General features: G+C 44.8%; 1 protein-coding gene and 1 long non-coding RNA gene across 5 annotated transcripts; both read right to left on the reverse strand.

The window, feature by feature from the left end:
• Positions 1-31,173: 31,173 nt before the first annotated feature.
• LOC142803944 (uncharacterized) lies at positions 31,174-39,551 on the reverse strand. The gene is made up of 4 exons (XR_012894382.1): positions 39,421-39,551; positions 36,628-36,710; positions 33,317-34,369; positions 31,174-31,453 (listed from the first exon to the last, which is right to left on the reverse strand). It is a non-coding gene; the product is annotated as an uncharacterized LOC142803944 (long non-coding RNA).
• Positions 39,552-45,376: 5,825 nt separating this feature from the next.
• On the reverse strand, positions 45,377-56,758 carry LOC142803945 (uncharacterized). 4 transcript variants are annotated; one of them, XM_075890308.1, is made up of 5 exons: positions 56,390-56,758; positions 51,381-51,435; positions 49,005-49,222; positions 45,823-45,982; positions 45,377-45,725 (listed from the first exon to the last, which is right to left on the reverse strand). In XM_075890308.1, exons 2-5 carry the CDS (start codon positions 51,382-51,384, stop codon positions 45,511-45,513), a joined length of 597 nt encoding a protein of 198 aa, XP_075746423.1. In that variant the 5' UTR covers positions 51,385-51,435; positions 56,390-56,758; the 3' UTR covers positions 45,377-45,510. The 4 variants fall into 4 exon arrangements, with proteins under 4 accessions (XP_075746423.1, XP_075746424.1, XP_075746422.1 ...); XM_075890309.1 differs by having other exon boundaries at positions 49,134-49,222; positions 51,381-51,443; XM_075890307.1 differs by having other exon boundaries at positions 51,381-51,443.
• Positions 56,759-72,089: the final 15,331 nt, after the last annotated feature.

A 72,089-nucleotide genomic window follows, 5' to 3' on the forward strand; every position in this document is an offset into this window, starting at 1 on the left:
ATAATCCCCTCAGAAACGCCATGCACCGGCTTTCTTGTGAACTAGCACTACAGGAGAAGCCCAAGGACTGCAGGATGGCTCAATGATGTCCCTGGCGAGCCTTTTGTCGACCTCCCTTTGGATGATGTGACGCTCGGCCGCCGACACCCGATATGGACGCCTATAAATAGGATGCTCATTACCAGTGTTTATGCGGTGGCTTATTCCGGTAGCTTTCCCCAACGGACGGCCGCTGATGTCAAAAATGTCGATGTAGGACAGCAGAACCCGGTGGAGCTCATCAGTCGGCTGCGGCGTTAAGTTGGAAGCGATAATCGAAGTAATAGCGCTGTCGGAGCAAGTGACAGATTGATGTTGAGCGTGGGGGTCAGAAGGGGCGGCCATCGCGAAAACATCTACCGCATTGTTTTCTAAGGTGCAGAGCAACGCCAAAGAGATCCCTTGTGGCAAAACTTGAGGTGTCAAGCTAAAGTTGACAACTAGGAGGCACGTAGAAGTTTCTGCGACAGATAGAATGATGTGCGCTAATGTAGAGCCACGGCTTATGAGGACATCGGTGATAGGGGTCAGAACGTAGTCACCGTCTGGAACTGGTGGTATTGAGACAAGCTCTATACAGGTCAGTGTCTGTGGAGGGAGGCGCGCGTGTCCTGTTGTGCAGAGGCGACTCGGCCATTGTGTAAGAGGTTCTGTTGCGGGCAAGTGTAGACGGAGCGTACTGGTTGAACAGTCTATGAGGGCAGAATGCGCGGACAGGAAGTCGAGGCCTAAGATTACGTCGTGGGGGCATTGATCAAGGACGGTGAAGAGAACAACTGTGTGTCGATCCGCAATGCTCACACGAGTGGAGCACATTCCAACGATAGATGCTATTCCACCATCCGCAACACGGACGAACTGAGTGGTCGCAGGTGTGAGAACCTTCTTGATCTTGCGGCAAAAATCACTTGTCATCACGGAAAGTTGGGCGCCGGTGTCGACAAGAGCAGTGACATGTGCGCCGTCTACTTGTACGTCTAAGAGGTTCCATTTTGTCGGTATCGTGAAAAAAGGATTTTCCGTCAGTCCGAGCGATGCAGCGCCAACTCCGGGGACGGCAACGCTTAGTTTTCTGTCGGAGAACCTCGTGAGAAGGCGGGGGAAGATGGTCGGCGGGGCTGTGGAGAACGAGACTGGCGACGTTGGGGGGATGGAGAGCGGGAGTAGCGGTGTTCAGAAGCAGGTTCCTGGGAAAAATGGTCGCGGCTGGTCTCATGGCGATAGGCAGGACATGCATAGAAGGAACGAGAGGATGGTTGTGCAGGAGGACCCCAGCGACTTCTGCAATGGCGAGAAATGTGGCCGATTCTGTGACACGAGAAGCATATCGGCTTGTCATCGTGTGTTCGCCATGCGGACGGATTACGGAACGTTGAGAGAGAGCCGGTCGGGAAGGGACGTGCAGGCGTGTATCGGGGCTGGTAGTCGGTGCACGGAGGCAGTGAGATAGAGTGAATTCCCAAGCTGGCGATTTCCTGCCGGACGACTGCTTGAATGAGAGGCAACGTAATTGGCGGAGAGGGGTCAGGGGACGGTGGTCCCACCTTAGCTTGAGCAGCCGCTTCAAGCTCCCACCTAACGATTCGCGTCAAGTTGTCACAGGTGTCTGGTGGATGATATGTGTCGAGACACGCGGACGTCGCAGTGGTGTTCGGGAGGCGCTGGAACTGATGGGAGATGCGTCTGCTATTAGCTTGTTGGAAGCAGCGGCATTCTTGAATGATCGCATCAACAGATGACACATTGTTGAATACACACAAGTTGAACGCATCGTCGGCGATACCCTTTAGGATATGCGCAACTTTTTCAGGTTCAGACATATTTTCGTCAGCTTTGCGGCATAGTGAAAGGACAGCCTGAATATAGCCGATGTAGAGCTCCGTGGAAGATTGTGCGCGAGTCGACAACTCATTTTTCGCAGCTTCACGACGACCAGAGATGTTGCCAAAAAGCTCACGGATCTTTGCCTTGAAGCTGTCCCAGCTTGTTATGTCATGCTCGTGGTTATCAAACCGAACATTAGGGGTTCCGTCGAGATAAAAGATGACGTTTGCGAGCATAAGAGTGGGATCCCACCTGCAAGGGGCGCTGACGCGTTCGTAGAGGCGTAGCCACTAGTCGACATCGGAACTCTCGCTGCCTGAGAACACGCCGGGGTCTTTGAGCGCGGGAAGCGTCACGAAAGTTGTTGCGGGCGCTGGGTTGACAGGTCGGGCAGAAGATGGAGCGACCGGAGAAGATGTAGCCGAGTCTTGAGTGGTCATGTTGTAAGCCACGAGGGAGCGTCCGCTTGGGAGTTCCGTGGCGAGGACGGGGATCGCACAACTCCACCAAATATGTTACGGGGAGGAGACCGACTCAAAGGGGTAGTCAGCGATGTGTTTACAGCCGGTTAGGCGAGCAGCGCCAGCCACACCCATTAGCTCGCGCCAGTCTATCTGCTTTCTCTTCTTCAGCTTCATGCACTGGCACGTAGCAATATTTTCAGGCAGCCCTGCTTATAAAACACAACCTTTAAGTCTGTTGAAGCCAGAAGAACTACATATGTGTCCAGCACTTCCCAGTTTAGCGGCTATTAATGGAATGTGTCATCAAGCTCGTATGTCAACTCTTCCTTGTCGATTTCGCATCCTAACGGTAGGAACTTTCTTAAAATTTGACAGCTTATTGGCGGGAAGATATGTGTATCTTTATTAGTGACCTCGACGCCGTCTTTATTGCTCATTGGCCATGCTTTCATACGCACCTAATTATATTTTTTCAAAAAAAATTGGTAAGCCTAGAAGTTCACGTTAGAACAGTACTTGAAACTAGTGAATAAATCACAATATTACAAAAATATGATAGAAATTTTCTCCCACCAATTTAAGTTTCAATCTCTAAAGTTTGTGAATAACAGAATAAAAGGTTATATAGTACATGCCGAAACCAATAACACAATAGCCACAGACGCTTCTGTGAATAGAGAAGATGCAGGTGCAGTAAGTGACTTTAATTACCTCGGCTGGTCATTCTCAGTAAGGCTGTGATATTTCACTCTTGTTTTTGAAGCTCAGCTCATAGATAATGTTTGGCGCTTCAAAAACTGCTTTCGAACAAAATCAGTGCAATCATCATAACAGAAGTTCTTACTGTGTGTACAGCGCTGACAGCTTCGGAACAATCAATATTGACTTTACGCACATAAACCCCACCACAATTCAAACTTTTAAAATTAGTATGCTTCCCAGGCCACTGTGACACACAGTAAAATTATTTGCCTGATGTATTAGCCCTAGCTTCACTTGATGAACGTATACTTTTGGTTCTACCAGAAATAAAATGCATAGCATGGATCAGATATGAAAAATTAGCAATTTGTAGAGATATGATAGAGAGTATTACTGTATGGGCCAACTATAGGCACCTCATATTTTCTCAGAAACACGAGTGAAGTCAACCTAGATAGTTTGAGTTTATCTTCAACAAATTTTGGTCCCGTGTTCCTCTAATAAACTTTTATTTACACAGAGCTGGTCTTGCTATATCTCCCCTGGCTGATTCTGCGATGAAACATAAACTATTGAGCATTACTTTGTATCATGGCGAAACCAATTTTAAGTAGGAAAACACTGATATTTATTTTGTTTTTCGCGGCAGGTTTACGTTAAACCACAGAAAATCTTGTAAGTTTAGTTGCCTCCATTATGGGACAGTGCCAAGGAAACGTATTTGATGCAGTATGTAGATATATTCAAAGAACTAAACGTATTCTAACATAACGTCTGCTTTATTATATACTAAAACTGCTAGTAATATGCTTGGTAATGTGAGAAAATGTAGGGAATACATTACATATTGATCGTGTGAGGATAACTCTACTGCCTGGTCAGCTCAAAATTTGTCTTTCGATATTGTGCTACCAATCACTTCCTTTTATTCGTCAATTTCTAATTTGTTATTCTTAATTTTATTTATTTTTAGAAGATTTTACGAAATTTGTTTTTTTTCTTCTACACATTGGTAATAGGATGACAATCATTATTTAGTCATCACATATATTCAAGTAGAAGGTTTCTCACCCAATTCGCCATAGTGGGCATGTGCCAGAATTGACGGGCCATAAACAAAGAAACAAAGTAGCACTGCTTGAGACGAATCTGTGGAGGCTGGCACTTCTCTTGACATATCTCATTGCCGAATAAATATTCAATTGCTCCACGAAAAAGATTTGTATGAAAGAAATAAGGTGTAAGTGGCTCTTCACCGAACTACTTTAAGCATGCAAGGTTGACATGATTGCACACTGCACAATTTGATGATGATGTCATCGTTAAAGTCAGTTATTTAGTGATCTTTCTGCGAAGCCTTAAAAAGTGTCTCAAAAATTGAACCTTTGCCTTGTTCACCATAGGTTATCAATTGCACCCGTGAGTCGACTCACCCGACTCACTAGTAGTTAAATCAAGCCATGAGTGTGATACATAGTGAGTCCTACTGAACAATCTATAGTGAGTTTGAGTCCGAGCGAGTCCGGCGGAGAGAACGCCTAATAAATTTCAATGATAGCTTGATATGGGAGCTATAACGTCCCTAAATGACCATATAAATATGAGAGACACCGTAGTGAAGGGCTCCGAAAATTTTGACCTCCTAGGGTTCTTTAACGTGCACCCAAATCTGAACACTTGGCATATAGCATTTTCGCCTTCATCGAAAATGCAGCCGCCACAGCCGGGGTTCGATTCCGCGGCTCGCGGGTCAGAAGGGGAGTACCTTAGCCACTAGACCACCGCGGTACGTGGGGCTTAATAAACCTCAGTCACAGTGAGTGCTGTTGAAAATGAACTTTACAGCGAGTGAGTCCGAGTGAGTATCAAGAACAAAACGTATTTCTTGAAGGACTGCGAGTGAACTGTATATTAATTTGCCAATTCATTGTCTATATACACAAAGTAAGCATTATTATCACCCTTAATTCGGCTGTCATTTACAGTCACACCTACTCGCACATAATATAACGCACTAGCAATCATACGCCAGCTCAATTTTTATTCATAAGTGGCCTGATTTACGTAAGAGGGGGATGAAGATGGTGCCATGACTTCCACTCTGCAATAATTTCCCGTAAAATAATTCGTATAAGTATCTCGGATCTTATCTTTCTAAATAAAGGTTATCTTACTGTGTTTCGGCCTGTAATATTTTTTGTTTAGAAGTCTGAAATGAAAAGGCGTCCAATAAAGCACCCATTACTCGATGAGACTGCTGTTCAAAATCTTCGACACAATTATCGAGCAAGGTACTTATACTCCTGCGGGCTTTTGAACTGACTTACTCAAACTAACTCAAACTCAGATCAATCTATGAGGGCGTCTCAGTGGATGCGAGTAAATAACATTTTGTATAGTTGAGTCTGCCTGAGAATTGTTGAGAAGCACGGACCGCTGGGCGAGATAGTAATTGATCCTAACTTAGTTGCGCAAAAAATTGAAGTACAAAAGGAAGACACCTGGACACAGCGCTCACTCAGCAACACATGGCACCGTACTCCTGCGCCACGCATGATAAGCTTAAGGGGCGTTGCACGAGTGTTCTAGGTCTTATCTCTCGTTAATCTGAGGAGCGTTACCCGGAGCATGTTGTTGACCGACTGATTGAAGTGAGCAGCACTGGCTGCCGTATGGACGAACCTGCTGCCATGCTGATTCCTTGTCCCATACAGTGTCCACAACGCTGTGTGACTTGTGCGCTGTGTCCAAGTGTCTTCCTTTTCTACTCCATTTCTTTTTCGGCGAAACTGAGTTGAGACAAATCAGAAATATGTTATTGAATCTGAATCTGAATAAGTCCGGTTAATAAATAATTTTGTAAGTCTGAGTTCAAGTGAGCCTTAAGGATAAAATGAACTTTTGGGTGAGTCTGAGTGATAAAGTGCAATAGGATGCTTATTTAGGTCAATTGATATTGAAAGAGTCAGCAGTGCTTGGTTCGTCTCTTTTACGGTCCTGTAGTTCAATTTGTTTCCTGTTTCCGTGAAACCAAGTGAGCTGCACTTTTTTACAGACCTACGCAGCCGTTAAATTGGTAATTTGCATAACACGTGTAACAGTAACACTTTAATAATTAACGAAGTGATCTAGTGGCGTGCAGAATTCCTAAATATAATGAACACCAGTAAACTATTTCAAAGTTCCGTTTAATCACCTTAAGACATCCTATATTCATATTTCTACGAGCACTTAACAACTACGTGTGTGGCCTAAATTACGGGGCTAATCGTCATGCATATTCAAAAAGCTTGGAATCGACATGCTAAACTCTGCAATTATCGGTTTGCTGGTGGAGCGATCTCAAGGGTGGTCTAGCGATAAGTTATATGTGCCTTAAGGTCACAAGCACCAAAGTCCTGTACGAGGAGGGATGAAAGGTATTTTTTCTCTTACGCTGAGAGAACCAGAGCCAGAAGTAACATCATTCACGACCTGAAAGTGTGACGTAATGGCCATACTCAAGTCCTATATAAAATGAAATAGTTTCACGTACATAGAATACTTTATATTTTCATATTTTAAATAACTAATGACGAACATAAAAACATAAATCCCAATAAGAACATATATGTTTACCAATTTTCGCAGTGCATCAAGATTGAAGTTGCAAACGAACAGTAGCATTCCGAAGGAGCTATTTTTGGGAATACATTGGTTCGTTGCATATTTCCACGTTCCATTTCACAAGTTTTTGCTATCGTTCCGAAACACCACACGATTCTCAGCGCAAACCGCGCCTGCAGGTTTCGAGAAGGTTCCGGACTGTAGTAGATCATTTCGATAAGATCACGCCCACTGTGCGAACGGTACAGATTGTTCTGGAACCTACGCCACCGCCAGCGATAACGCTAGAACATTCGACGGCAAGGGTATAAATGCCGACGCGCTTCGCCGCTTGTCAGTTGTTGATCGAAGGCCGACGCTGCGTTCGCCGCTATCAGTCCGAGACTGCTATCTGTGCAAGACTGCTGCTGTAATTAGACTTTCCCTTTACCGGGCACAGGTTCGCCCAAATAAACAGTTAAATCCCAACACGAAGTTTCCTGTCTTTGGCCACGTCACGACCCAGTGACATCTGGTGGAGGTGCTGCTTCGTTCATGTACCGGACGCCCCCGTCAAGCCGTGAACCCAGCCCCCGTCGCGGAGAAGACACCGACGCCAACCAAGAGCAGCGAACGAGCCGCCGACAGCAAGGTCTCCCACCGGAGTACGGCCTTCTACAAGACAAGGCGCGCAAGACCAAGACCATGACCTCAACTGCAGCGACAATGACAACCGGAGCGTCCCAGCCCGCGATCGTCATTCATCAACCCAGGGAACCACCAACGTTCCATGGCTCATCGTTTGAAGACCCGGAAACCTGGCTAGAAACATACGACCGTGTGGCCGCCCTCAACCACTGGGACAACGAAGAAAAGCTCCGTCGTGTGTACTTCTACCTGGAACACACCGCAAGGACCTGGCTAAAGAATCGGGAGTCCACGCTCCGAACCTGGGATGTCTTCTGCGGCGCATTTCTGCAAACGTTCGCAAGCATCGCTCGCAAAGAGAGGGCCGCTGCTCTACTCAAGACCCGGGTTCAGCTACCAAATGAAAAGGTTGGAATTTTCACAGAGGAGATGACCCGCCTATTCCGTCACGCTGACCCAGAGATGCCTGAGGAAAAGAAAGTTCGTTTTCTCATGCGAGGGTTCAAACAGGAGCTCTTCGCGGGACTAATGAGGAATCCACCGAACACCGTCCAAGAATTTGTATCCGAGGCGACCACCATCGAAAAAACGCTGGACATGCGCACCAGACAGTATAATCGTCGCCTGACTCCAGAATGCGCTGCTGCTCAAGCCAGTGACTCCGACGACCTGCGTGAAACGATCCGAGCGATCGTGCGGGAAGAGCTGCGCAAACTGTTGCCTTCGGCGCAGCCTCAAGTGGATTCGATCACCGACATTGTGCGAGATGAAGTCCGGCAATCGCTTCGAATTCCCGAAACACCGCCGTCCGAGCCAGAAACTATGAGCTACGCCGCTGCAGTGCGCCACAACGCTCCTCCCCGTCCACGCCAAAACGCCGCCCCGTCACACTTCCGTCTCCAGACGCCACCGCCGCCACCACCCCAACCGACGTCCTACCGTTCCCCAGCGGGCCAGCGCAGTGCACCGAGGAAAACGGACGTTTGGCGTGCACCTGACAACCGTCCGCTCTGCTACCACTGCGGCGAGGCCGGGCAAACATACCGCCGTTGCCAGTACCGACAGATGGGACTGCGTGGCTTCGCCGTCAATGCACCACGTCCGCAGCCAGAAGATCGGCCACGTGACATTGCCGACTACCTGGCAGGAACTCAATGGACACCACAAAGTCCTTCCCGTTCGCCGTCGCCCAGCCGCCACATGTCACCGCACCCCCGGCAGTACTCTGGCCCAACGCGGGGCCAGTCTCCTAGCCCGTATCCGGGAAACTAAGGGCAGCAACTGATGGAGGTGCGGTTGCTGTGCGATGAACTACCGAAGATCCTCCGACGCCGACGCTGACGCGACGGAGCTTTCTGAACACAACACCAACCAGACAAAGCCCTGAAGGCAAAAGCTCACTTACCGAAGGTGGCCGGACGACGCAACATGGAAGCAGCGGAACAAGCCGACGCAGCCGTGACCCGACGCCACGCCCTAACTGTCATGCGAGACGGCGAACTAGCGACCTCGACGTTCTTATCGACGGCCACAGTGTGACTGCTCTCGTCGATACTGGAGCCGACTATTCTGTCATCAGTGGGTCGTTCGCCGCGAAGTTAAAGAAAGTTAGGACAGCTTGGAAAGGCCCTGAAATCCGTACAGCTGGAGGTCATCTCGTAACGCCTGCAGGAATCTGCACAGCGAGAGTCACCATTAACGGCCGTATTTATCCTACAGACTTCGTAGTCCTACAGCGTTGCTCGAGAGATATCATCCTTGGCATGGACTTTTTATGCCTCCATGGTGCTGTCATCAACCTAAAAACAAGGTCGATAACGTTATCCACAGAAGAAGCACTACCGCCGCGCACGCCGTCAGGACACCATGCCTTGAATGTGCTGGAAGAACAAGTAACCATTCCGCCTCGCTCAAGCATCATTATTTCAGTCGGCGCTCCTAAATCACCTGACTTGGAAGGCGTCGTTGAAGGCAGTCAGCATCTGTTGGTCACCCGAAATATTTGCGTCGCAAGAGGAATTGCAGAGCTGCGGGGAGGCAAAGCAACGGTTATGCTCACAAATTTCAGCAATGAGTACAAACATGTGAACAAAGGAACAACGGTCGCATACATCGAAGAAATTGTCGAAGCCACCAGTGCTTTCGCCCTCGCCGATTCTGCGGAACCTGCTCAGAGGAACCAAGCCCCTCCCATAGCTTTCGACGTCAATCCCAGACTTCCGAACGATAAGCAAGAACAGCTCAAGGCCCTGCTCCTGCAATACGAAGATTGCTTTTCGTCGTCATCAAAAATTCGGCAGACCCCATTCACGAAACATCGAATCATAACCGAAGAAAATGCCAGACCACTCCGTCAGAGTCCGTACAGGGTTTCGACGCGAGAACGTGAGGCAATGAAGAGACAAGTTGATGAAATGCTGCGAGATGACATTATCCAGCCGTCCAAGAGTTCGTGGGCATCCCCCGTGGTGTTAGTGAAGAAAAAGGATGGGACCCTACGTTTCTGCGTCGATTATCGCCGCCTGAACAAAATCACAAGAAAGGACGTGTATCCTCTCCCACGAATAGACGACGCACTTGATCGGCTCCATAACGCCAAGTACTTTTCGTCAATGGACCTCAAGACTGGCTATTGGCAAATCGAAGTCGACGAAAGAGACCGAGAGAAGACGGCGTTTATAACACCGGACGGCCTCTTCGAGTTTAAGGTGATGCCCTTCGGTCTTTGCTCAGCGCCTGCAACTTTTCAACGCGTTATGGATACAGTACTGGCAGGATTGAAGTGGCAGACTTGCCTTGTGTACTTGGACGACGTCGTCGTGTTTTCCTCGAGTTTCGACGAGCATCTTCGGCGCCTTGAAGCTGTACTTCAAGCCATCAAGACGTCCGGACTCACACTGAAGCCAGAAAAGTGCAGATTTGCGTATGAGGAGCTCTTGTTTCTGGGGCACGTTATCAGCAAGTCTGGAGTTCGTCCCGATCCACGGAAAACAGCCACCATCGCCGACTTCCCGCCGCCCACTGCCAAGAAGGCCGTGCGCCGATTTCTGGGCCTGTGCGCCTATTATAGGCGGTTCGTGAAAAACTTCGCCCGCATCGCCGATCCTCTCACTAACCTTACCAAGGCCGACTCGGAGTTCAAGTGGGAAACGCCACAGGAACACGCTTTCCAGGAGCTTAAACATCGCCTCCAGACGCCTCCGTTACTTGCCCATTTCGACGAATTCGCCGAGACAGAAATACATACTGACGCCGGCAGCGTAGGTCTTGGCGCCGTTCTTGTGCAGAGGGCTGACGGACTTGAAAGGGTTATTAGTTACGCCAGCCGATCGCTATCCAAAGCAGAAGCAAATTATTCCACAACAGAAAAGGAGTGCCTCGCCATCATCTGGGCTACGTCAAAATTTCGCCCCTACCTCTACGGCAGGCCCTTCAAAGTTGTGAGCGACCACCACGCCTTGTGTTGGCTAGCCACCTTGAAGGACCCTTCAGGTCGCCTCGCATGATGGAGCCTGAGACTTCAAGAATATGACATTACTGTCATTTACAAGTCCGGCAAAAAACACTCCGACGCTGACTGTCTCTCTCGTGCGCCTGTCGACCAACCGCTACCCGACGACTCGGATGACGACTACTTCTTGGGACGATAACTACCGACGATTTCGCTGAACGACAGCGGGCCGACCCGGAACTTAAAGCCCTGATAGAATACCTCGAAGGCAGGACCGCCGAAGTCGCATAGGTATTCAAGCGCGCAGCTGCGTCGTTCTTTCTACGAAACGGTCTTCTACAAAAGAAAAACTTTTCACCGCTTCGAGCTAAGTACCTCCTTGTGGTGCCTTCAACTCTGCGACCAGAACTCCTGCAGGCCCTGCACGACGCTCCGACGGCAAGGCACCTCGGTGTTTCCCGCACGCTCGCGAGGATACAAGAAAGGTACTACTGGCCACGTCTTACCACCGACGTCACTCGTTATGTGAGGACATGCCGGGACTGTCAGCGACGCAAGACACCGCCGACAAGGCCAGCGGGACTTCTGCAGCCAATTGATCCACCTTGCCGACCTTTCCAGCAGATTGGTATGGACCTACTGGGGCCGTTCCCGACGTCGGCTTTCGGAAACAAGTGGAACGTGGTAGCTACCGACTACCTCACCCGCTACGCCGAGACAAAAGCCCTGCCAAAAGGCAGTGCATCCGAGGTAGCTAAGTTCTTCGTCAAAAATATCGTCCTACGTCACGGCGCCCCGGAGGTCCTTATCACCGACAGAGGAACGGCATTCACTGCCGACTTAACTCAAGCGATCTTGGCATACAGCCAAACAAACCACCGCCGGACGACAGCGTACCACCCACAGACCAACGGCCTCACCGAGCGGCTTAACAAGACGATCGCCGACATGCTGTCAATGTACGTCGATGTCGAACACAAGACGTGGGACGCCATTCTTCCGTATGTGACCTTCGCATACAATACGGCGGTGCAGGAGACGACGCAGATATCTCCATACAAATTGGTCTACGGAAGGAGCCCGGCAACGACGCTCGATGCCATGTTACCCAACGTCACCGACGAAGAAAACCTCGATGTGAGCGAGTACCTTCAACGCGCCGAAGAAGCCCGACAACTTGCGCGTCTCCGTATCAAGAATCAACAGACGACCGACAGCCACCGTTACAACCTTCGACGACGCTTCGTGGAATACCAGCCCGGTGAACGTGTTTGGGTGTGGACGCCGATACGCCGACGTGGACAAAGTGAAAAGCTTCTGCGACGGTACTTCGGACCGTACAAGGTGGTTCGACGTCTCGGCCCACTTGATTACGATGTTGTCCCCGACGGCATCACGATCTCTCAACGACGCCGATCGCGACCTGAAGTCGTCCATGTCGCGCGCCTCAAGCCGTTTCATGCACGTTAACAAACTGAAACAGTGTTTTTTTATTATTGTTGTATTGTAATTTATTCATTGTACTTTCTTGCATTATTATTGTACCTTCGTCTTTAGTTAAAGCATCGGGACGATGCCTTTTTTCAAAGGGGGGCAATGCCACGTTCCATTTCACAAGTTTTTGTTATCGTTCCGAAACACCACACGATTCTCGGCGCAAACCGCGCCTGCAGGTTTCGAGAAGGTTCCGGACTGTAGTAGATCATTTCGATAAGATCACGCCCATTGTGCGAACGGTACAGATTGTTCTGGAACCTACGCCACCGCCAGCGATAACGCTAGAACATTCGACGGCAAGGGTATAAATGACGACGCGCTTCGCCGCTTGTCAGTTGTTTATCGAAGGCCGACGCTGCGTTTGCCGCTATCAGTCCGAGACTGCTATCTATGCAAGACTGCTGCTGTAATTAGACTTTCCCTTTACCGGGCACAGGTTCGCCCAAATAAACAGTTAAATCCCAACACGAAGTTTCCTGTCTGGCCACGTCACGACCCCGTGACAATATATATACATATATATAAAGGCCAAGGATGAAGGTTTTGTTTACATGCTCATCTCGAAAGTGTCACAACAGAAGGCACTTCCGCGCATTCAGCCGCCTATACAAGTGGTGTTATTGACAGCAGCTTACATAGGTAGTCTTTGAGCGTCGAAGCCTGATGGATAGGTTCCTGTTTCTGTTTATGCACTCTTCTTCAGGGGAATGGCTGCAGCAATGGTTTTTTTTTAAGTATGTGACAGTTGTCCTAGTCAAGATGTTTTCTCAGAGTGAGCGCCTGCGAAAGCGTGCTCGTATTTACGACACCACCCTGTTTTGTGAAAACCAAGGTTACCAGCGCTGTTTCATTACGAGATTTGGTATTAAAGAAGCATGCTGGCACTTGCGTACTTCGAATATTATTCCAAGTGAAGATGCTGGAACTTCGATGCCACAGGGGCGCCCACGTCGTGCAGCCAACTATTATAGGATTATCAAGGCTGGGGACGTTCCAGCGCTGCGTTCTTAACGCAATAGCGTTAGAGAGCTCCTGTCCCAGAAATTCCGCCATCAGCGTCGGCACCGTTGATTGTGAGCGAAAAGTCGTCCGTGAACAAAAATTCGAGAAAGCAGATAAAATAAAAATAAAATTTTTCGTCCCATTAAGGATCGAACCAGGGCTGTTCGCGTGGAAAGCAGGTGTCTTGCCACAAAGCCACCATGGTACTTGCAGTTGCTTGGGGGGAAGGAACACCACATAAAAGCCATGTGGTCGGAGGAGTCTCCTTAACGCATGCCGGTCGACAGGCCTCGATGAAGAAAACGAGCCTATTTGGCGATTTTTAGACGCATTTTGTAGGCCATCAAACTACGCGAAAAAGGCCAGGAAAGTGCAGTCATCGCCGCTAAAAACACAGAGGAAGTTAACAGCTCTCAAAACGGACAACTCTATTCATCTAGCGGAAAACATATCATGCATTTCCAGAGGCGTTGATGAAGCAAGCAGCAAACGCTAGATAATGTGCCGCCATCTTTGAGGCATTGTGAGACATTTGTGGCCTCCGACATGGCGAGCGCGTGGCGTGTAACTTGGAGGCCATGCCACTTTTGCTTTAGATCAAAAACTTGTATGTACCAATCGCGCGTGCACGCGCGCGCGCGTGTGTGTGTTTGTGTGTGTGTGTGTGTGTGTGTGCGTGTGTGTGCGTGCGTGCGTGCGTGTATGTGTGTGTGTGTGTGTGTAAGTGTGTGTGTTCCAACTGCGAGACATTGTGAAAAATGAAAAATATGTCTCGCCTACAAAAGAACGCCGTTCTAGCAGAAGGAAGTGGCCGTACTTCACAGTCTTGCTCATCAATCAGTGCCTGCGGGACATGCATGTCAAGTAGTGCCCCACAATTAACAAGCCAGAACGATGCTAACGTTCAAGCACGCGCAATTTGGAGCACTACCCACACTGCTTTATCTGTGACACTTCATGCAGAATCTGTGTCAACTGGTGCTCGACGATGAGGGAGGCCCCGCTTGACCGAGGCACAAAATGCCGAGAGCAAAACACGGCATGCTTAGACTATGCGACCGAAGCCGTGAGAGAACTCCCAATTGCTGGCTGAACAGAGTGAGACAAAATGACCGCGGAGAAGGAGCTTTTATGGTGACCATTCATGAATACAAGTGTCACGCCTACGCACAGTTCATAACGCATTACCATGTGACTATATTATTGCACAATATTTTCATGAAGTTGTTAAGAAAGTGCCGTTAAATAGATCTAAAACCTGTACTATTGCTAGAGATACGTTGCGCTTCCGCGTGCTCGCGTTTGTGCGCGTGTGTGTGTAACAAAATATATTATTAAGTGTGAACATAGCGGTTGAAGGGGCTAGATTTCGCTATTGCGTTCAACTATTAAAGGCGAAGCCTAAGGGTCCCGCAATTTTTATCTCGAAAAGGGTTTTTTTTACGTTTCAGACGACCACGTTTTAATAAATCTTTTTCAATTATTAGGTCACACACTATACGCAGTAAAATAAAAGCCTTTGCAAGTATCTGAGCTTCAGGATGTCCGAGCCAAATGATTTTGTTTGTTGAATGTAGCACAGTCAAATGACTACGTATATTTCACTAAACCAAATTATACTGTAAAACAAGCAATTTTCCAACATATTGATTTCGTAGCATCATGGCATAGAAAGGCCTATGGAACATCTACAAGGGTGAAATGCCCCCAGAAGATTGCTTGCCATCGCAAAACTTTGGTTCTTTCTCATGGAAGGGGATATTTTCGTATGCACTTTAGAGGGTGAGTGGTGGGATAAGCAGGAGAGCCGTATCCGTACTGAATTTCCACACCTATATCCCATTTTTGCATCAAATCACATCGCCCACGAAAAGTGGCAAAGAAAAGTTTATAAATGTAAAATTGCCGTAGTAATCCGCTAATATTCATTCTTGCGGATTAGTGAATTGGATAGATGAAACGAATTGGAGGTCCGAAATTCCCAAGAGAATACGCAACATTTTTTTAAATTGTGTACTTATTTATAGAATCCCAAAAACGCCGTCGTCTTAAGGACAGGGTTCATTGTTTCAAATGCTTCTGAGAAATCTCCTTACACAAGAAAAAGCAACTTTTTCTGATAGAATGCAATCGAGTCGCCGATATACAGGGTGCAATACACAGCTCAAGCAAAGAATTTGAAAATGAAAGGCACTTCAGTGGCGAATCGAACCAAACGCGTACTACTCGCACTAGCCTGTACGTACGCAGGCTCTTTTTATTTCTCCCCATACAAATTATAATAAATAATAACTACCTAATTTTATAAATATGGACTACAAGTTCAAATTATAAGCACTGAGATTTAGAGCACTTTCACAAACCACCATTTAAATTGTCTCCTGTACGATAGGTCTAGCGTCGTTATTTTTTCCACGTTGTAAAAAAAAAGCGTATGGAAGCACTAAAGCAATGTGCTGGCGGTCCGTCACATGGCTTTTTTTCAAATATGGGGGTCTTTCTTCACAACGTGGCAAAAATAACAGCGCGACAAGTTTCGTACAGGAACAATTTAGTCGGTGGTTTTTGAAAGTGCTCTACATCTCAGTGTTGATATTTTTGATTTCCAGCCCATATAAAGAAATTAGGAAATTAATAAATAATTATATAGAGCATGGCAAGAAATAAAACAATTGCCTGAGTACCTACAGGCTAGTGCAAGTAGTATGCATTCGGTTCAATTTGCCTTCTAAGTGCCTTTCATTATCAAATTATTGGCTAAAGTTATGTGGGACACCCTGTATATCGGCAACCGTGGACGTGTGACGATGACCCCTGGCAGTGGCTGCTGGGGCGCAGTGTTTGGACGCGCCATGATGACGGCAGGCAGATGACGTCCGCTGTGTATATCCGTACTAGTCCACTAACATACTGCACGAAAAAAGCAGACGCACAACGTATGTACTGTGTTGATTTGCGGGACATCGAAGAGGCCTTCGCCCTGCTGTAGGTATATAGTTACGCCGATAATGATGTACAGCTATGAGAGACATAAATTCATACAAACATCAAATGTGGTCCCAGCGTGGGCTCCAACTATGATTGTGCAATCAGCATTGCATGTGTCCTCTATTATTCAGTAAGCCGATTTTCCACGTTGCTTGACACCGTACGAATAAGAAAGTGAAAGTTTCGTAGTATCGACATCACACAATAGAGCGCACTTTGTTTCGATAATACTGACGTATGTGACCTAACGTGTGTGCTCATAATACGTCAGACATTAAGTTATAACACTTAAACGCCAGTGTAGTGCACGCTCTTGAAAGACCAGGATGTATACCTGCATTCCCGAGGAAACGATGTGTAGATGTGCGCAACATGTGATACTGCAAAGGGGCTCCGTGACGTATTTGACCGAAATGACATAGCACTAATATTATGATGCTTAGATGTCCTCAGATATGAAGTCAAACCAACGACCACAGATAGATAGATAGATAGATAGATAGATAGATAGATAGATAGATAGATAGATAGATAGATAGATAGATAGATAGATAGATAGATAGATAGATAGATAGATAGATAGATAGATAGATAGATAGATAGATAGATAGATAGATAGATAGATAGATAGATAGATAGATAGATAGATAGATAGATAGATAGATAGATAGATAGATAGATAGATAGATAGATAGATAGATAGATAGATAGATAGATATTTTTAACAAAATCTTTGTCTAATATAGCTCGAACACACGTGTGAGTCTGCATGCAGTGATTAGTTCTTATGCAACTCGTTTCATTTAATAAATAGAGATTACAAAAATTACAGTAATATTATCATAAGCCTTAAAAAATAGAAATCAGCCGGAAATAATAGTACAACGTCCCGGTGAAGTATCACAAAGAAAAGCACCGGCCATTGAGACGCAAAGCCGAGACAGCTGAAATATCTTTATGGAAGTTGGCCGGACGCACCAACCCAAAGAAATGATATATTCAAGCAAGTTTCATTTCAAGTGAAAGCTATGTGAACTGCGGAGTAGGGATTTGTCTTTCTTTCCTCTGTATTCATAACTTGGCTATTTGTTTATTTTCAAAACAAAAGTGTTTTAAGCCAGCATGCACCCAGATTTCAGAGACGTGTTTCATCATGGGATTGACGTTGAAAAACACGCACACTCAGAAAAAAAATAAAAACGTTCTGCCCTTGCGAGTCGAACCTTCGACCTTTCAGTCCGTCGCAACTTATATCAGACACGCAAGCCACTGTAGCATCAGTTTTTTTTTTCATTAAAATGTGCCACCAATACACACATTGCAGGATTCTGTGGCAAACAGCACAGAGTGACTGTGCTTCCTTCTTTCCCATATTTGAGAAAGCGTTAGCAGTTTTAGGAGCTTGCTTTTTTGCTACAGGGTTTTCTCTCGTTTGTCTCGCTTCAGACCAAATGGAGTGTTCCGAGCGAGTCAAAAGACTGGACGAATCCGAGTGTGCTTCCTCTGTATTCGCTCAGAAGCTCTTAAGTACCTAAAAAGCTTAAAGAAGACAAGAAGGCAGTGAAAAAGAAAGTCGAAGCCAGTACACAACAATAGATAGCCTTGTTCTCGTATTTTGATGTATCGTCACACAAACTAAAGCTATAGGGGGCAAGGATGGAACTAAGTGTTTTTTCATGCAAACCATGCTGAGTGGCATTTCTTCGAGCGTTAAAGATCGCACAGAGCAAAAAATAAATGAAAAGAAACGATGATGACAAGGCATATTCGTCAGCTGCGCAAGCAGGGTTGCACAAAACATACCTATACCACATGTGCGGATGTACGTCTAAGGACGACAGCCCCGGTGGCGTTTTAGCAAAAAGTTCACTAACATAAGTGCAACCTGAAAAGAATCACTGTATTTGCCCATTTGTCTGAGCAATGCTGACCATGCGACGACAGCGTATATTGTCCACTGTTGCACAAATGCACTATTTTGTCAAGGCATAAGGCTACGTTATCGACATAAGCTGTGAAAGTGTCCTACGTAAAAAAAAAGGATGACATATTGATACGATCGCTGGTTTTCATCCATCTCAATATTGAGATAGCGTAGCTAGAGAACAGAAGTTTGGGCTATAGTTGGTTCGGTACAATTGATAAAGCTTCTAATTGAGCCGAATGAAATAAAGAACCACTACGTTTCTTCTGAACAGTAGTGTAGCTTTTGGGAACCCCTTGCTGTTCCTATGAAGTAAAGCTTGCATCGACTTCCCTTTGATGCTGGTAATTCTTGCGTTACAAAACACCACTGTGTAAAACAATACGAAATAAAAGTCTTACGTACTCATCCTTTGAAGTGGTGCTGGTTGCAACTTTCGAAGCATCCCCTGTTCTCTGCACAGATATCGCAAGCACGGATTATTCCAAGGTGATCTTCAGCGCATGCCTCGGTGTAATTAAGCAGTCATCGCAGTCTACTCTGCAACTAAACGGCAGTGCAGTCTCCTTCTGGCCCCATAGAGAAGCCATCTCCTCTGGAACACGTACAGCTGTGGTGGTGGTTGCAACTGTGAGCGAGCATGTCTGTAAGCCTCTCCTGCTCGAGCAGGAGAGGCTTACAGCAGGAGAGGCTGCTGTAATATTTTCAACATGTTTCAACGAATTTTCAACATGTTGTCATGTTCTGAGAGACAGCTTTGTGTGTTTTTCGTTATTTCATATTGCCACTGCCGCCTTTGCAAAAGTGTTTGCCTATTATTTGCCACGCCCTCGCATGCGAATGGTCATCCCAGGCTTGAAAGCAATTTGCAGAAGAACTGTCCAGTGTTCTTGCGAGCATTCAACTCAAGGTATCCACCGAAGCTCAAATGTTCACAACAGTCTTTGAGAATGAATTCAATGAACACTAGTTGAACCTGGCGCACATTAATGACACTTTTAAGGGTCTCAAATGCGAAAACAAGGCCCTCAAAATTAAGGATTCACCTCTAATGAATTAAAGACCAGCTCTAAAAGAAGAGTTCACGTTTTCGATCAATTGTATCGCAAAAATTTTGAGCTGAAGGCCGTGCCGTGTATTCAAGGCTAAGATTGTGTCGCTGTTGATCAGGTCACTAGAAATAAAATTTATTGCCCTGTGTTGAAGGATGACATAGACATTGCTCACTGAGTTCCTTCTGCTTCTGAGGCAAAAACTGTAATTGCAAGGTCAACTTCAAGGGCCGAAAAAGTGTTCACTAGAAAGGCACGCAATCACTTCCTTCAGACTCACGTCATTGGATTCCATGGAGCAGAACCAGGGCCTTTATACGTCAACAACTATCTGACTGCCTGACGAAACAAAAAAAAAAACTGATTGCGAAGGTGCTGTCCCTGAAAAAAAAAACGTTTGCCGTTTTTATGCACAAACTGCCTAATCAAGGCAAAGAAGAATGCAGGCAGCGCCATTCTTCGCATAAAAAAGGAGGCTGATCTGAAAATTTTGAATGAATGAGCATCATAGCATTCAGTTTTTTTACTTGCTGTTACATTGATTCAACACAAATAGCTTCTTTATTGTGAAAGTCATGCTATTGAGAGATGCCTTGGACCGCAAAATGTTTAGAAAACCACTACGAAAAATTTCGCCTGCTCGGACTGTCATTTCTCATTTTATTTTTACTGGTGTGGGCCATGAAATCGAAAAGACAAAGACGTGTTCATTTCCATCTTGCACTTCAGAATAATATCATCGCGGATCATTCAACTATGGTGGCACTTCTCTAAACATTGTTTAAAACTTATTGATCTTGAAAAAGTGCCGCCAGTCATTGTACTCGGCGCCGCACACGTCGTCTATTCTCTTCCTTCTCGTCCCCTTTGCGTCCTTCTGTTCTTCGCCATTTTTTCTGCATGGTGATTGGTCTCCTTCGCAGTTACTTTAGAAACACGTGGATCTTGAGTTTCGCTTCAGATTTGCTTTGTAGTTCACGTCCTTTTCGCCGAGGCTTCGTATATCGAGTGTTGCACGCCTTGTTTTTTGCGCTGTGTGGTGGCGCTGTGTCCTGTTGTTGCGTTTATACGCGCCACAACCAGAGTTAAAAAGGTTACATTATGATTATGGTATCCCAAGCTAAGCGCGTTACCATGCACTCTAAGTGTAGTTTTATCATCACTGCCAAAATCAAAGGTGGTATTCACCTTAAGACACTGATGATGAATAGCCACAGATTAGAAAGCAGGCGAACGTAACTGAGCGGAAAAGGCGTAGCTTGGGGTCTTGGGACAAAAAAAATATCAAGAACAAGGTGCTTCAAAGTAGTAACCTACTTACTGTCTCTCCTCAAGCTTGATCCTCTACCTAAAACAGGGAGCTCGCGGCAGATGCAAACTCGACCCAGCGGACAGTAAGCCAATTAAGAGCCGCTTATGTCATCTCGAGAGTTTTGAGCTCAGTTCAAATGAATGGATCAAATTCGTCGATAAAAAAGATGGCGTAGAATCTCGTGCCTCAAGTTTCAACGATTGAGTAAAAAAAAAGTTTACCAGTAAAGGTTGGCTGTGTTGTAAGAAAAACAGCTTTGAATCGAACGAGGCTTTTTTGCTATAAACTTGCTACAAGCGACTCGTCGTAGTGCTTGTTTTACCACTCCGTAAAAAATTGGCAGACCCTACGTACCGTGGGAATCGATTTTATACGCGCCACAACCAGAGTTAAAAAGGTTACATTATGATTATGGTATCCCAAGCTAAGCGCGTTACCATGCACTCTAAGTGTAGTTTTATCATCACTGCCAAAATCATGGTTTTTCAATCGCGCAAAGCGCGAATGAAAAAGATTTGTATATCACTTTAAAATCCGCACAACGTTGCGAGGTGGAGGTAAATGATGTCGTACATGACTTCCGTGTCATGATTATTATGTTTAGATGTGTCGTTTAGCTTCGTCATCTATTCACGTCACGTGATACCAAATTTATTATATCTGGAGCTAGCGAAACGGCCGCGAGCACGCTATGAGCGTGGCATGTTGTCATGTTCTGACGTGACACACGTGTCAGGATTATCATGTTTGCACCAGTAATATATTCCATCATCCATTGATGTCATCTAACACCAAATTTGGTATATGTGGAGCTAGCAAAACGGCCGTGAGCACATCGTAAATGGCCCCATACACACCAATGTAGCGTGGACGAGCGCGCACACTGGGCACAGCGAAGCTACTTTAGCCAAACGCGAGCACTCTAGAATCTCACGCCAGGCACGACCCGCGCGACCAGCGTCAGTTGGGGCGGCCCGACGGCAACCGGGGCGAATGTAGTCATGTTGTCAATGTATTCATGTTGCTACATGACACGCAAGCCATAATTTTAATTTTAGGGTCTGTCACTTGTGTTTGTTATGCAATCATGTCATACCGTACCAGTTTTGCAACATGCCATTTGAACGGAACCACCGCAAGAGCTGCAGGACCTTGAAATGTAAAACATAGCATTCATGACACATATATAATGATTTTTCTGTTAAGACTAGACAAATATGTTCTTCGTACAGTCTTACAATGCCATACTCAGTTTGGTAACGATATCATTATGTAAATGGCCAGGAGAGTTAAAAGTCGTAGGCAGCTAGATAGATAGATAGATAGATAGATAGATAGATAGATAGATAGATAGATAGATAGATAGATAGATAGATAGATAGATAGATAGATAGATAGATAGATAGATAGATAGATAGATAGATAGATAGATAGATAGATAGATAGATAGATAGATAGATAGATAGATAGATAGATAGATAGATAGATAGATAGATAGATAGATAGATAGATAGATAGATAGATAGATAGATAGATAGATAGATAGATAGATAGATAGATAGATAGATAGATAGATAGATAGATAGATAGATAGATAGATAGATAGATAGATAGATAGATAGATAGATGCTCTAAAGGTTGCCGAAGTTCACTGAAAAAATGCTTCGCATTTAATAAAGTTTTGCATCTATAGGCTGTTTAAGCAAAAACAACGTGAATGTTTCTAAATTTCCGCAAATGAAAAGAACTCGGAATGTGTGGACAGATGCTCACCTAGTGGGAGAACTGCGTACCACGGCAGCTGTGCCCAGCGCAGGGTCGGTCTCATTAATTTTGGGCACCCTTTTGCATGTGCACGTCTTGCTTTAAATGTCGATTAAGAAAAAAAAAACTGGAGAGGGGCGGAGCATATACAGAAGGGTGTTTCAGCTTCACAAGCGTGAAACCTCGAGAAGGGCGAGGCATGTAGTGATCCGAGAGCTATTTTTATGATGAGCACCTTTGGTGTAGCGAAATGTATACCTTATGATGCCGAATTTTCAACATCCTTAGCATGCGCCTTCCTTTAGTTCCTCACTACACGCCCAGCGTCATTCTCACTACACGCCCAGCTTCAGTTTTCTATACACGTCAGACTTTGCCCAGGCGGCACTGCAAAAAACGTCGCAATCAGTGCCCCCATTGACTCGCTGGTCATACCTGGGTAGTGCAAACAATGCCGTTCGCAAGCGAACGTGCATAGGCCCTCCTCTTAAGGCAGGTCCTTAATTAAGGCAAACAAATTAAGGCAGGTCCTTAACTTTCAGTTTCCTGAAAACTAAGGAGCTTCCAAACTTCTTCCTTCAATCCAAGCTCGCTTCATAAATGTAGGAAGCTCATCAAAATGAACTGTGGGTACAAGGCGAAAGATGTTTCAGTCATTTCGGCATTTTGCAAGTGGCACTTTAAGTGCAAGCGAGCAGCGCATGGCATCGAGATATCGCATGGCATCGCGGGACCTATGACGTGCGTTCTGCAACGTCTAAATGCGTGAAACTTGGGCATACACATGATGCCAAAGCGATGAAGTGCATACACGAGCAATCAATCTAACGATCAGTGGTACAAAGCTCACTTTATTCGGCACGAATAGCCCTGGCGATTTTCGCCATTGCAGTTGCATTCTCAATTGATCTCTCGCATCCTGTGTGTGGAACTGCTTCATTACGCATGCTAGAATCTTCTGTTGATGGTTGTCATCTGTTTGTATAAACTGCAAATAGAGATACATGTGTCTCCACTTTTTCGGTGTACAACGAAAGGCAAAACCGAGGCCTCCGAAATAGCTCCGGCAATCGCGGAGACCAGCGGCAAGAAAAGAAATACCTATTGTGGTCACAATCATTTTGCGACTTACCTGTATGACGTGAATGTTCGCATTTCATAGATAAGGCCAGAACTTAGAGTCTTGAAAGCCATCAGGCGTATTGCTGTGGAGCTTCAGGTAATCGGCAGTGGCGGCATGTGCGATGTTTATTGTGCGCGTCACCTGTCTACTGCTGCAGGGTGCGCATAGTGGTCAGAGGCTCTGTCAAGCTTCATAATCAAAGTCAGTACGGTTACATTTGATAATAAAGCTACTCAAGAGAATAACAGGAGACCTACATTATCACTTTCTCACGCGCACGGCTGTAGGCAACGCGAGTGATTCGCTTACCCAACACAACAGCCCATGTCCAGTGGTCTCGCCGTTCTGCTTCGCGAAAGCAGCGGACAACAGTAAAATGAAGACTTTAACATCCGTAGCAATTCACTACGCAACTGTAGCGCCGGCTGGGGTCTTTTCTCGTAGAGCGCGGAGCTGTTGCTTCTGCTTTAATTTTCGCCGTCGTTGTGGAGAGTGAACCAGCAAGAAATTCATGGCAGTCGGGTGCCGCGTCTTACTAGCGGACAAAAATTTCGAGCTCTTTTTCTAAGAGTTCGATAGTCAAATACGCCTAAAACTAGCTCAGTCGCTGTTTCGTACGCTGCAGTTGCACTTGTTTTCGCAGCAAACTGTGCAATGGAGTGTTGCTTTGCCCTACTCCGTAGTTTTGCGGACGCACACGCAACCTGTCAACGCAGCTTTCAGTCGGATGTCTATGACCCCTAGTGAAGGGTCTCTCAGCTCCGCTACCATCGTCTACTATTGTTCAGGATAAGTGATGCCTTGCTCAGTTTAGCGGACTGGTTGGAAGCGATTGATTTGCACAATTGTTGTGGCACACATCCATTATTGATGAAACTCTATTAAATGACACACCACAACGACATTGTCCGTTTGTAAAAATTGAACACCTGTTAAGCAATTACATCTTCTCCGATTTTTTTTTGTTTTGCTCTCGTACCAAGTAGGTACCAATGAGTTCGACTTTTGTTGGTCCTCGAACATGTTGTAATTTTCTTAAATGTAGTAGCTTGAACGCTTCCTTAAGTGTCTTCAAATGGTTCGGTTCTACATATTGCCGCATTCAACCTGCAGAGGAGAGCTCGCACAGCCAGAAAGGAAGACGAAGCTCTTGCCCGGTCCTCTTTCCGAGCGCCTTTCATTTTTAATTAAAGTGAGCTCTTCTATATTGAACTCCTGCTGTGTCTGCGTCGTGACACTGGTGGAGGTGCTGGGTACATGTCCAGGACACCTTCCAAGAGCCCGGGATCTAGTCTACAAAGACTTCCGCTTCCGCTCGTCGAAACCCCCGTTCACCGCGCCAGCCGCCGCCTGTTAGGCCTGAGCCCAGAGTTCGGTCCTTGGACGGAAAACATGACTGCGCCGGGAAGCAGTTGCCCCACCATGACGAGCCCAAGCACGACACAGGTGACTGTTTTCACCCCTAAAACTCCTGTGGACTTTCATGGCAACACATATGAGGACGCAGATGACTGGCTTGAGGAGTTCGAGCACACAGCCAACGTTAACGGGTGGAACGCCGCACAGAAGTTGGGGTACGTGTATTTCCCTCTTCAAGACGGGGCTCGCACGTGGTTCACGAATCGCGTGTGGTCAACGTGGGACGAGTTCCGGCGGAAGTTCCTGGACACCTTCGCAAACACCGAAAGGCGGGAGCAGGCACAACGACTCCTTGAATCTCGGATACAAAAGCCCAACGAGTCTGTTGCAATGTTTGTTGAGGACATGGCTCGTCTCTTTCATCGAGCCGATCCCGATATGTCCGAGAACAGAAAGATCAGCCACCTCATGCGTGGTGTTAAAGAGCAGCTGTTTGCTGGTCTCGTACGGAACCCACCTTCAAGCGTCGACGAATTTTCGAAGGAGGCGACCGCCATAGAACGCGCACTACAGCTACGGTACCGCCAGTACGACCGTCCAAACAACAGCAGACAAATCAGCGCAACCGCCGTGACCACCGTGACACCTGACGAGCGTTCTTTGCGTGACCTGATACGCGAAATTGTACAAGAAGAGGTGAAGAAGCTCGCTGCCACACCGAATGACTGCGCGATTGCGTCGGTCACAGAAGTTGTTTGCCAAGAAATAAGGCAAGCGCTTTCACTTCCCGAGCCGAACACTGAAATAGTAAGGCCAACATATGCAGATATTCTCCGTCGACAGCCTAGATCTAACGTGCCGCCACCTCAACAGTACCACCAGCAACAGCCACCGACAGTGCCTTGGTACGACAAGGAAACGTCGACGCCGATGCGACCCCCACTCCGCAAAACCGACATATGGCGTACCCCTGACTACAGGCCCCTGTGCTTCCATTGTGGGGAAGCAGGCCACATCGTGCGGTATTGTCCTCATCGCGTTGCCGGGTATCAAGGATTTCCGTCCACAACCCCTCGGCGCTATTTCGACGGAAGATGCAACGTTGAAACGAGCGCGACGATCCCGCGAGACGTTTCTCCTGGGTTCCGGCCACGCTCGCCCTCCCCAAGTCATTTTCCCCGATCTAATAGGGGTAGCACCACGGACATGGCGAGAGGAAGGTCTCCCAGTCCACGCCGGGGAAACTAAAAGCAGCGACCTTAGGGGGGAAGGTTGCGAATTGCCGAAGATTTGAAAATCCCCCATTACCGCCGCATGAAGTGCCGCACATTTCGAATGAACCGACGAAAGACGAGATTGTCACCGCCGACATTACACTTTCAATTGACGGTCACGACGTGACCGCACTGGTCGACACTGGTGCGGACTTTTCAATAATGAGTGCGAGTCTGGCCGACCAACTCAAGAAGGTAAAAATGGAATGAACGGGGCCGCAAATTAGAGGAGCCGGAGGCCACCTGCTGACACCTACCGGAAAGTGCACCGCACGAATCAAGATCGGGGATTCATCATTCGTGGCAACCTTCGTTATTCTTGCTGAGCGTTGTAAACAGGCCATCTTGGGTATGGATTTCCTGCGGGAGTACGGTGCCATTATAAATATACCGGACGGTGTACTGACCTTCTCAGCGGACCATAGCGCAGTGCTGCAGCGCAAGCCCATGCGCGTGATTGACGACGTGACCATGCCACCGTTGTCATGCCGCCTCGTCTCTGTCACGTGTAACACTCAGCATAGTGGAGAAGGTGTCGCGGAACAAATATCGACGCTTTTACTCTCTCGAGGAATCGCTATTGCCAGAAGTCTCGTCAGTGTAGTGTCTGGGCAAGCAGAGGTCCTGTTGACAAACTTCAGCAACGAGGGTTGACACATTGCAGAGGGTACCACAGTTGCATACTTCGAAGAAATTGTAGAATTCCGCGAGTGCTTCGCAGTACAACAGGCAGAGACACCGGCCGCTTCAACACCACTGCCTGTCGACGTGAGCACAGATTTATCGCCAGCGCAGAGGCAGAGTCTTCTAGATATTCTCGGACAGTTTGAAGATTGTTTTTCGTCGACCTCGAGGGTAAATCAAACGCCACTGACAAAGCACCGAATAATAACGGAAGAGACGGCAAGACCAATTCGACAAAACCCATACCGCGTGGCACCGAAAGAACGCGAAGCAATCCAAGAACAAGTCCAGAAAATGCTCAATGATGACATCATTCAGCCGTCAAAAAGCCCTTGGGCATCACCGGTAGTGCTAGTTAAGAAGAAAGACGGCAGCTTACGCTTCTGTGTAGACTACCGCAAGCTGAACCGCGTGACAAAGAAAGACGTATATCCACTACCGCGTATTGACGATTCACTTGACAGGCTGAGGCATGTACGCTTCTTCTCGTCGATGGACCTGAAAAGCGGTTATTGGCAAATCGAGGTAGATGAGCGGGACAGAGAAAAGACTGCTTTTGTTACGCCTGACGGGCTTTACGAGTTTAAAGTCTTGCCCTTCGGATTGTGCTCAGCCCCAGCAACATTTCAGAGACTGATGGATACCGTCCTATCAGGCCTTAAATGGCAGACGTGTCTGGTATACCTCGACGACGTCATTGTTTTCTCACCAACATTCGAGGAACATCTAAGACGGCTGCTATTAGTATTTCGAGCAATACGGTCCGCTGGCTTATCGCTGAAACCTGAGAAATGTCATTTCTGTTTCAAGGAACTCCGATTCTTAGGACATGTGGTGAGCCATGAAAGTGTTCGTCCGGACCCCGACAAGATCGACGCCGTCCGAAAATTTCCGGTGCCAACAGAAAAGAAGGCCGTAAGACGTTTTCTTGGCTTTTGCGCCTACTACCGCAGATTTATCGCCAATTTCTCGCACATAGCGTCGCCCTTAACACGCATAACGAGAGACGATGCTCCATTTTTATGGGGCGAAGAGGAACAAGCAGCATTTGACGGTCTACGACAGCGCCTGCAGACACCCCCTGTCCTTGCTCACTTTGACGAGGACGCTCCAACCATGATCCACACTGATGCCAGCAACGTAGGTTTAGGCGCTGTACTCGTCCACTGGCAAGACTCAGCCGAGAGAGTGATTGCATATGCAAGTAGGACGCTTTCCCGTGCCGAGTCCCATTATTCCACAACGGAAAAGGAATGTCTTGCTGTAGTATGGGCAGTTCTGAAGTTTCGCCCATACCTCTACGGCCGTCCCTTCCACGTAGTCAGCGACCACCACTCTCTTTGCTGGCTGACCAACTTGAAGGACCCATCCGGTCGGCTAGCGCGCTGGAGCTTACGCCTACAAGAATTCGATATGACGGTCGTCTATAAGTCGGGACGACAGCACTCTGATGCTGATTGCTTATCCAGGTCGCCTATAAAGCAAGATGATGTCTCAGAAGATGATGACATGGCATTTTTAGGAGTGGTCGACACGGTCACCATTTCGTCTAAGCAGAAAGAAGACAGTGAGTTGCTCCCTCTTATTAATTTTCTTAACGGCCAGTCTACAAGCGTTCCCAAGATATTTGCAAGGAGCTTGCCATCATTCTGCTTGCACAGTGGTGTCCTATACAAGAAGAACTTTGCCCCCAGCGGAAATGCCCACTTACTTGTCGTCCCGACATCCATTCGCGATGAGATCCTGAGCGCTTGCCACGATGAGCCAACCTCCGGCCACCTCGGATACACGCGCACATTGGCCAGAATCCAACAAAAGTACTACTGGCCGAAGCTTCCAGGCACTGTAAAGCATTACGTGCGCAGGTGCCTGGATTGTCAACGACGAAAATCGCCACCTTTAAAACCAACCGGATTGTTGCAACCAGTTCAAGTGCCCACCATGCCTTTTGCACAAATCGGAATGGATCTCCTTGGACCATTCCCGACTTCGCATACTGGAAATAAGTGGGTAATTGTCGCTACGGACTATCTTACTCGCTACACAGAAACAAAGGCTTTATCAAGTGGAACCGCAGTAGAAGCGGCACGATTTTTCATTGAAAATATCCTTCTGAGGCATGGCGCTCCTAGAGTTATAATAACAGACAGAGGTACCGCTTTCACGGCTATGCTCCTCAAGTCAGTGCTTGAGTTGAGTGGAACAGCGCATCGAAAAACTACCTCCTACCACCCACAAACCAACGCTTAACAGAACGCCTCAACAAGACAATTGCTGATATGCTTAGTATGTACATCGACGTGGATCATGAAAATTGGGACGACGTTCTACCATACGTGACGTTTGCCTATAATACGGCGCAGCAGGAAACTACACGGAGCACGCCATTTAGTCTTCTTTATGGCCGTGAAGTGACGACAATGCTTGATGCCATGCTGCTGCACGACTGCGAGGATACAGACACGGATGTTCAAGCCTTTACCCAACGAGCTGAAGAGGCACGGCAGCTAGCACGCGTGCGAATCGCCCGACAGCAGAGTTACGTTGCACAACGTTATAACCTGCGACACCGATACGTCCCTTATCAACCTGGCGAGAAAGTGTGGGTCTGGAGCCCTATTCGCCGACGCGGCCTTTGTGAAAAGTTATTGAAGAAGTACTTTGGTCCCTACAATGTTATACGGCGCCTAAGTGACGTGAATTATGAGGTCATCCCTGACAGTTCCTCGCGAGCTCAAAAATCTGAAATCGTACACGTTGTGCGAATGAAGCCATATTTCAGTGAGCCAGTTGCGTAATACGTCAACTATAGATACACCGCGTATTCTGTAGCCGAGCATCGGGTCGATGCTTTTCCTGGAGGGAGACAAATGCCGCATTCAACCTGCAGAGGAGAGCTCGCACAGCCAGAGAGGAAGACGAAGCTCTTGCCCGGTCCTCTTTCCGAGCGCCTTTCATTTTTAATTAAAGTGAGCTCTTCTATATCGAACTCCTGCTGTGTCTGCGTCGTGACAATATAATCCTACGTTGTTTCTTCCTTTCAGAAGAAATAATCGTAAGCCTGTTAGCAAAAACTACGAAATAGCTGTCCTTCCACCTGAGCAGCTTTGACATCTGCAGTTCGCATCAATTGACAATTTCAGTCATTTCACTTCAATGCGAGGTCATCTTAACAAGCGCTCTTCGCATAGTTTGCGGTTATAATATAGCCGTTTTAAATCTCACTCCTTGTTAACCAACCTCTAGGCAGTTTGCAGTAAACCAGAAACTATACACAAGGTTTTCCTTTCATGCCATCGTTTTTTCTGGCTCCGCCACATATTCCTTGAAATGACCACTGGTAAGCTTGAGAAACTTCGAATAACATTTACTACATCTAACATGTTATTGCTTGGTATGTTGAGTTTGATGACAGTCATAGTGCTATTCTCACTGCGCCACAAATTCATAAAAGTTCTAGAAGGTTACACGAATATAGTCTTAACAGGGATAAAAAAATCTATTTTTCTCTGTTTGTCTCTCTTTATTTAAGTAATTCGATATTGTTTTATATCTCTCGCTTTTTATTTACAATGCACTACATCTTCCTCTTTGTTTTTATGTTGCACAACCTTGAGTTTTCCTATATAATTGACAGTAAGGATGATAACCTTGGGGGTATGAGGCAGTCCTTGCTAGACAATAAGCTGAGGCCGTTAAGGGGTTGGCGCCTACAATGCGTGTCGTAACAAAGAATGACGCTTAAGTTGGGTAAGAGTGGTCCATTCCCTTTTTTACTTTAGACATCGCTTCCTGCCTTCTCTTTAGCCATTTTCACTTTGTGCATTACATATATCCATCGCCGATGACCTCTGGCACCAATGACGCAGGCCCAACATAGCGCACTTAAGGCGCGTTGTGTCGCATAATGCTGCTGCCCAGCGACGCGAGAATAATCCTGAAGCGCAACAACTGCACCCTCGCCACTATGGACTCTGTGTGGAAACAGCGTCAGGTTGTATGACGCTGCCCGCCATGGTACTGGTGGTTCTGTAGAAACGGGCCTCATTACCGTAATGAATGCCCACAACAACATAGTTGGTGGCTTTCTTTGAAGTTGCCGAATAATATAGGCGTACTCATACATAGTACTAAACACTTGTTGGTCAAATATACTAAACAAAACCACGGGATTTTATAGTGCTGAGGGTAAATCTCTGCCCTTTTTTTTCATTTCATAGCAAGTGTGGTCACAGGTATCTCAAAAAGTGATGTTCTTTTATTGAGCTAAGAATAAACGAAACTCTAGTTCCCTTTTGCGCTGCCTGCTACCAATCTCGTGACAAATCAAAACAATGAAATTAAAAAAAGTGCAGTGTTAAGCTTTTTGTAAGCCGTACCTGTTTGAGTTTGGGGCACACAAACAAAATGCACGCAGTTAATGTACTTTATGTCAGCGTCACAACCAAACGAGTATTCAAAAAGACTTTGAAAAACATTCATTGTTTTGGGCAGGACCTAATATTTATTTTCAAAATGATACTGATATTCCGGCGTGTATTCGTTTAGAACGATAGATAAATGTGGTCAAGCATTCGACGGTTACTAATTTTGACAATTGTGCTGCTTTGTTGAATACAGGACTCTTGCATTTGCCGTGCTGGATGTAACGGTGCTTGGTACCAGGTGAAGCTGATGTTGCCAAGTGACGGCAGCTGCTTCGCGGAAAGTTACTTTGCATGGGCATCTGCGAAATCACTTCAAGGGGATTCCCCTTGAGCGCTGAAAAGAAAAAAAAGCGAGAATTTTTATTAGGACGATGTAATGACCTAAATAAAGGATTGACATTCTGCAGTCAGGAACCCTCTGCGGGGTGTCACCCTTGTAGGTAGCACTCCTCAAAGTGCTTCCCATAAGGATCTTTGTATCGTTCCATATCAAAGTATACAGCTTGAATACAAACCGTCGTTAGTCGTCAGGACATGAATAGCTGAATGTGGAGTTCATTTTCAGTTTTGTACTTGTCTCTACGCCCTTCTTCGTAACATTACGTAGCAACAAAATGCTCGCACGCCTTTTTATTTGTTTTTCATCCTCCATTTTTGCATGACTAGCATGGTATGCGTTTCAAGTAAATTCTGGAGGACTGCTTTCTCAAAACACTTTGTGAAGACTCACATATGGCACCACGTTTTCTGAAGGACCTTGAACTATGCCTAACTGCCACTCTTTCTGGAGATATTTTGCTGAAGCAATTGTGCAGAACCAATTGTCTCAATTCCTAACTGTACAAAAAAAACGAAGAAGCACCAACTAAGTTGTATTTTATATGAAGCTTTTATTGTACAGAATTTATCAAGTGTTCTCACTAGACATGCGGTGCAATATCTGATATGATGAAAATGTCCGTGTACCTTAGTCGTGCAAATGTTGTGAAATGAACTGCTGTAATTTTTTCCCATTCAGGAGATTTTACAATAAGATTCTTGAAGCATCACTTCGCAAGTTTCTAGCAACTGCAAGACTTGGTAAACATGTTTCAAGTGGCTATAGACAATTAAGTCAATTTTCGCACCGTACAAGAAAATGTATGGTGTAAGATAGCATAACACGAGATTTTGATCATCTAGCAGAAGGTATGGGAGAAGTAACTAACAAGACCAAGACACGGGATACGTTATTATCAGAACAATGAGGGCTATGAAAGTGGGTGACTTCTTTGTCATCTTGGTAGCCATATTCTTTCTACATTTTCTCAAACATTTTTCTCAACACCTTCAAAACGTTAGCAATACCTTAATGTCTATGACCTTAGAAAAGTTTTTCTACGCAACCAATAGTGCCCAAACAACATGTCAGCTTGCAAAACAACGGCTATGTACAATGTGGCAATATTGATTCTGTAATACGGGACGTTTACGACATCTTGAATGGTATTATAACTTCGCGTTGTGCAACTGTTAAGTAAGACATCAAACTATTTAACAAACATTTTCTCCAGTCTACAAATGCTTCGTATTGGTTTACCTTCATACAAGAAGTTTCAATATTAGCGCTATTTACTGGTAATTACTTTGCGCTTCAGCCATTGATATATCCTCAGACACTTCACTCGATTTTATTTTGTAGTACTCAACTACGGAAGAAACATCACTGACTTTGTGTCCATGAAACCAAAGCATCTTGTTTCTACCGCCAATTTGCCTATTAAACAATATAATTTGTAAAGCCCACGTAAATTTGCAACTTAAGTACACACAAAGTTAATGCGCAATGATGTTTAGTATGTTGGCTTCTTGAGCAGCTTGCCTTACAAGAAACTAAAAAAAATTTGCATTCGAAGGACAAGATGCCAATCAATGCAACTGGTAGGATATTCATTAGCCATCTTATTTTGTGCAACTGGCTTCGCGAAAACGATAAAAAGAAAAAAAATTGTGGAATAGCGCTTATGCTACTAGCTGCAATATCGCCATTTTTCGTGGGTTATCTTTCAATTCTTGTATTTAGCAGATTAAGTCAAATGATGTATTCAAACGGTAGAGTTGCTGTTCACATACTATGACTATAAATTAGCAGGACGGCACTTATACAGTTAGTGAACAAGATAGCAACTCTAATTTATTACTGTAGACGTATACTTGCCAGATTGTCTGATGCCCTGTACAGAAACCACGTGTCTTGTTTAGCCACTTTTTTCAAATATCTCGGTGGCACTCAAACGGCGTTGTTCTAAAGAACGGCTTTGATCTTCCCTGCTATCATCGCCCATACGCCTACGATACCGGCGACCACTTCCTCTTCTTGGCCAGTACTCCTCACTGCTACGACTGTCGTACTCCTCTCTACTACGGCTATCGTATTCTTCACTGCTACGACTATAGCGCGGTCGTAAACGTCTGTCATATTGTGTTCTTCCGGCTTCGCTGCGGTGAAGATAATCTTCCCATTGTTGTTGCCAATAGCGTCTTCCATTTTGGTTTACTTCCCTACCCTGACTGTCTCCAGGCGTCCATGGGGGTCGGCCGTAACGCCTTCCATTTTGTTCTCCTTGTCCCCCATTCTGACTGTCTTCAGGTCTCCATGAAGTTCGGCCATAACGTCTGTCATTTTGTTCTCTTTGTCCACCATTCTGACTGTCTTCAGGTCTCCATGAGGGTGGGCCATAACGTCTTTCATTTCGTTCTCCTTGCTGCCCACGCTGGCTGTCTTGACGTCTCAATGATAGTTGGCCAAAACCCTCTCCTTGACTACTCTGCCTGCCATATTGAACAGGACCACGTAGGCGGTAGTCGTCTCTGTAGGCTCGACTCACGTCTTCAAGGTCACTATTTTTATTCGGACGAGCACCTGACAGCCTTGAGTTAGTCGCAGATTCACCAGCTCTGTTATGTCTAGTATTTTGGAACATATCCATAAGTGGCTGGCTTGCAATGCCACTACTTCTGATAATAGTACCCTGGTTTTCATTGGTTGTTATTTGACTTCTGAGATTATACCGATCTTCCTGGCCATCACGTAACGCCTGGGCTCCACCGAAAACACTTCCTACACTCTGGCTGCCTCGGTCATTAGTTGACAAACTTTGTGATGTACTCCCATCATCAGGTGACCCGATTTGCAGTCCAGGCTGAGGTACATTTCCTGGATTATCCTCTCTCTTGCTTCCATGGTCAGCCTCGTGTTCAGTGCGGGTTGCTTCAAACAAAAAACAAAATACGCTGTTAAACAAACAATCACCAATGTCTTATCCTGAGAAAAGTACTCAACACTACTTCTTTCTTCATAGGAGTTCTGCCATTGAATGATTTCAAACTATTCATACCTGCCACAATGTGCCAAAGAAAGCTCCCGCCTATTGTTGTTGGCTTTGAGAGCTGACTAGAATGACTACAAACAACTTCATAGGTGCATTTGTACATGTGTTGGGCAAATGTTTGATTTCTCAAGCAAGAGAAGCGTATAACAAAAAGGAATTATGCTATCACTCCATCCGCTGACAAACCCGTGCAAAACTATGTAATTCGGATAAAGACTTTGATGTATAAAATCATGTTGAAGCCGTAGATGAAAACATTATCTTTTAAAAGCAAGACAAACATAAAGCGAGAAATTTTATTTTCGGGCATACCCACAGGCTGCGTAAAAATACTAGTATTCCAGTCTTTTTACGCGCTCAACATCAATTCGTATATGCTACTCGTCATAGGAGCGGATGGAGCGGATTGGTTTCTCTTATCAAGAATCCACAGACTTGCAATTTTAGCCATGTGCGTGGGTACCTTCTGTATGACCCCTGTTAATGTAGAGCCGCCATGGGTGCGTATTCAATTAACTCAATTTAGTATATTAGCGCCTCCCCTTCAACCCAAGGATACCATAGATCGTGTGCATGCAGTAATTAAAAACATTAATATAAAAAGTATAAACGTGACGAGAATTTTTCCATGTCTCCAAAATTACCTCCAAATCCACTGTACTGAGTGAGGCTTAGCCAGAATGAAATAACGATTGTGCTATGTAAAGTTTGAGGTGTTGCTTTGAATTAGGCGGTAAATATTATTACCATCATCAGCAGTAGCAGCAGCAGCAGTATGGCTACGGCCACTGCCGGACAAAGTCCTTTCACATGCTGCCACTTTATACCCGCAAATTTCTTAATCTCATCTGCCCATCTAACTTTCTGTCTCCCCCTAATCCGTTTGCCTTCTCTGGGAATCCAGAGAAGGCAAGCGGGTTATTTATGCATATTGTTATGCCATTCGTTGAACAGCTTCGCTGTGACCTGGCGCATCTGATGCTCAATAAATGTTTAGTTTGCTGAGAAGAATCAAATAACATTAGTACTAGGTAGTTGAAGAATGTTACCTACATTGTCATAAAATTTTTACAGCATAATCATGATTTGCAATACTGTAATTGCGCTGTTTTTAGTAGAGTGTTCTTACTAGACATTGGTAATTGAACTCGTGAGCGTTAAGAAAAAGCTCACATCAGCAGCGTTCATTCTAACAATTCAAAATTTATTGTCAGGGTCTTACCTTGAATCAAACTGATGCATTCAGCGTGGCAAATCAAGTACTCTACCACAGAGCCACGCCAGGTCTCGCAAGTAATAGACCCTAATGTTCGCAAACGTCAGTTGTGATTGCAGTGCTATATAATATATATTTAGAGATATCATGAATGAGCTCCTTTGATACAGCCGTTCCGTCGCATTAGCATAAATCGTAGTTGGGCGCCATCCCATGAAGCTGGCTTAAGTAGCAGTGTCCAGGGATACCCTCCTCGCGAACACCAGTGCTTCATATCAGCTTTCCGCTTATGACACCGCTAATATCCATTTTGGTGTTGGCATCGTTTCGCAACTGTAAAGTGCGGGTTATATAAAACTTAGGCGGCCCTTTAACGTATATCTGTACAAGTATTGGTATAGATATATTTAGCCCCACTTTGTAGCGTGTCGCTGAATATAAAAATTGTAATATATTCATCCACCATCCGCATGCTTCACATAACATTGATCCCCAAGGTACGTGCGATATGTCGAACTTTTTTCTCCATGAGCATTCTAAGTGCTCATTTTAGCAAGTCTCGTTGCAGGATATACGTTACGTTGTGGCTTTTCATTGATAATGTTTTCAAGCGTTCACTCTAAGGGCCTCAACTGCTTAAAGCAGAAGAGTATATGCAGCACGTATTATTACTATTATCTCCAGTTTTAAATTGCTGTGTCTTTCCCAGATAAGCTTCATGGTACAAAAATTAGTTGCATGTGGACATAATAATTGTAGGTGTGTAAAATGGAGACATTTTTCTCAAACCAAGTGCCTAGAGCCATGGAAAAAAGAAAACGGCTGCACGGCGGAAAAATATCAGCTGATTAGATTTAACTATGAAATGAGGTTAATCATGCAGCTGCGTATTCAGTAGCCGAATAAAGGGATCAAACTCACCCGAAACTGCTACAGCAACACTAAAGAGCACAAAACAGGTGGCAGCCTTCATAATTGGCAGGTCTTCCAGCCGCCTGAAAGCACTGCATGACATGACATTTGGTGCTCACACAAAAAGTTCAAGCAGCGTTGTTTATTGTTTATAGGTGCATGTTTATTTATTTCATGTTGATAGAAGGAGATGGCACAAATAGAGCTGTAAAAAATTGTTACCCGCCAGCACATGCCAAGAAAATGCTGTAGCCATATGTGCGAACTTATGTTGTAACATATTAGAAGAGCTTTGCAGCTGTGTGTAAAATGCTGACGTGTTTAGGTACCTTATTGTGATTTAAAGGCTCTGATATACAAATCTGTATTTATTCTATATTGTATTCTTATCTTTGGATATTTTCATATATGTTTGAAATAATTGTTGCTGTCGTCACTATCTACCATAAAATATAAAAGCTTAAGGGAGAACAATCATCCCTCAATCGTTTAAAGCATGAATAGGGCTCCAATAAAGCTTATGGCGTTTCTCAGAAGAAAACCACTTTAAAAAAACCGCCAGCCCTACGCAGAACCCGCAGCACAGTCACAGCGAAAGGAAGAAGACCGGTTCTTCAGAGCCTTTTCTAAACATTTTTTTGGTAACTGCTATATACAAGCACACTTGCTGGATGCCCACAATGCCATTGACAATCATATTATTTGTGTAGTAGGCCGGCGTTCAATACCTCGTTATTCTTCGGAAAAGCGTGGTATCCACCAAGCGCTTGCACAAAATTTCGTGCAAGTTTTTTATGCAGTGGCTAATTAGGATGAAGAATTTTGCCTCAAGTGAGTGCGCGCCACAGGGGATAGGTGATCAAGAACAAGATTTTGTAATGGGTTGGAGCATTGGACTACCCACTGGTTGGTTACGCATTTCGCATTGTTGGACGTCTGATCGTTCCTTAGCTGTTCCAAAACTCTTTGTTACTCATACTAACGTGATTCCTTTACCGACATCAAGCATGCTTAAGGCAAGCTTAAAACGGAGTTTCAAGCACCGGAGTGGTTTGCGGTGGAATGCTGACCTGGTACGCAAGGAACCCGGATTTGAATCCCGTTGTGCTCTTGCTGATTTTATTTACCAAGCTTGTTTTATTTCGTGCAATAGTGGTTACGGACACCGGCTGCGGCTGCGGGCAACTATGGCGCTACACGCGACTATTGTTGGAATCACCGAACAGTTTTCGCTGTAAAAAAATATGCACCATTATATTCAATACGAGCTGGAAACCATCACCCATTCGGGACAGCTGTCCTATATTCCGAGCTAATAACTGCTGGAATATTTACCGAGGTTCAAATTTATCAAAAATTATTTCCGCACGTGTATACACTCACGTGCACATGCAAATGCACACTCGAGATTGTACAAAGGTTTGTTAAAAGTTTCCCCACAGATATATAAAAAATTCTGGGTATGCTGCACCTCAACAATTTTTCAACACATGGCACAGTGAGGGCGCAGTGACAGTCAGCTGAGAAAACTAATTTTCATGGCGAACATTACTTCACTTCGTGACATTTTGCGGAACAAATTTCTACACATATAAATCAAACGTCAATGATTAAAGTGGGTTTTCTTAAAAATCTTGAAACCCACCGTTCAGAATTTTTTGTGTGTTCTTAATGTTAGCCAAGAAATGCACTTTCACATTCTAAGAATAACAAGAAAAGTTACAACTTTGTGAACTCGGAATTCCGAGTTTGTTTATTGCGTGAGCAGTAAGCATCCGGATCGCTTCAACGTGCGTGCAAGCCTAATATAAGACAAGTTTTTACATTCTAATAAACATTTGATGCATCCGCGACTGCTTGAGATTCCAGGAGAAGCATTGTGACCACCAAAGCCACACTATTCTCACTGAGAGATTGCTGTACTATACGCTGCCTGGATGTTGCTGCGTAGGGAGGTGGCTAAAATATTATCAGCTGTATATAAATGACCCTGTACTAATAATATTTTATCCTTAAGGACGTCTCACCTTTCTATTCAGAGTGTAAAAAAAGCTAAACGGTAAAATAATACAAAAGCGTAACTCAGCAACCATCGCAGCAGACAAGAATACTGTTGAGCGTGAATGGCGCGGATGTGGTCGCCTAGTCTAAGTAAAGCAAGCATGAACTTGAACAAGACTGTTACTTGAACGAGTTGGTACATGCTTAGCAGTGTAAACACGATGACGAAAGAGACCCGAAGTAGTGGAGTAGAGTAGAGCCTAGTATATGTGGAACACAACCACGCTGGAAGATTGGCGAACGACTGGGCAGTTCAAAAAATTACTTCATTTTTCTAGCTTACTTCTGTTAAGATACGGAAAGTGAAGACGGACAAAAATAAATGTTAGAAATCGAAGAAGTGCTCCTGTAGTGCGCCATTTGTCCTTCAGCCTTGTCGTTTTTTGCTGCTTTTCTCCAGCAAATTTCAAATCAAGAACTCGTTTTAGAAGTACCATTTGATAATTAGCTGGCTCTAAGGACAGGTGGTAATTACACATAAGTTTTTGTGGAATATTTACAGCCGTTCTTTCCAAAATGGCTTCACTGCCCTCACACTAATGTATTATTCAACCATTCATGTCGTGCTTGTTTTCCTTCATCTTTTATTTGTAACACAGCTGTTGCTGCTTGACATGCGTGACAGGCTCGCTACAGCCTTGTACGTGCGCGTTCGAGTACATTGGTTTTATGATACAATATTGAGGCATGATAATGTTCAACGAATCTGAGATGAAATGTAAACAAATTGAGGATACTTACATGAGCCACTCGTCACTTTGTTCTTACGAAAAGCTAGTTACTGCTGACAAAACACTGCACAAGTAGCTGCAAATTAGCCTTCACATTGGTTAACTTTGCGTCCATATTTAAACGTTTTAGTCCAAGGTTGCTCATTACACCTACAGTGACTGGCTTCAAAAACAACAGGAAAGGCACCTCACGAGAACAGGCTTCCAAAACAAGTGAACATGTTGACAGTCGACGACAACAAAGCATGCATTTGCTAAAATGGAACCAGTGTAAGCAAGGTTTTAGCTGACACTATTTTTGTCCGCGGAAGGGTATAGAACTTGGGGAATGTTCACAAAACAGCAAAGAGCATTTGTATGGTGGCTGTTTTATCATATCTTGACTAAAAAAAACAACAATGACAATTCTTCACTTGCTCTTCAATAGATGTTATAGCAATGAGTTCAATACACCTTTGTGATGCGTTGCTGTGGTTTCTCATTCAAACTTTGATATAGTGGTCATTATTTAAAAAACGATGCTGGAAGATTTCATTCTGCTTGGAGATGGCACAGATGGCTGACGCTTGGCCTTTTCATGACATGAAATTGTGTCAGAACAGTACACAGGCCGTTGTATTGCAGGTAACAATTATACCATGCTGTTCCCTCATGGGTAGCAATTGCCTTAAAGCACACGAATTGAAAAGAGTGTTTTTTAAGCATCAAAGTAATGTTACTTCTATGAAATCTTGTGACAGTGGGCCATATCGACCATTAAACGAAGGGCAGTGACCTCGTAAACGCAGATAAACGTCGTTGGGATCAAGTGCTGTGGAGTTGATATCCACAGACTTTCTGCAGTTACTTTCGGCAATTTTCTTTTTGAAATGCAATAAATCGGATTGATTGATCGATTTATTCATTTATTGAGAATTTGATCACTGGCTTCTAGGACCCGCCTACAAATTCGAATGTGCAATATACGTCGTTGCATCACTGTAGCTCAGTAAATGGTTAGGCTGGCCTATTTAACACTCATCCTGTTGTTTCACCCTTCTGAATTTCGTCTTGTCGTACTGTGGTATACCGAACAGCATAGTCTGATGTGACATTTCGTAATCTAAGGAACGAAAAAATCCTGAAACACATCACTTCACAGGGCTTGGGCCTTCAAAGAAGCCATTGATACTTGTCCAATGCCTCAGGGTCAGGAACACTTAAGCTCTCGCATCCCTTTACTCCTCCGTACCTCGACAATGATACACGTGTTTTTACGAGAGCAGCACATCCCCTTGACATTAGAAGAGCACGTCCGCGGTACAGAAAAAATCACTTCTCTGATGAACTGCCACAGGTCACTTGTTAATATGCTTTATTATAGCCTGAAAGCCTGCCAAATGGGGGAATACTATTAAATAAATCAGTTCTGTTTTAGCATTGAGGAAGACAAGTCTGTTTGTCAAAACGTCCGTTCAACACAACCCTTGTTTACGAATTTTTCATCACAATCTAAATGGTTAATAAGCACACAAAACCGTAATAGAATGTGACTTATTGAGCAAAGTTATTTTGTAATTTCGACTTACTGCACTGGCAAAAAGCCGTACTTATCGATCAACCTGCTGTCCACACGCTGACTTATCACCGGATTGCAACGTTGAAAAAAGAGAAAACAGAAGAAAAACATCAATATAGCTGGTGCTGGAATGTTAGAGGCCATTCCTTGCACATGAGCTGATATTCGTCACAGTTATCTAAATCATGGACTTCACGACCCCACCGCTGCTGCACCCAACAAATCATCCACGGACGGTGTAAATGCCTTTTCGGTGGTTACAGGGTACGATCTCGCAGGAACGTTACTACCACTCTTGTCTAAGAAGGTGCCCAGGCTCCTGTCATTCAAAAACGTCACGCCCTCTTCCGGTGAATCCCGTGTTTAAGACTCTGCTAACGGGTGAGCATCTAAGAGACACTGGTCGGGCTTCCTTGGCGTACCCCGATGCCACCACGACAGCACGTGGTCTTCCGTCCCCCAGGAACGCAGCCTATGCTTACCTTCAGGACAGCTTCTCGTTCGATTCTCTATTGACTCTTCAGCCGCTTGTAATACTGTACAAGCTCACTCGTACAAGCCACCCGCTACCGTGACCACACCCAACACATCCCACTTCTCCAACATTGCCACTGGCTCAGTATGTGGGTCATTAGATAGCGCCGAGCAGGTGCGGCGTACCCTCACGCGACTCCGCTTTGAGCTTAACGCCTTGATAGCATGCAGTTCGATGATATATCCTGCTGCTGTAAAACAATCTGTCGAATGAATGCCGGGCTGGCGGTGGCAGCCATGCAATATATTGAATCCAGTTCACCCGAGAACCACAGAGAGCTTACGCGTGTCCTCGCACAGCTCTCACTCAACTTAGCGGTTTAGCGTTGGCACATTCTCGATTTTCACCTGCCTGAGAACCATCGCATGCGCTCTGCTAATTACTCAAATTCTACGGTTTTAAAAACAATGCCGATCATTGGGTGGCAGCCGTCATTGCCTTAGCAGCGCGTGTGGCCTGCTGGTTCATGGCCGGGGACTGCTTTTATGTGGGAGCAGTGGCATGACACCGGTATGAAAGTGTCAAGCTGAATTCCTGGGTGGAGTGGAGCTCCAAGGTAATAGCTGCTCTAGGGTGGATTCAGTGTGTCTTCAGCTAGTGCAATACTTTTACCGAGGACGGGGCTGAGAAGGAAACCGCCTTGAGGCTGCAATAGTTCAAATGGTTCATTGGAGTTCACCTATGGACAACATCAGGGGCTTCCGTGCCCCCTATGTTGTCCATAGGTGAACTCTAATGTCCCCGATGATTCTGACCAAAGCGGCAGTAGTCCTCCTTTGTATGTACCAGACCCTACGTCAGTATTCGAGCTGAAGATAACGCCACCAGACTTTCCTCAGTGGAAAATACTGCCCTGAATTTCGTTATCGTCTGAGAGCATGACAGCGCTCATTCCTGTTGTTCTCGACCATCTGCAAGCTACTGAACCCAACCACACCGTGATCCTGAGCAGCACGATCAACGATCCACCACATCCCGAAACAGGCTTTCCAGATGAAGGCCACTAGATGGGTCTAAAATGATTGGAGCCCTATGCCGAGATTTCTTACCAGATGGAGGTTTTTTCGTTCAAAACGGGTGAGTACAAGCGTACTATCCGGCTGGTGAGACAGCTTCCTACCGAGACATGTCATGCGCAGAGACTTTAACAGGGTACACCAGCTCAACTACCCCAGCAAGCTGTACACACACACTACAGGATCACGAGCTGCATCGAAACGCATCTTAGAAACAAGCCTGCTGAGGGACACATACGCTTCGCAGGATAACGAGGTGCAAATGAACTCGTGATATGAGGCAAGCTCGACGCCACAATGTGCGACATTCAAGAGCTAAGCATGTTGTGCAGTCTTCAGAACGGTGACAGGAGAAACGTCAGCGTTTTGGGATGAGCCTGCAACCAACAGCAGGCAGTCATGTGCCGTTCGCCGCAACCATCAACAAATTTTATGCGAAGCCACTTCATGGCCAGAGACGTCGAGTACCATAAAACTGTCATTTCCGTCCCAGAGAGGAGTCTCGCACAGCTTTTCCCACAATCACAGTAAGGCTGATCTTGACCACCACGACACACCCTATGCGCCTCGCAAAGACACCTTTAGCAGATCTTTAATTTAAGGTACAGTGTAGTTGGGGCGGAGCACCACAATGAATGAAGCACTGTCGTCAGCTTCTCGCGAGACTAAGAGCGGCACTGGGTATCGGGCTGGGCTAGCACGGGGCAGCCAGAGGAAAGCTGAGACAGAAGAGGCAGAAGACAACAGCTAGCCTAGGATCAGCAGCTCTCTGCCAGAATTTATATATATAAATACTCCAGTGCCAAACCCACTCAACAACAGGGAGCCGAGGGACACAAAGAGCCATCCAGGGTCCCAGCAGTGACGACGTCGCCACTCCCACCATCGAGGCCTTACAACACCAGGCGGACGAATGCGGCGAAGACCAAGGCGGCGGCTTCCAAATGACACGGGGAAACAAAAGGTACGGGCAGTCTTAAACACGCATGGTCCCACTCATTTCTATCGATTAGGAAAATCATTGAAAAACGGGTGCAACACGAAAAACACGCGGAACAACTAACCAAATATCTATCTCACTAAATTGCACCTAAGGGCATCCGCCTAGCCTGCAACCCCTCAATGTCTACACTAAGTGAAGCAGAAAGGGGGAAGTGAAAAAAAAATATTACTAGAAGCGTCTTTGCAACTGACTCGGGTCATTGCGGACCATAGTGAGCGTGAGGCCGCCGAATACAGTGTCACGGAGGCCACGCAGAAATTGGTATCTAATCTCGGAGAGCATGAGGCAAGAGAACTGGAAAGATATGAACTAAAGAAGAGAGGCGAAATTTCAGTAGTAAAAGATAGAAAATTCAAGCGGGACTGCAGTAGCTCCACTGCTCTGCAACAGGAAAATAGGAATGAGGCCGTACAAGAACGCCAGGGACCACCCGTACCACAACCTAACTTTGAGGAGAAAAATGGGAACTCGAAACTACAGTGCAATCCTAATCAAAACATCCATACTCTCGAATATGACGCTGACACTGCCGTGCCACGTGATAGCCAAGAGCAACCAAAAACTTATGAGGAAAATGTCCTCAATCTGTCAAACAGAACACTCACACCCGCTCAGCTTCAACTTTTGTCGAGAGGCTTAACCTTTTGTCCGTCATCCGGCAGATTCAATGAATTTGAAATGTACCAAGACCTCGATAACCTTGCGCGTAATCTCCGCCTCCGTGAATACTTTCATGATCGCAAGGACTGTACGGACGAGAATAGAGTGATTGGTGGTGACAAATCATGGTGTCCGGGTGAGCAGAGGGACAAACACCTCGATATGTATATATCAGCAGTTCAAAAAGATATAATCAGAGCGTATGGAAAAAAATCGGCCATTTCGAAACAACATATCAAATTCAGAACGAAGGGCACTCGATGAACTACGAAAAAACACTGGAATTACTATCAAACCGGCTGATAAAGGGGGCTTCATAGTAATTCTAAACACGCCCAGGCAGCACGCCGCCGTTGGACCAATCTTGGACCAACATCGGCTAACATCGGCACCGACGTCGGGCCGACGTCGGAAGTGCAACTTCTTCCAATGTCGGGCCGACGTTCAAGCCAATGATGGGCCGACGTTTTGCCGATGTTTTAGCCAGTATGCAACCAACATTGGGCCGACGAAGGCCCATCGTATTGCCGACAAAGCTGCCAATGTTCGGCCAACGTTGGGCCATATTTCAGCCAATCACATGCCATTTTTACGCCGATGTTTGCTGCACGACGAATATTGGCTACGGATGTACGACCGACATTGGACCAATCCAGGGCCACATTGCAGCCAATCAAATGCCGTTATTACACCGATGTTTCCTGCACGACGAATATTGGCGACTGATTGGCTTGCCATTATGTAACCATTATTAGTAGGGAATTTTTCTTACCGTAAGATTTAAACAATATGCCTCGATGACCCGCTCTTGTAGCTTTGCAGCCCTGTATACTTCGGGCAACAGAAAATTGAATGCTGAGAACTGAAAGCAGTTACGCGATCTATTTCATCTTTTATACCTCATTCCCTTTGCTAACACTAGAAGCCTAGTTTATTTTTTTACCAATTTATCTTTTGCAATAGTGAGTGCTTTATTTGGTACTGGTATTTGGTACAGCAGATCGAAAAAAGTCGTTAGGAAGTAAATGTTGAAAGCGTATGTCCCCCACTTGCAATCCCCACATATGTCCCCCACATGGTAATCGAGAATATTCATAGTTTAGAGCATTTTTTTTTGTAACTAAAACATGGTGATGGTGCTTCCGAATCAGCATAAGCTAGCCGAACAGTGCACCACCGACAGTCTGCAGACTATTTATTCTTTGTTTTTTTTTTATTTATTTGGTACAACAAAAAATGTATACATTGAAAAATATATATACACAACTAAAAAAGGCCCGCTCTACTGCAGGTCAGGTTGCGTTGGGGGCACAGTGACAGTGGTGCTGTCAAGGCCCTGGCTGCTGTGGCTGGGCAGGAAGCCAGCTGCCGCGAGCAGCCGATAATCTGCACTCAGAGTGGGGATCATCGGGCTGCTCCACAACAAATGCTTCTCTGAAGCGCCGCTTCCTGCCCCCACAGCGATCACCAGACCCTGGCAGCCACCTCTTAATAAAGTTGAGGGCCTCCGCCTGGTCGCACCCTGCTTTTTGGCAGATGACATCTGCATACAAGAACAGAAATACCATAGTACACATGAAGCACTGCAGTACAGAGAATACACAAGGGTACACACACATAAAACAATGAACAAGTCTAACCTGTCACTAATCTACAGAGCCTCAGGTTCACAAAGGCCCTTTTCCCTTTTCTGCCATGAAGGCTGTACAGCACTTGCACGTCATGTGCCAATACAGCCTTCATGGCATTCACACCAATTTCTCGGAGGCCACGTCCCCCAATCTGCAGGAGGTGCTTGCACTGTAAAAAAATGCAAGAAGCATAGATGGGGTGAACGCAACAGCACATCGAAATGTTTTCATGATAAAAATCTGCAAGAAGAGGACACTGAAAACAACAACTTGAATTTTTGGGCATCACAACATTTCATTGTTTTTTTACGCTAACTTCAACTCACTTGACCTAAAATGGTTTCCACATCAGCCCTCTCACACTCAGTGTGAGGACCTTTCAGAGTCCTTCTCTGAATGCAGTTTCGCTGTTATGAAATCAAATACAACACTGTTATAACCCTTAATAAATATTGATTCTAGCTATGAAATAGTATAATTACTTTGTACAGTGCTCAAATTCCAATACACGTTTCTTCGAGGTTACAATGTCTTTGCCTGAATGTTGACCAGGAGTAGCTTCTACAGGTGAAAAACAATAAAATATGTGGAATTCAAAAAGAAGCTTGGACATGTTTTTAATCAATGCATTGTAAGCAGAGCACAACAAGATAAATGAACATGATCAAGACGTACTAAGAGGCAACCTTAGAGCGACCAAATCTTGGTCATAGATGAAACTGATAGAAAAATAAAGGTCGCACTAGATGGTCGCACCATTTGCTATTTATATTTTTCTGTGATAGCCAACAAAGAGGCATGTCGCTATAGAAATCTCATCACAATAAACAAAGGTGCATTTTTCTTCACACTGCGAAATTGGGTGCATGTTAGATTTTTAAAAAAGTAAGAAATCGGCTAACACAAGGCAGGGTGAACTGTAGCTCAAAGTAGAGAGAGCCGCAGCGGACACGAAATAGGGTGATAAATGAACAAAATTACTGAATGTCTGTTTTAAGCAGGCTATCGCTAGTCACTGCCCATCAAACACACGATGCCGCCTACATCGTCTGCTAGCTTAGGACAGTTCACTCGGACTTCACAGACTATAGTAAATACAGTCGAATCTCATTAATTCCAACACACTTAATTCGAACTGACGCTGTGGTCCTATCAAAGCTATACCGCGCTCCGAAAATGCTCTCAGCACCCCGCCCAATCCTGCGGTGGCACTTCAGACACCTCATCGCTGTGCTTGAAGAAGAAAATGAAGAAAAGGAAAGAAAAGACTGCGGTGGAATGCTTGCCAAATGCCAATCTGCGACATTCCTGTGCCCCGCTTCGACTTTTTCCGTCCCTGCCACGTAGAGACCCTTCTCCTCTTAACACTGCGCATGAAGAGAAAGAGGGGAAAAAAAGCTGTCGCAGAGAGTTGGCTCTCTCATGCCGATCTGCAACGCGCCGGTGTCACGCTTCCCTGTTTTTCGTTCCTGCTATGTAGAGACTCTTCTCCTTTCAACACCGCGCATGAAGAGAGAAAAAAAAAAAAAAAGCTGCCGCGGAGTGTTTCGCTCTCGAATGCCGATCTGCTTTTCTCCAGGTGGAGACGCTCCTCCATTCTCATCATGTGCTGGCCACGCTCCGGCTGCAGCGCAGATGGTAACAGTGGAAACACAGTTGTCTTCGAAGAGTGTCAGCACTGGACATTGCCGCGCGCAACTTCTTTTGCCAGGAGAATACTGAAGCCGAAGTACAAATGCTTTGCAAACTGCACGCAAAACTTGTTGACTCGTTGCAAGGCCAACGTGTACAGACATGTATTGACTACTTTAATTAATGACGGATGTCCTGTAATTTGTGAATAAAACTTCTCCATGCACATGCATCACTGCATGGTGAGCCCTCCGCTCGTTTACCGTATTTACTCTATTCTACCGCGCCCTCGATTTAACGCGCGCCCGGTTTGCACGACAAAAAAACTAAGACATAGGTTGGAACGCGCACCCTTTTTTCTCGTTGGCCCGCTTGATCACACCACTCGCGAAAACGACTCTTTTTGAGAGCGTGTTTCGTTTAAATATGAAGTACGGGGGAAGCTTATGCCTATCTGACGTGCAACAGAGCATTGCTGTCACTCTAGTTTTACCGTGGCCCAATGTCAGTACACAACCTTGCTTCGCCCCCTTCTCCTAGACGGTTGTGGTGCCAGGCATGTCGAAGTAAAGAGGCGTGTGATCGGCATTCCCGGTTTGCCCAAGCAGGTAGCCGTTGTTGTGCCGCAAGTTTAGGAGGAACCTCTGAAGACTCTGAAGCTTCTCTTCGTACTCCTCCGGCAACTTCCGGCATATGCCCGTTCGCCTTCGGAGGGAAAAGCCTTTTCTCTTCATAAAGTTCGTTAGCCAGCACCTGCTTGCTTTAAATGGCTCTGCATTAGCCCTTTTTCTAAGGCTAACTGCATAGCCTGCACTTGGAGCAGTTCTGTCATCACGGGCCGCTGTGCCGCTCACTGCTTAATCACATACTCGCCGAGCAGCTCTTCAATTTGTGGAAACCGACCCTGCTGTGGTCCACTGAAGCCTTTGCGTGAATCTTTGCTGTCGACAATATTCTGCTTTTGTTTCCGCCAGTCCCGCACGCACGTTTCGGGAACTCCGAACGACCGCGATGCGGCCCGATTTCTGTCCGTTCCGGCACACGCGACGACTTTTCTTTTAGAAGCAGCATTCTAGTGCACTCGTCGAGTTTTTGGAGTCGGCCCTACCATGCCGTCGATGCTAATGTACTACAAGATGACGAACTCCTCAGCACATGTATGAAGTGCCGCGCATGGGAAACACATAGGCAGAAATGACCGACGCGCCATGCCGACGCACGTAGGGGGCGGCCATTTTGTAAGTGGCGATGGCAATAGAATGACCATATTCATTTTTTTTTTCGTACTCGATTCTAACGCACATGCGATTTATGAACTCTCTTAACCAGAAAAAAGGTGCGTGTTTGATTAAAGTAATTACGGTAACTTTCATTATTTTGACCTTCTTTTAATTTGAACAAATTTTCTGGCCTCTTTGAGTACGAATTATTTATATTCGACTGTAGTACAGTGGCTCATGAGATAACCTGACTAGTTTGTTTCCCGAAACACAGTATCTTAAAGCAGTACTAAATTTCTGCATGTTACATAGGCATATTAAAAATCAAGAAATATACACCAAAGCCGCAGCCACAGCTTTACTCTGCACAGCTGCCTCCACTTCTCCAATTGTACCAGCAGGCAGCCGGGGAAGGTCAGAGGGGCGCTGTGCTGGCTGGGCGTGCTGAGGCACGGACAAGAGCCGTACCTTGTGCTTCAGCTGTCGCACCTCCTGCAGAACCTCTCTTTGTTGCTGCCGGATGCCAAGTTGGATCCGCAGGATCCGTAGCAATAGAGCTGAAACATACAAGAGTACATACCATATTTACTCGCACAATTTGCATCCTCACATAATTTGCTCACCAGTATAATTAGCCAGCCTGCTTTACTACAAGAAACTTTTTGTTCGCATACTTTGCCCTCCCCAACCAGCCCGACCCACCTTGCCAGCACACACACAGACACATTTGACTTCATGATGCTCTGGTCAGGCACATCTCTTGTCGAGCAGGCGAGTGCAGTCTTACACAAAATGGACTGAGTGCAAGGTCCCTTCTTCCATGAACTTTTATGCTTTCCCTAGAATATCGAACTTGAAAACTGAAACCTGTTTATGTGTAGTCCGAAATGCCTAAAGGTTTGCCTCCTATCTTCCCACCTCTTCCACGGCAAGAATGTATTCCTGAGACACAGCACAGATGTTGAACGCGTGCAAGGACCTGTCACATCAACTAGATGAGGCAGGTTTTCGCACTCATTTTTTTTTTTTTTCAGTTTCGCCATCTGGCCATTGCGTTTTTACCGCTCCTTGTGATAGGCTACAATAATTATATACGGGGCAGATTGCTGTTATAAAGCTTACCGAAGAAAACTGAAACCGTGCTACCGCTAAGCACATCAGCGTGGAGTTCTTCGACATGCAATATTCAGTATGGGAGCCAGCAGAAGAGTGCGTTGAATAAGACTTAGCATAGAAGCTTGGGTGTGTTGGTTAGATATCGGAGGGAACACAACGCAATAGAAGACTGAGACAAGGAATGGACACACACACACACACGAAGGGCGACACACACAGCACTGTGTTGGCATCGCGCTTCCTTGTCTGCATCTTACTTTACGTTGGGTTCCCGACAATTATTGGAGAGTACTTATGTTCTCTGGTATAACCCTGTCGTGGGAACTGGTTTTTATGAGCACTGTTCGGAAGAACTTCAAGAAAATGGGGGCATTTGAACAGGCTTAGCAAACAAATGACAATCCGCTTTGAGACAGCTGTGACAGCGCCTGCAACATATATTCCCAGTTGAGCTTTTAGGCCAGCGATTCCTACTAGCTTCGCACATGACCGGATTGACAAAAAAAGTACACATAATACGCGAGTATATACCGCATTTGACTCTGTAGCTTTGATGAACCAGGCAGATACACAACTTTATCCAAAACTCCATTGATTCTGTTGCAAAATTATTCAACAAACAAATTGCGATGTTATCCATGTTACTATACGATTGTGGCACTTTACCATTGCAGCTTTCCAGGAGGCACACATAGTGCAGCGTTAGTTCACCACTCGCAGTTAATTGTATGCAGTAGGTTGCTCACAGCAACTGACTGCATGCAATGGTGAACATCTTGCATGCTTGCACCGCTGTTTCAGCATGCTGGCTGCTTCCCATATGGCTATCAATTGATGTTCACAAAATTGGGAAGATGAAGAAAGACTACACAGTGCCCTCTGGCCACCCTATACTCCAAACCTCCAGCCAACAAACAAACAAAAGAAACAGAAGTATGCAAATGAATATTATTCCTAATGCAGCAGGAATGGAGTGTAGTTTTCACCAATTCTGTGTGTTAAGTCAATATGGAGTGAGTTAACTCCATAAAGTAGCTTTTCTCATAACAGTGTTCACTCTATTGTAACACAAGGAGTGACTTCATAGCATCTAGAAGGAAAAATAGAATCTTCAGTATTTGATAGAAATGTGAGGCTCTACCTTAAAACAACAATAATCTGGAAAAAGAACTCATTACATTCGAAAAAAAAAAAGGTAGCACAGTTGATCCCCTTTACAAGAGACACTGATGTAACAGACAAACGGGGATAAGAGGCACCAGTGTGCAGGCTGACATTTGGCCCATCATGCATCAGGCACTCCGTAGATGCGCCTGTGCAGCCGGGAGCCCTGCAGTCAAGCATGCTGAGCAAGACTGTTGACCACTGTACAATGACACATTGCCACAAAATTTCAAAACTTCATTTCACAGACTTCTGCAAAAGCTTCTTACACTCTTGCATAATTTTTGCACAAGCTTCTCTCATTCTTGCGTGATTTTCGTCAGAACATATAAGTGTTGGAAGTTGTATGTCCCCAAAAACTTGCACAATACAAATAGCATACATTAAAGTCTATCACTTAATACGTGCATAGTGTAACAATGAAAGGAAACTCACGCATGGTTTGCTCCGAGCCTTCCCCGTGCGGTGCCTCCTTGAGCCTTGGAGAGCACTGTACAGCTAGAGCAAAGTAGCATCAATCCAGTGTTAATGGCAGGTTAACAAGACAACAAAACTAACCCCCATATTCATAAACGCTCCCCGACTCGACTTTCACCCTTCACTTGACAGATTTGAGCACTGTGCCGCTGCTCGTTTGAAAGCGACGCTGCTCTACTCGAGAATCACAGCAGATTATTGCTGACATGCAGCAATTTTCTCTGCTTAGAGACGGCGCTCCCATCAGCCATCTCAAGTGAAGGTGAAGCGCTGAGTGGAGGGACGTTCTAGAATACGGGGGTAAGATTGGTTGCAAGAACACTACAATAGACACACTTAATTTTTACACTTCATCTATATTGTACAGCTACACACATTCTGCATCCTTATAATGCAACATATACATACAGGCTTATAAAGTAAACTGTAGGCTGCTCAAATAACACCTACACAAAAAAATTACCCAAAAGTGGCCATGCGCAAAGTAATTTTATTTGAAACTCACAAAACTTTTGCGGTGATGGAGAATAAATAAGACAGGTTACGCTTGGAAGCACATGAGACCTTCGCAGCTTTCATAAAGTACAAAAAACAATATGGTATGTATGTGTGTATGTACGCATGAAGCTTCAGCCTTTACATACGGTTTCTTGAAAGAATCGACTATGAATTTTATGGCACATGTGTCCTTCAGCGCAATTGAAAGCCTGCTGATCAGTGTGTGCAATTGTGGAATAGTTACATGGAAAATGGCGTGAAACACCTAAAATCAAATTTTTCTAGCTAGGAAATATGCAGCTGTGTATACACAACACATGCTGCAAACAGTGGGAGGTGACCACAAGAGTGATTTGAGTGTAAGCGGCAGTATTCCGCATTCATGCACCCCGCCATTTTCAACTGTTGCCCAAAAGCAGCACCACTTCAGCGTGCTACTTTTTTTTTTACATCATAAACAGCACGGAATACAGCGAGGATGAAAACAACATATGCAATTAAATTTTGAGCACTATTTATGGTGCGCATGATTGATTGATTGATATGTGGGGTTTAACGTCCCAAAATCACTATATGATTATGATAGACGCCTTAGTGGAGGGCTCCGGAAATTTAGACCACCTGGGGTTCTTTAACGTGCACCTAAATCTGAGCACACGGGCCTACAACATTCCCGCCTCCATCAGAAATGCAGCCGCCGCAGCCGGGATTCGAACTCGCGCCCTACGGGTCAGCAGCCGAGTACCTTAGCCACTAGACCACCGCGGCGGGGATGGTGCGCATGAAAAAAAAAAAAAAAAAAAAAAGGCCTTTGTACAATGACGAATTCATAATTTGCCTTCACGGACCTTCTGTTAGGCTGCACCACATACAGATTTTTTGTGGCTTTCAAAAGAGATTTGAAAAAAAAAAAAAATAACCATGTTTACTCTCGTCATGAGCGCACTCACTAAGTCACCCTCATTTCAGTCGCCAAAATTTTGAATTTTTTTTTTCTTCCACATATTAAACACACACCTTACGTTCATCCGCTGAAGTCCCACGGGCTCCCCCCCCCCCTTGCCGCCTTCGCTCGCTGCCACGTGCCATTTTATTTTTGTTTCTATTTGTTCACGGAACGTCCCCTGTCTTTTTTAATTATCTCTTGTAACATATGTGGCATTATCTTGTTCCCGAGGTGCCACAGGTGCTTTGCTATGTAGATGCACCATTAAACTAGTATTTTTGATCAACTGTGCATTTCTGATGTTTACCTTGCAAGTACGCGAAACTGGCATGCTTCTTGATCTACGATACACATGTGGCTTGTCTCACTTTGAAGGAAAAGTTAGCATACAATGGTGTAAATGCTTAGAATTTGAAATATTGAGGCAGCAGCACACCGGAGATGATCATATGGTAAAGAAACAAGTGCTGCCTTATTACTGGCAAGTTGTCACTTATATGTACAAATGAATTTTGCGAGCTAAAAAAAGTACAAAAGCACAGCAAGGCTATGATGTGGTTCAACCTGTGGATTCGCTTCATTTATCACGCCATATGATGAAGCTTCCTTTGGTAAAACTGCTCAGATAAGAAAAAAAGTTTGCTGTCCAATACAGCAACTATACAAAGTGTGCACATGCATCTCGCAGCGCCTTTTCGTCACTTCCGAAATGCGCCACCAACATGCCCGGGCACCAACCGAATCTATCGCCTACAACTCCCATGTTGTCTCCTCGTGCTTGCACCCGTTTAGTTTTGCCTCACGATGCAAGTTTGAGAAATTATGAGCTGCTAGTGAGGCAAGTTGATTTAGTAGTCCACGCAGAGGGAGCAGAGCTTAGGGTGTTTCTTCGCTGAAAGTTATAACCTGAAATTGAGAACGCACATTCAGATTTTCCTAAAAGTACCAGCGTATTTGGCTGGTGCAGATTAACAAAAGCTACTTGAAGAAACTTTGCAATATTTCCATCTTCAGGTGCAACTTCATTACGGGTAAGTGCCATAGCCAAGTATTTACCTGCAAACAGATATAGCTTACCAAGATACTGTACATACAAACTTGTCCGCAGTTAAAATCATGATGGCGATCGCGGAGATTTGGTATTGCATTGAAACAAACTATAAAGAATGGGAAACAATATTAGTTCACTTTGAAGTATAGCCGATCGGTTCAAGTTGCGCGTCAGGATTTTTTTTAATTAGTCAATTAATTCTATACACGATCTCTATCATGTTCAGTGACTCCACTGTACATTAGCGTACAACAAAAGCAAAATACAAAGTGAAAAGTGTGTTAAAGCATACGCGAAAAATAAAGTGATGACTGGCATTACCGCGGCACACACACCACGCAAAGTCGCTATCTGCCTTGTATAATATTTTCCTCGACTATTTCCACAAATTGCAATCAAAGAGGCTCAAGCTCAACATCAGCACGGTTTAAAACACTTGGGGGGGGGCATTGCTACTTTGGTGGCGTAGGCCGTGACAATATATTCATAATATTATATCTCTTGTAAACTTGCCTAGCTCTGCACGACTAGTTTTCGATGGGAGCAGCTGCGCTTCGCACATCCACTCTTAAAATTGCGGCTCGAGAGATTTTGAGCTTTCACTTGTTTTTGGGCCAGGAAATTTGTAGTGAAAGCAAGATAATAGGCCCTCATAGGTTGTGGCGGGCAGCCGGTGTACGCCGTGGCTGGTATATGTGTCGCACATCTTGATTATCTGGTCTTGTATCGAGTGAATGAGCGAGGCCTTCCTAATCCAATGAGCTCGTTAAAGTAAGACAACAAAAAACCACAATGCCTCCACATCGTTCACAGCAACAGATGACGAGCCCCCAACAAACCGCACTGCAGCACGTGAACTGCCGTAGGTACCCAGGGAGTTACCCGGGCATGGCGGGAGAGGGCGACAACGGCAGAAGTGACATCACAAGAACACTATGTATAAAGGGGACATTTAAAGACTTTTTTCCCATTTATAAACTTCGTGCACTGTTCTGTCACAATTTATAGCTCAGAATAGTTGTATTTTGAAAAGGGCACTAATTCATAAGCCCAATGGTTCAAGGATGGGTGCATATAGGGGGCCCATTCTACGTTTTACTTATGCCCTTCAAGAACTTGCTTACAGGGCCAAAGTCCTGTTTCAGAAAGAACACACTAGTGCGTGGCCAGCAGTCCGTCAAGCATTAGTGCTGGTGAGATTTGGAAATGCAGCGCATGAGCATCCTCATCTGCTACTTCTCTGCTCATGCTCTCGGGGCTTACTTGCGAGGCACGGTCCTTCGCACTTTTCATTTTCACACTGTAAATCAACTGATACCAACTCTGCCTTCCATTATTTAATAAACCAATATTTCATGGTCACGAGGACGAGCTTAAAATGTTTGCTACATCAGACCTGAACAGCATTTTGAGTCATCGAAACTTGCTAGTTGCAGCGAGCATCATGCGAAAAATATGATGTGCTTTACGGTGACAACTTGCAAAACACTGCAGCAACGATTAAAATCATGCATTTTTTGTGCTCACAGGAAATCACTGAAGCAGGAGGCACTGGGCTAGATAAATTGCGCAGCTAAAATACGGATGCGCTTTCCAATGCTGTCATGCGTACAGGTGGAGAAATGGCAGACAAAACTGGGCGCACCCCGATTCTATGCGCATGCGTCCCATTCACAAGCCTCGCTGCCAGTTAGCACCACATGGCTCACTGTCCATGAGCTCGCTTGTTTCCTGTAACAGTGGACCATACGGTACACCTATTTAAAAACGAGGATAGAATGTATATAATGCAGCATCTGATGAAGCCATGACGATGTGTAACTGATGAAATCTGGAACTCTAGTTAGTACCCTTATTGTTAACCAGCCGACCGACTAGCAAAAAGATTTGCGACTGAAATGATGGCATCTACACCTGCCCTTAAAGGGACACTGAACAAAGTTTTTGCCGCCGAGATTTTCAGCCAAAGCAAAAGATTGGGCCATGAAATTCATAGACAATAATAATTTCAAGCAGAAACTACGAAAACATACTGAATTTAATGAGCCTTTTAGAAAATGCCGCGTCTAGCTCTTAGACACGGCGTTTTCTAAAAGGTCGCGACACTTATTTTTCAAGTTTTTTTTTTGTTATTCAAGACAAATCTACGGTGCATTGTTCACAGAAAACAAAATTGCCTCGGTAAGATTTCTTTGCGAGCAGCTTACTAATTTTAAGGCAGGCGCGTTGATTCGTGAACTGAAGGATGCGAGTGATCGATCTTGCCTGCTAGTGGCTAGGCGACAAAGGCTTTACCTCATGTCCAGGTGTAGCTAAGTCACGCAAATGGAGCAGAAAATGTGCATTATCATTTACTTCACCTAAATATCACACGTATGTGACTTATTGCCGGTGAAAGGTGATCAGGATGAAGTCGACAAGTTGCAAATCTGAACAAGAATTCACTCGAATGGAAAACCAACCTATACTCACGTGCACGGTGAAGTCGAACACGTCGTCCGTCAATGTTGTCGCTCATGCCCGAAGGAAAAGAGAAGAAGACAACCGACGGGGTCGTCTCTTTCTATAAAGTCGGCGGAACTGCCAGAACGGCCAACACAAAAGGCATCGGGTTGACATTCCTCCATCTGGGCATCAGTCGCTCCACCCGCGCATGCAGCTGCTACTGGTTCTACTACTATCCTCTTCCCCGTGCCTCTTCCCGACATTGCAGTGTTGCTGCCATACTCGCGAACCTTTTTAAATTAAAGCACGCAATCATGTATTATCGTGCGCCATACTAAACTTAAAAACAGTGCGCCGGTACATGAGATCGCGAAGCGCGGTCCACGCCATCACAAGATCAATTAGAGAAATGAAACAAAGAAAACAGAAGTGTATAAAATATTTTGTCTCAATACGATCCGCAATTCAGTTTCCTGCAGCGGCTTTTGGCTCTGTATGAACGGCCAAGCCAGTGCCAAGCCGAGCTTGCGTCCCTGATCAGCTGTTTGTTTCCATCGAGAATTCAACAGTGAACTGGCAATTTGTTTAGATGATATTGCTAAAGGCCTTGAAATTGAATATTTCTCTACGTACTACTGCTGTACTTTTCCTCTGTTTCCTGATCACAGTGATGAGATTGAGGAGGTTACAATTTAGAAAACAGCAAATGCAGCTCAAGCATTGCTAGTATCGCTGTTTCGGTAATAAAATGTTACAAAGATTTTGCCCCGCGACCTGCTTGCCGTGTTCGAGCACCCAGTAGAAATTTACGGTGCCGCGTTTGAAAGAGTTGAATAAAATTGCAATATTACGAAAGAAAGGCTCTGAAGCAACATCGCATTTTATCAGGCCTACACCTCCCACACCTAGACGAGTAAAACTCGTCGATATTATCTTTCAAAGCTGTGTATAATATTTAAAACACATTCTTTAGCCCACGATGAATTGTTCTCTCGTGTGGCTTCTCCATTTGGTACTGTCATGTTAACTTACAAAGGCAACTTTCCATATTTAGTCTCTTTAGATGTTGCAAAATCTTGACACGTGGTGTGTATGCCATACTGATAATTCTCCTCGTAACCTGGGTCCGCCTCTTTAAACAGCGTCGCATTTTATTGTTCGCAATTGTGTTTGTTTTATACTGTAAGCGAGCTGTGTGATTTCATCAATATTCACGAGTGTTCCCTGACTATACAAACACGTGCGTCTTATTTGGTGCGGTGCACGTTTGTATGTAGCAAAAAATGTCATTTCGTCAGCGTGTGTCTGCATACACTTGCATGCCCTGCAGTACGTGTACATAGTTAATGCAGTAAGGACTGCAATGCATAGCCTTGCATGGGACATATATTCCATGCACCCTCAGAGAAATCTTGTTTGTTATGAGCCTACTGTTTATCATTACATTTTTTTTTTTTTCGTTAAAGTTTCATCTCCATATAAAGCAGCTGTATACAGGCACGAGCTTCAGCAGCTTTCTCGTTGTTCCATTTTACATAAAAACACCAAGCCTACCCGAATCAATGATCTGTTTGCTATCATTACTGTTATGTGTTCTACGATGTACACAAGGACAGTAGTATACAATAAATAGGGAGGGAATCGAATGCCCTGCCTGCATGGCTGCGCCGTTTCACAAGATCAGGCGCTGCGCTGTGAAGCTTCCTACCGGCCTGCAGAAATTCAAGGGAGCGTACAATAGCATGGTTCAAGAGGACTTGTGGGGAATACTAGACACACTGGGTGTAAAACATGGAGTCACTAATCGTTTAAATGAAATCTATAAAACTAACAAGGTAGTTAAAAAGTGGGAAAAACAGGTATCCAAGCCCACAGTGGTGAAACGTGGACTTAGGCAGGCGTGCCCACTGTCACCCTTCTTATTCATGATGTACCTACAAGGATTAGAGGCCAAATTAGAGGCAAGGGGACTTGGCTTCAACCTCTCTTTAGTCAAACAAGGAAAACTCATTGATCAGGCACTACCAGCATTAATCTACGCAGATGATATAGTGCTAATGGCCGACAACAAGGAAGATTTGCAGAGGTTGATGGACATCTGCGGTAATGAGGGAGATAGATTAGATTTTAGATTTAGTTAGGAAAAATCAGTAGTCATGATTTTTAATGATAACAAAGGCAGTGAGCTTAGAATACAGGAAGTCACGCTAGAGATAACAGATAAATACAAATAACTGGGCATATGGATAAGCAATGGGACCGAGTACCTGAGGGAACACGAAATATGCGTGACGACTAAAGATAACAGGAATGCAGCAGTGATGAAAAATAGGGCACTGTGGAATTACAATAGGTATAATGTTGTGAGAGGAATATGGAAAGGGGCCATGGTTCCTGGTCTGACGTTCGGCAACGCGGTCTTGTGCATGAGGTCAGAAGTTCAAGCAAGATTAGAAATTAGGCAACGTGAAATATGTAGGCTTGCTTTAGGAGCTCACGGGAATACACCAAACCAGGGAGTACAAGGTGATATGGGATGGACATCATTTGATGGCAGGGAAGCTAGCAGCAAGATAAAATTTGAGAAGCGATTGAGAGAAATGGGGGAGGAGCGTTGGGCTATGAAGGTTTTCAGCTACTTGTACATGAAGAATGTCAATACAAAATGGAGGAAGCGAACCAGGAAATTGACTGGTAAATACTTAGAAAACAGCAGGTGGCCAAACCAGAAAGAACTATCGGTTAAAAAGGAACTGCAGGAAACGGAGACTGACATGTGGAGAATTGGCATGATTAAGAAGTCCGCACTAGAGATCTATCGAACTTTTAAGCAGGAAATTGCCAAAGAAAGAATCTATGATAATATTCAGGGTAGTTCTCTACTGTTTGAGGCCAGGACGGGAGTATTGCGAACCAAGACATATCGGGCCAAATATGAAGAGGTAGACACAATATGCAGTGCGTGCGAAGAGAAAGAAAAAACTGCCGAACACTTGACAATGCTCTGTAAAGGGCTTCATCTTATAGTTCAAGATGATGGCGCAGAGTTTTTCAAAGCACTGGTGTTTAGGGACAGGGAGGGCAAAATAGACTTTAAGCGGGTAGACTTAACTAGAAGGAGGTTATCTGATTGGTGGCTAAAGTCAAGGCACGATTGAAAATTAAACCCTTCACTTCAAAGTAACCGTCCAACTTTACTATTTAAAGGGGAAAAAAAATCTAGTGGTTAGTTCACTAAGCATTACGGCTAGGTGACGTTAGCCGCCACCCGATCTAAAGGGTACGCCCACATCCATCCATCTATCCAGCCAAGAATATGCTCTCTGGCTTGTTGCTCCAGGCCTAGTCAGGTAGATTTTCTGGCCTCACCGTTGAATTGTTTGCTCGGGTTGTGGCTTGCAAACATTGCGGTTTTGGGCTTCGTATCATCTTGTTCCGTCATCATGTCCTCCAAGTGGAGGACATGTCGCAGTGTGAGGACGGAGTACGACAAGGCGCTGATAGAATGAGCTATCAGTCTTACCAGGCAGGCGGTTGAGAGCGCACCGAGGCAGCTGACACACACCAGCACTATCCGCTTCCTGTATAATACACGCTAGGGAATTATAGAAACACAGAGCAGAAATCAACTCTTGTGCCTCTCTGATGCACTCACAAGGTGGAACCTGCTTCGAACACTGAGGACCGAGCTAAGCAACACCATGCGTGACGATAAATCATGGTCTTCTATTGCAATAATGATTAAGGCACGCATGCAACTTAAACCATTGTCACGCAAGATGAATTCACAACACCATCGAAGTGAACCCAAGGCACGTGCTGATTATTATGTACGGTACTAGCGCTAAATTCATGCAGACGTTTAGTTGGTGCTGCAGTAGGCCTAGTTGAAGGAATGGCCACAGCTACTGCTGTGATGGAGAACAGGCTCATTAACATCTTCATGTAGATTAAAACGGCTTACCCCGAAATGACTGGGAGTGTCACGCTATCCCTAGCAGTGGCACATGCAGTTGCACATTTAACGATTACAGAAATGGCGCACCGATTTCCAAAGCACCTATCAATACTTCCGTCAAGGCGTAGCACCAAACACTTTATCGCACATTTCGGAAAACATTCCTTTTTCTCCCAATCTGGTGGCTAGGCATGACTACGCCCAAGAATAAGCATGTTATTATGTATGTCGGAGGTATTTTCATCTGATCCCTGAAAAATTATTTCCCTAAACCCATGGAAAAAAAAGAAAATGGAATTCGCACCTGCACACATGTCATCACATTGCACCCCATCACAGGAATGGGATCAGATTGGCCTGGCGCTCAATACTCCCTTACGCTTAATCAGAGCTCGGTCTGGCACCAGCTCCAGACAAAACCATTTATAATCTCCTGTCTGGCACATCTGTTTTACTCTGCTCTCTCTCAACCAGAGTGCACCATGTACCTGTGGTTCACCCCTGGTAGATCTTTTTCACTGTTTGTGAATTGCACACAAAGCCCTTACTGGTAGATCCTATTCCCAATTCTTCACTATTCTCACGGTAGGCCACTCTTTGGGCAGCTTACATCACGACATGTGCGTGTCATGATGTCAGTGCCGTTTTTTTCAGAGTCAGCGCCGTCTTTTCTTTCTCTTTTGCTCCTTCCCTGTCCTGTGTTTCTGGTGTTGCGCTGCAAACAAGTGAAGATGTTAAAGAACACCAGATGTTCAAAATTTGCTTCTCATTAATATATCGTGGTTTTGGGAATTAAAACCCCAGATATATTGAAAGAAGATGCATGAAAAGGGAAGGATGATATTGGAAACTGGCAAAAAAGGGATGACAGACTTCTTAAGCTATGCTGCCATTGAGATTTTCAGCTGTTCACGCAATTCTCACACGTGGCTTTGATGCAGCTATGCACATATCACACAAGCATGCTGACTGTACAGTTAGTATAACTGCAACCTTCTTGTACCCAGCCTTCATGTACCCTCTATATGACATTTCAGAACATCTGAGTCAGTGTTAGCATCAAGTTATGTTCTTCATGCTGGGGAACCAGTGTGATGAGTTACCATTTCTACAGAATGAAGCCCTGTCTACCTGGAACATGCTGCAAGATATATAACTAAACAGCCCTTTTCAGGGCCAGTCAATCTCTGTCCGGCTTGGATGCACCAACTGATTCCCTTTATCATCAACCCTCAATAAAACTAGCAATTGTTTGTACATGTGCAAGCAGTGTCATTCAATATCTTAGGAAATGCTTGTGAAGCAATTTCAAGGAGAATCGTTTTTCTGATCTCATAGTGAGGCGTTAGGAACACCTTAGTCACACCAAATGCCATTATTCAATGAGAGGAAAAAGAGAAATATTTCACTGGGAACTATGAAGTAAACAAAAAAACAAATGTTTTCAGATACTGCGAGATCATTTCATAAAAAAGCTCAGTTGCTATGTGTGGCCACATTTAATCTGTGCAAGCATCGTGTGGTTACAAAATTCTGTACCAAACATAGGTTCAGCTTTCTGGAATAGACCGCGCTGCACAAGCTAGCTCAGTGCATGCACTTCTGTACCCTGCAGAGAATATTTTTACCACCAGTATGTTGTAACGTGAAGTGAAATGGTGATTGCATACTAGGGCGCGTCCTGCAGGACCCCAATAAAGTTGTTTCACTTGATCGGTTGGTGTGCTGTAAGCAGAACATTTCCAAGAAAAATCGTATAGTTTGGAGGAGGACTTAAGCAAGGAAAGGTGTAGATAAAACACTGAATTCACTGGCATTATCCTCACCAAGTATAACATTGTTTTTCTGGTGAAGCTTTGTGTCTGAACAGCGAGCAGGATAAGCTGGTAAAAACATGCAAAATGGGAAGTCTAGCACAGAAATCTGTGCAGTACTGCTCATTTCATGGAGCATTAATTTCACAGGCTTTGCTCATTGTTAGCGTTAAGCCTATATTATGTCCACTGCAGGGTGGAAGCCCAATCAATGTTCTCTGTCCTGTATGAGCCAATTTCATATTATGGCTGATAATTTCTCGATCTCATTGGAACTAATCACCTGCCACCCTCTGCTACATTTCATGTGTCCTAATATAAATTAATTGACATTACTGACCTGTCATCCATCTTTTTTTCTCATTCCCAACTAATGCATTCATTTTTGATAAACTCTGCTTTCTTCCCATGTCTTAATATTATGCTAGCCTTTTTTCATTTTTCTGAAACATTATCTTTGCTCAGAAGCTAGAAGTTATCAGAAAGAACATAACGACATTCTACCTCCTGAGCATATGGCATCATCAATACAAAAATGTAATAAAAGTGAGAAAACATCCTATCTATATAAGAGGCCCTAAAATACTGCAGGAGGCAACAAATAAACTGGTATTTGTATAAAGGCAGTGACAAAAACTTTGACTACTGTCACTTATTCTGATTCTTGGGACATCTTTTGTAGTACATCATAACACATAATTACACATTTGCACAATTTACACAGAGGAATTGCCACCACGTGCATTGAGGCCACCGTTCAGAAGTCATGTGAGCACAAAGATGAGGTAAGCCTTAAAAACCAGATTAAAAGACTAAAGGATGCTGGATATCCCAACAGCACCATCACACCCGTGTGCTAAACGCTCCTGCAGAAAGTCAAGTTAAACAAAACAGGACCAAGATAAAAACAGAATGACCAAAGATCTTTGCATGCTATACCGTACGTACATAAGGTGTTTCACAATATAAAGAAAATAGCTAGCCGATATGATTTTATCTTGTTATTTGCCATCCCTTGCAAGTTTTCAAAAGTGTGTGTACTAAAAAGCAACAGGAATAGCCATTATTTCACCATTCGTCACGAGGATAGGTATACTGAATGCCAATATAATGTTGTGTATGAGATACTATTGACACGTGGAAACGTAAACATAAGACAAACTGGGCAATGCCCCAATGTTTGAGCAAGACAGCATGCTTAAAATGTTAAGAATGGCTATGGTAGTCGCATGGCCATACACTGTAAAGAATGTAAGTGCAGTTCTATGTTTCATAAAACACTGTTTTTGAAAAAAGCAAGAACAAGAAATGAAAGAGAGACTGTGAAAGCGTTTTCTTGTCAGGAAGGCCATGGATCAGTGCATCAGTATACCTTCACTCATCCTTTCGGAGAGAGAGTATTCTTTTCTCAGTTAAGATTATATTATCATGGTCTCACATGTGTCGTTGTGCATGAGCACTGTTCTTGTACTCTGTAAAAAAGTGGGCGTAGTACCTTCAATAAAATTTAGTTGGCAGTCAGCGCTCTTTCCTGTCCTTTTTGTCTCTTCCTGAACTTCTCTCACTGTTACTAGAACACAACCACGATGAACCAACTTGCCCAGATTAAGCTATTGTTGACGAAAAGTCAGAGCATGAAAATACTTAAGGGGCTCAGAACCTCCTCACTACCCGTCTAGTTACGGCCCTGGTCTATGTGTTCCGAGAGTGAAGCATTAGTGGAGCTATCTAACTACCTAACGGTGAGGAAGGTTTGTGTATACTCGAACTTGTTTCATGACATGGTGAGAGGTGGCAGGTTGTTGAAATAATATGCTGTGTGGGAGGTCAAGATTTTGATTGAGAACGCTGAGTATGAGCCAGTGACATTAGGCGTTCAAGACTTTTTGCGATATTCACTCTAGCATAGGACCTTGGTTGGTGGTTGACGTGTGCATTTGATCACATTGTAGTCTTCCATCATAATTTTTTTGCCACTTGGCGTCGACGCTCTTGAGTTGTACCAAAGTAATTAAGCATCCAGGTACAAGTATCTTCTGTCAGTGTTTCAATGAAGAGCTGAATATGAGTAATAGCTTCCATCGATACTTCTGGCATTGGTGTATGTACATTTCTTTTGAAGTTCTCTTGTAAAAAAGGCATTAAAGGTATGTTTTTGTGACTTTTTAGTGTTGGCCAGAACTGCTGGTGTGTCCGAACGGCTCTTCGATTGGTTGTGGTGTTGTCTTGTTCAGGGCCACAGAGCTTTCAGTCTTTTTTTATATTTGCCTTCACAGGAATTCTCTTTGCATGCTTCTTCAGTACTTTGTATTATTCCTAAAGCATTGACTTCCAGATTTTGATTGTGGTGCTTTAATCTAGTGTTCAACTTCACGCTAGCTTCATTTGCACGCAAAGCAAGAACTCAGGAGTACGGTAACTTTTGCTATGGGTTTTCCCTTCTTCAGTCTACTGTATTTTTGCCTGTGTTGTCTAAGCGCTGACAGCCTCGTGCGACAGCTTTTTTTTTTGTGCACTTATTGTGTGCCAATGACTTATTTGCCTCCTCAGCTAAAGACTTTTTGTATTATAAGAGAAAGCTCTGTCTGTATTGCTTTTGTCATTTGCTGATGGTGTATTTGCTGATGGTTGGCATGTCATTGCTTCTTTTGAACTTTAAAACTGCAGGTGCACCTTTTTCTGGTTACACCTGGTATATTTTTCCAGTGGTTATATATATATATATATAATATATATTGCTAACTTGAGAAACAAGGCCTCTTTACGTTAGGTGCACATCAGGTGGGACGAGTACTTGTATTACTTGCCAAGATTGTGGCCCCTTATGGTGGGAATCATAATGCACTGTTGATGTGTCAAATTCACATAGCATAATTCCAAGGCACTCGATCAATATCCAAGGAAGAAAATTATGTTCTTTTGCGTGAGTTTCAGCAACTCATAGTAATTTGTATGTAAATGAATACTTCATCATTCTTGGCTGTCATGTTTTATGGAAGCACATGCATGTGCTTCTTTAATAACAAAAAAACACGCACGCTCACGCCACTGCAGTGGCGTGAGCGTGCGTGTTTTTTTTTGTTGTTATTAACGATTTGCCCTATGCATTCACGTTTCTTCTTTTTTTTGTGTGTCGTACTTCTCGTATCGCGCAGCCTATCGTTTTGGGACACGTAAAAAAAGTACATAAAAAAGACGCGTTCCACGCCGAAATTCGCGTTCGCAACGAGCTGGGCACCGACATGGTGCCCTACGACGCCCACACACTCCGCAACACCTTACCAACCGTTCGCTGCGGTGTTGTTGGGAATTCGTGTGGTCGTTGCATGAATATAGCGTGTGCGTGCGTGCGCACGCGCGTCTGTGTGTTAGATCACGGCAACTGCATATGTTGTATGATTCAGTCACCATAACGCAACTGACGACCCCCGCTCTTCCCACACGTCAAGCAGCAGCAAGTGCCGTTAACCGTACTGTGCTGTGAACGCAAAACAGATTCGAATAGGTCGCGTAGATAGCTAGCCCGACACATGATACGATAAGATTTGCGTCAGATATTCGACGTCTACATGCACGCGTAAGACAGCGGTATCCGCAGCAGCTTCGTCATACGTACGGATAGCACCGCATCGGACGTCACGTCTGACAGAGAAACTTGATCGGTAATTTTTTCTCACTTAAAAAGTCTACCTTGCACAACTTCAACCAACGATTATGCATTTCAACGAGCTGTGCATGGTTTAATGATTGATTGATTGATATGTGGGGTTTAACGTCCCAAAACCACCATATGATTATGAGAGACGCCGTAGTGGAGGGCCCCGGAAATTTCGACCACCTGGGGTTCTTTAACGTGCACCAAAATCTGAGCACACGGGCCTACAACATTACCGCCTCCATCGGAAATGCAGCCGCCGCAGCCGGGATTCGAACCCGCGACCTGCGGGTCAGCAGCCGAGTACCTTAGCCACTAGACCACCGCGGCGGGGCATGGTTTAATGACGAAAAGATAGTTCTAATATTGTGCCCCGCACATATATTACTCTCTCTCTAACTTGAAAAATCGGCGCGTGAATTGGGGCCAGAACAGCGCCAAAAAGCAGCAGCACACGCAGAAATTGGCTCATATTTTAATATTATGACATCGTAATATTGACTTTTCAGCTGACGCCGGCAATAACGTTCAAACGGCGGGCCAATAATGCCGGTCTTATTGGATGGCTCCGCCCATATTGGCTGCTACTTGTACAACCTGGCCCGATGTGTCCGTTCTAATAGGCCGGTACAGCCTATATGGGCGGAAAGTTCTGAAAGCTGGCCCAATATAACCAATCTAATAGACTGGCACAGCCATCATTGGAGGAATGTTGTTAATGCTGGTCCAACATAGCCGTTCTGTTCGGCTGGCAGAACCAATATTGGGGGTACGTTGTCAACGCTGGTCCAACGTCGCCGTTCTATTTGGCTGGCATAGCCAATCTTGGCGGTACGTTGTGAAAACTGGGCCGTTCATGGGCCAGACAATGCCGATCTATCCCCAATATTGGGCCAACCTTCTGTGCTGCCTGGGCGTCGGACTACTTCAAGGAAGAGGAACGACAGCTATTAGACACAAAATTCTAAAAAGAACTTCCAACGGACTCGACTCCCGAATTTGAAAGGGAGATAAAAGTAACCCTAAACAATCTCCGCCGGGACAAAATAATTACCGGCAAAATGTTAAAAGCAATGTTACCGGCCCATTCTGTTCCCGGTCGATTCTATTTGCTCCCCAAAATACACAAGGCAGGTAATCCGCGACGTCCGATAATATCCAGTAACAGCATATCAACAGAAAATATACCAGAATTCATCAATTCCTTAATAAAAAACATCCCCCCAAATTTTCCCTATTACCTAAAGGACACAAACCACTTCATCTGCGAAACTTCAAGTCTCCACATCCGAGGCGGCAGTTTTCTGGTGACCATGTACGTCTGCTCACTGTACACCAACATACCCCACCATGACGGAATAGCGGATATGGTTTCTGAATATGTAAAATGTGACTCATCAACTAGTGTAAGTGGCGAGGTACTGTTTACACTTCTTGAACTTGTACTGAATTATAACCATTTTGAGTTCAATGGCAAGCATTTCCTTTAGGTGAGTGGAACTGCAATGGGCACGAAAATGGCCCCAAACTTCGCGAGCACCTTTATGGCTTCACTTGAAATCCCATTCAATGAGGGACGCACCATGAAACCTTTCTACTACAGAAGGTACTTAGACGATATTTTTATGATATGGAACCATGATGAGGGAAGTCTTTTCCGCTTCATAGAGGATTTTAAAGAGTGCCACCCGTCAATAAAATTCACGCACGAAATTTCCAAAACTAGCATTAACTTTTTGGACGTCACTGTCACGGTCGAAAATGACCGCTTGTCAAGAAACCTTTACAAAAAGCCTACAGACCGTCAAATGTACCTACATTTCTACTGCAGCCACCCAAAGCATTGCAAAACGGGTATTCCATATTCTCAGGCCTACCGGTACCGAAGAATATGCACCGATATGCGGGAATTTGACAGACACGCGGAACACCTAAAGCATTCCTTATTGAAACAAAATTATGCGGAAGACATTATTGACGATGCCATACTACGTGCTCGCAACGTGAACAGGAATGATATAATTAAGGGACCAAACAGAGTATCTAAAACGACTTCCCAAACGAACCTTGTACTAACTTACTCCTCATCAGTGCCACGAATCAACAAAATACTTTCTCGCCATTTCAACATAATCAGGCAAAGCAAACGACTAACTTCTATTTTCGCGAAGCCACCTCACGTGGTGTACCACCGGGATAGAAATCTGAAGGACATTCTTGTCAGAGCAAAAACAAACACCCCCAAATTTTAATCAGGGTGCCATCCCTGCGGAAAAGCTCGATGCAAGGTATGCCCACAGATGGTCACAACACGTGAATCCAAAGCGAACTTCTCGGATTTCAAATTCTGCATAACTGAAAGCCTTAATTGTGACTCCAGTAACGTAATATACATGCTACATTGCAACATCTGCGGACAAGAATATATCGGCCAAACAGACACGCCATTTCGGCTGCGGTTCAATAATCACCGGTACCACGCCACTTCACTGCCGAAGCTACCCTTATCTAGACATCTGCGCCTGCCAAACCACAGTTTTGAAAATATCAGCGTAACTCTTTTGCAGTCCGGTTTCTCAAACAGACGCGAGCGCGAACAGCGTGAGGCATATTTTATTTTCAAATTTCGAACATTAGTAGCCGGCATCAACGAGGACCCCGGAAAACTCGACTGCCTCCGAGAAGTAAGCCAGGAGGAAATTGGTGACAAAGATTGATAGCTGGAGACCATGCTTTTTTCTGACTGACTCGTACGTGTACACTGTCCTTTCTTGCTTTTTCCTTTTTCTTTTTTTTCTTCCTTTTTTCTTTTTTCTACATGCAACATACAAAGTGTTTACGTTCGCCTACCACTTGATGACCATTGAAGGGAAACGGGCGAAGATTAAAGGCAAACAGCCGACCGACCCATAACGAGAAACCCTTCCTTTACGCACGGCGCACGCCAACCGACCCATTACGGGGAAACCCTTTCTTTACGCACGCCGTCACGGACCCTCCCGGCACCGCGGTGACAATCTTGGGTGGCCCGACATACGTCGAAAACTGAACAGCACGTGATAAGAACCGTATGTGGACGTACACGGAAAGTTGGTTTCGTTCTCAGTGTTGACAGTGGTTCTTCCTCTTTTTTACTTTCTTTCTTTTCTTTCTTTTTTTTCGTCTTTTTCTTCCCCTTTTTTGTTTTTTTGTTTTTCTGCCTTTTTTTAGATCCCCCTCACTCTCGCAAACATCTTTCTAGGCGAGAGGGATGCGGCAGCAACGACGTTTGGAAGTTCATGTCAGTATAACTCATCCCCTGATGAAGGGAAGACCCCTCCCGAAACTGTTGGGAAATAAATATATTTATCCTTGTTGACAACGCTCCCGTTGTGCCATATATATATATATATATATATATATATATATATATATATATATATATATATATATATATATATATATATATATATATATATATATATATATATATAAGAGGGAAACAAGTGTATACTTAAGGGCTCGTTTTTCGTGTTTTCCACAATAATAATGAGATTTAACAGACAATAATGCCAAGGAAGGTATAGGGGAAGTTATTAGTCCAATTGTAATGTAACTGAGAAGAAAGAAAAGTGGGTGAAAAGATTACTTGCCGTGGGCAGGATCCGAACCTGCGACCTTCAAATAATGCGTTCAATCCTCTACCACTGAGCTACCACGAAAGCCATCCCCCCAGCCACTTTATTGGGTATCTATGTCAATTTAAACGTTGGGGGTGTCAGTCAGCGCCACTAGTAGCCATAGCGGCGAGTGTGGTACACTCTATATGAGCCTGTTTGGCGTCACGTAGCACGTGAACTTATTACTAACTAGCAGCTGACCAATAGTCCACCATATACAACCTAGAGGCACCAAGTCGGCCAGTATGAGACCCTCGTTAATGAATAAGGGAAACAAGTGTATACTTAAGGGCTCGTTTTTCGTGTTTTCCACAATAATAATGAGATTTAACAGACAATATTGCCAAGGAAGGTATAGGGGAAGTTATTAGGCCAATTGTAATGTAACTGAGAACAAAGAAAAGTGGGTGAAAAGATTACTTGCCGTGGGCAGGATACAAACCTGCGACCTTCAAATAACGCGTTCGATGCTCTACCACTGAGCTACCACGACAGCCATCCTCCCAGCCACTTTATTGGGTATCTATGTCAATTTAAACGTTGGGGGTGTCAGTCAGCGCCACTAGTAGCCATAGCGGCGAGTGTGGTACACTCTATATGAGCCTGTTTGGCGTCACATAGCACGTGAACTTATTACTAACTAGCAGCTGACCAATAGTCCACCGTATACAACCTAGAGGCACTAAGTCTGCCAGTACGAGACCCTCGGTAATGAATAAGGGAAACAAGTGTATACTTAAGCGCTCGTTTCTCGTGTTTTCCACAATAATAATGAGATTTAACAGACAATAATGCCAATGAAAGTATAGGGGAAGTTATTAGGCCAATTGTAGTGTAACTGGGAAGAAAGAAAAGTGGGTGAAAAGATTACTTGCCGTGGGCAGGATCCGAACCTGTGACCTTCGAATAACGCGTTCGATGGTCTACCACTGAGCTACCACGACAGCAATCCCCCCAGCCACTCTATTGGGTATCAATGTCAATTTAAATGTTGGGGGTGTCAGTCAGCGCCACTAGTAGCCATAGCGGCGAGTGTGGTACACTCTATATGAGCCTGTTTGGCATCACGTAGCACGTGAACTTATTACTAACTAGCAGCTCACCAATAGTCCACCGTATACAACCTAGAGGCACCAAGTCTGCCAGACGAGACCGTCGTTAATGAATAAGAGAAACAAGTGTATACTTAAGGGCTCGTTTTTCGTGTTTTCCACAATAATAATGAGATTTAACAGACAATAATGCCAAAGAAGGTATAGGGGAAATTATTAGGCCAATTGTAATGTAACTGAGAAGAAAGAAAAGTGGGTGAAAAGATTACTTGCCGTGGGCAGGATCCGAACCTGCGACCTTCGAACCTGCGACTTTCGAATATATATATATATATATATATATATATATATATAAATATATATATATATATATATATATATATATATATATATATATATATATATATATATATATATATATATATATATATATATATATATATATATGTGTGTGTGTGACGCTACAAAATGGAGACACGTTGTGGTCCAGATGCCATGCGTTTATTCTAATGCACTCACACTTCCTCTTCGTCGGCTTCTCCTAGGATCACCTTGTTAATGCGTCACACTTCCCCTTCCCCTCGAGAGAGTCTCAGTTCAAAAGGTTCAAAATAACGCCGCAGTTTGCAAACATGCACAATGTCAGAGTTTCTATGTAAGGGTATCACGGAGCGGTTGATCTCATAGTTCACTGTTGAGACCTTGCGTAGAATCTTGTAGGGTCCTTCCATGACGGAACTCAGTTTGCCGTTGTTGGGATGCCACGGTGTCTCGTAAAGGACAAAGTCACCGACTTGGAACTCCATCGGAAGAAATTTTATATCATAAATGACTTTGTTCTTATTGTGGTAGGCGATAGAATTGGTAACTGCAGTTTTTCGCGCTTCTTCGACAGTTTCTTCTCGTTGTTTCAGTAGAGTAGGATAAGATGGAATTCTATACATCAGGAAGAAAAGTGCTTAGCTCGTCACTTCGTGGGGTGTTCTGTTGTATTCGTCAATTACCTCCGGAAGCAGCTTAGTCCGAGACTTCTGTGGTTCGTCATTGATCTTACGTTTAAGTCTCGTTACCTTTGTCTGGTTTGTCCGCTCATTCATGCCGTTGCATTGTGGATGACGAGATGAGGTGAATAGTTGGTGTATACGATTATGTTACAAAAACTGCTTGAATTTTCCTGCGGTAAATCCTGTTCCACGATCTGAAAGGAGCTTCCGTGGTTTTTCAGAAGAACAAATTGTTTTTAAGCATGAAATGTAGGCGTCGCTGTTCTCACTTTAATGAGCAAACGCCCATACGTAGCGAGTCGCATGATCAATTACCAAGTGTATAAACCTTTTTGACGAGCCATATCCAGAAAATACTCCATTGGTGTCTATTGCAACGAGGTCGAAGGGCTCTTCAGCTGGAGGCAGTGATGTTGAGCGTCCCAAACTTTTTTGTTTTCGTCTTCTTGCATCTCTGGCATGTATCACAATGCCGAATGTGAGTGGAAACATCGGTTACCATATGCGGCCAATAATATTGCGGAGACAGGAGCGATAGCGTCTTCTTCACTCCGACATGCCCAAATTATTGATGTGCATTATTCA

The sequence above is a fragment of the Rhipicephalus microplus genome, chromosome 3, assembly GCF_043290135.1.
Source record: "Rhipicephalus microplus isolate Deutch F79 chromosome 3, USDA_Rmic, whole genome shotgun sequence".
NCBI lineage: Eukaryota > Metazoa > Arthropoda > Arachnida > Ixodida > Ixodidae > Rhipicephalus > Rhipicephalus microplus.

Bases quoted from the DNA above. Each gene is read 5' to 3' on its own strand.
- LOC142803945 (XM_075890307.1), bottom strand. From the start codon at position 56,435: ATGAGCGACAACATTGACGGACGACGTGTTCGACTTCACCGTGCAC. The intron at 45,983-49,004 runs GTGTATATTTCT...ATTTTTTTACAG, and splicing joins AAGCTGTGGCTGCGGCTTTG to TGCAAGCACCTCCTGCAGAT. The intron at 45,726-45,822 runs GTTAGACTTGTT...TCTTGTATGCAG, and splicing joins GCTCTGTAGATTAGTGACAG to ATGTCATCTGCCAAAAAGCA.